General features: G+C 41.5%; 2 protein-coding genes across 2 annotated transcripts in view; one reads left to right on the forward strand and one right to left on the reverse strand.

The window, feature by feature from the left end:
• Window positions 1-3,453: 3,453 nt before the first annotated feature.
• Window positions 3,454-34,790, reverse strand: LOC121296709 (forkhead box protein J2-like). Its single transcript, XM_041222478.1, has 13 exons — window positions 34,028-34,790; window positions 31,476-31,546; window positions 29,760-30,039; window positions 29,307-29,381; window positions 17,397-17,480; window positions 10,073-10,183; window positions 9,659-9,690; window positions 9,464-9,621; window positions 8,644-8,862; window positions 7,601-7,702; window positions 6,738-7,118; window positions 5,651-5,743; window positions 3,454-5,402 (listed from the first exon to the last, which is right to left on the reverse strand). The coding sequence occupies exons 3-13, from the start codon at window positions 30,024-30,026 to the stop codon at window positions 5,275-5,277; spliced, it is 1,650 nt and encodes a 549-aa protein (XP_041078412.1). The 5' UTR covers window positions 30,027-30,039; window positions 31,476-31,546; window positions 34,028-34,790; the 3' UTR covers window positions 3,454-5,274.
• A 35,890-nt stretch (window positions 34,791-70,680) lies between these two features.
• LOC121296514 (beta-citrylglutamate synthase B-like) overlaps window positions 70,681-72,089 on the forward strand; it is a 19,121-nt gene continuing 17,712 nt past the window's right edge. The window contains exon 1 of the mRNA XM_041222166.1: window positions 70,681-71,642. Coding sequence (XP_041078100.1) covers window positions 71,480-71,642 — 163 coding nt within the window. The 5' untranslated portion in view covers window positions 70,681-71,479. The remainder of the gene's footprint in view (window positions 71,643-72,089) is intronic.

The following is a 72,089-nucleotide window of genomic DNA, read 5'->3' on the forward strand; positions in this document are numbered from 1 at the left end:
CTTGCCCCGGTGAAGGAGTCAGTCTGGGAGCTGTCAGCACGTCTGCTGACAGCCACACCATTGGCAGCATTTCCGCTGCCAGTGGTACAACAGGAGGAGAGATTCACCCCACTGTCAACACGTCTGCTGACAGCATGGCCAGCAGCAGCCTGGCTACTGGCAACATTGCTGCCTATCAACCCGTTAAAGTCCCTGTTCTTGGCCCAGGAATTTGAGTGAGACTTTGGGGATTTTAAGGGGGAAGGTGGCCATTGAGGCCATGTGTGCTTTGCACAAGGGGGGTATATGTGGCAAAGTGCCCGTCCCTGTGTGTATTTTGTGTTGTGTGTTCGGTGAGTGGAGAACGAGATTGGAGACAGAGGTAATAGTAAGAATAAGAATAAGAATAATAATCGTTAAATCAGCTCACCGTGTTTGTCTGTATAGTCCGTTTTTGTTTGTCTCTTTTGTTTTGGCGAATGTGCCGTGTCCTGTGTTTTTGTTTGTTACCACCGTTTATTTTCTGTTCTGTTTATTTATTAATGCTGAGTGAGACGATTCGCTCAGCTCCACCAAACTCCACCTCTCTCTATCTTTTATTTCCTGTTTCTGGTCTGACGTCACCCACTGCAGCCATCTTTGTGACACATTACGTTGTATGAATCATGCTACAGAAATAGAAATATGTGATTAACACACTGCTCATTGCAGGCTTGTTTCTTACCCATTCATACCACAACAAGACAAATCTTTTTTAAGTACCCTTTTATGGGGGAGTCCATTTATATGTACATATAGAGACCCTCTTATCCAGTATGCGAAGCTTGAGTTCTGTACCTTTTCATTGGATTTATAAAATGCTTTACTTTGTGTTAATATGACTTTGGTTAGAAATAGCTTCCAGTATTGTGGTCATGTGTGTGATAGCCATCATTTACTGCTTCTGTGCTGTAAATACTGAAATGAGGATCTAAGCACTCTATGTACAGATGTTTTTTTGTATGTGGGGCAGCCCTGTCTCCCCTCTCAATCACATAGAAACATTGTGAGGAATGTGACTTGTTTGAGAGAGAGAGGGGGTGGCTGAGGGCTTCTTCTTCTTCTTCTTCTTCTTCTTCTTCTTCTTCTTCTTTGTTTATTTAGCTGACACCTTTATCCAAGGCAACTTACAAAGACTAGGGTGTGCGAACTATACATCAGCTGCAGAGTTACTTACAACAACCTCTCACCCAAAAGAAGGAGCACAAGGAGGTTAAGTGACTTGCTCGGGGTCACACAGTGAGTCAGCCAGGATTTATACCCGAGACCTCTTGGTTACAAGCTCTTTTCTTTAACCACCAGACCATACAGCCTTCTATACACAAGAATTTAAATAACTTATTCAAAATCTGTAAAATGTATTTATGTAGCAAAATTGGTTTAAGCGCATATTGACTTACGCAATGTATATATACTTCATATAACAAATGTTACATTGAATATGTCCATAGTGGAACTTCCACAATACTAAGTTGATGCAGACATTTCCTGCAGTACTTAAATATTGTGGGGAAAATATTGTTGATTTCAGAATGGAACAAATATCTGATTCATTAACAAAAACCTAACAATTTCTTCAGGAAGATAAGAGCAAGCAGATCAAAATCTGAGGAAATGCAATTTAAATAAACAAACTTTACAGCTAAGAGACAACAAAAGAACATGCAAAAGGTCTGTATTGGTGATTGAGCAGGGATACCAAGACATTGTTTGAGAATAGACGCAAACAAGGGGTCTGAGCAGTAGGGTAGCACACAAAACCAGCAAGGACAGCTGAATCATCCTTAAGCCATTGTCTATCTCTGTGCTTGGTATCACCTTGTTTTATTGATCCCTCAGTTCTTTGTGTTAGTCACCTGGTTTATTGATTACAGTAGTGAAGTATGCTAGGTGTAAGAAGAGAATTGAACAGGTAGGGACTACTGACTGAATGACTAACTGAACACCATGGAACAAAACTGCACATTGGGAGACAAAATAATGCTGTAATTAGTATAGAATTGGGAATACTATTTTAAATGGACACTTAATCTACAGTTAATTAATATTTGTTACCTGTCCAATATCCTATTATGTGTGCTGGTAAAAAATGGTTTATTGCTCCTACTTAAAGCAGAATAATTTTGAAGGTGAGGGTGTTTTACCACTAGGGGGCATACAGTCGTCATTTCTGTTTTTTCTGCCATTGGGATTTTGTAAAGAGAATTTCCATTTACTAACTCACAGGTGCCATAATTGCAGAGGTGGTAGAAATGACAGTTGTATACCCTCCTGTGGTGGCGAGTGGATGTCTACATGTCACACATATAAAGATCTGCTGATCCTAAAAACACAGGATTTCAGGAAAATAAACTAAACAGCAGCAGGATTAGGCCTGTTGTACAGGCATTTGGTTTATTTAGCTTTTAGTTCAACATCCTCCTACAGCCCCATGGTAATTGCTTCACTGTGTGGAAAATTACTGAGTTGCTTGAGTATTTTAGCCACCTGCAATCATTTAGGAGCTCATTTAATACACCACATCGCCCCCTACTGTTCAGAGATAGAATTGTAACTGTGAATTTCTAACAATTAAATAAAATATTGATATGTAACTGCAGTTACTGCATACATACCTAGTGATATTGAACTACAGACAATGCAAATCTAGTACAGTCTAGTATAGTGATCTTAAACTGCACTTACAATGTGACACAGACATTTAAAGATCTTATATCGACAATCCAGATGATCTTTTTTTGTGTCTGGGTGTCTATTAGAAAATGAATTGGCATTTGTTCTGTGTTATCCATGGAGGACATATTCAAATTGTGACTAGCACTCCTTTGAAGGGGAATCAGAGAGATTATCACAAGTGCTAATAGGGATTCAGTAAATCATTTTAAACCCTTGGTTATTACTCCTTTAAAATGTGTGGGTTACCAGTGCACGTGGGGAGGATTACTTATTTAAATATGTTGCATGTATTTGACAATAGGCCTGATTGTAGCTTATTGGCATCTCGCAATACAAATGACTGTATGTAATTTGCAAGCTCTTTTCGTGTACACTTTCCGTTTCTTGGGAAAACTAAAGCCTGTTATTACTGATGTTAATGTATGTTCCTGTGGAGAACAAACAGTAGTGGAAAGCTGAGCTGAGCTGAGGTCATGTGATCTGCCTCCAGGCAGTCACACCCGTGATTGGCTGCACAGAGCCCTGCAGTGGTTGCTATGGACACCTAATGATCAGGACAAGAATACTAAGTGAGGCATTTTGTGGTAGGAGACATCCACACTGCTCCCTGCTGCTCAGAATTCGACTTTTATTTTTATTTATTTATTTTTTTAATAGTAAAGAATGTTTACTAGAAAGTGCAACTTACCCAGGGCTGTTTAAATAAATGTGCCGGCACAAATTATATTAACAACAAATAATTTACAGCAAGACTAAGGGTGGGGATTGTATTGTCCATTTTTTCTCACTCAGACCTTTACTTATTTTTTTATTTTTAAACACACACATATAGGTTACACAAGAATGACCCTATTGTAGCATTCTACACAGCACAATACACTATTACACAGGGAGATGTTATGTTATGGAGAGTATAGGTGATCCCAAATAGTTCTATGTTTTATATGTGGCACTGCTGTCTGTTTCTACACTAGACACATATTTTGTCATATTTCTTTTACAATAAGCTGGATAAAATGTTTAAATAAATACACAATTTCATTTATGTAGTAAAATATATTCATTATGCCAAAAGCAACTTTGTGTCAAACATATACCTTAGAGAGTGAACAGAATGCAAGACTAATCATATCATGGATTTAAAGTTACAAAGATGCATCAAATATACTTGGTGTTATTTGTGGATACTTTATTTCATAATAGCAATTTTCCTAATATCTAACTTAATCATAATAATATTGTATTCTGTGTGTTTGCTACCATTCTCTATTGCTGTTTCTGCTTTGATCATTATAGGACATGCTTATGAGCTAATCCAGTTTCTGAAAAGACTCCCCAAGGCTGATTGTGGCAAAGTGGTGGGGAAGCCAATCAGTGTTTCACAGGCTTCAGTGCAAAAAAGCTTCACCTATGGGCTTCAGTGCACAGTGTAACGCTAATATGCTTCCCAACCTCAATTCATAAAATCTTGATGAGTCTCTTCAGAATTCCTCTTTTCAGATAGTTAATAACCCTGTCAATGAATAATCTCAGCATGAACAATAATAGATAATCATAAAGAACATGCGTAGGATATTAATCATAGAAAAAGAGATAACATGTGTATGCAGCATCTATTTCAAATCTGTGCTATACAGTAATAAAACCAGCATTATAAAATAATTATGATCTATCTAATATTCATAGTTCATATTCATTCATGATAACGGGGTTCCTTTAAAATCCGGATTATTCATCTTCCTACTGTTCTGAGATCTGAGCAGATCACAACCCAAGAAGACGCACTGTGGAGTTCTGGCTCTTCTGCTTATAAAACTTAATCAGCGTGAACTTTCAAAAAGAGTGGGGGAGGGATTCTACAGTACCAGTTCTGGTTATCATTAGAAATACCTTGTTGAGAAGAAGTGCTACTGTACCATTGCCAGCAGTAATCCGACCTCATGTAAACCCCCTCCAGTGCATAGGAACCTCCAGGATGAATGATAGACCCCCACTCCCCAGGTTTCATTATTTAACTCCTGTAATAACTCTGGTGTCAGTTCACAGTCAGATTGCTCAGGTTACTGCTGGCACACTCCAGATCATTTTAGTAACTCTTCTTTCTGCCAGTATGAAAGAACTACAACTCACATCATGACTCACTGTTACTACAAGAAAAAAGGCATACTGGGAGGTGTAGTTTTTATCTTGATTCTACTTATTTTAATGCTAGTGTCAGACTTACAGTCTTAGTAAGGCTCAGTATTGCTCAGGTTGCTACCGGCAGCGTAGTCCCAATCATTATACTCTTCTACAGTGTCTTTATAAAAAAAAAAGAACTACAGCTCCCATGATCCCTCTCTGTTTCTACAATATAGAGGCATGCTGGGAGGTGCACTTTTTATTCTGATTCTGCTTGTTTGGTAGTTCCAAGAAGAATACTTTTGAAGATCACTTTAGAATAACTGTGGACTGGCTCGCATTTTCAAACTGCAGTTTCTTGAGAACCATAATTTTTTCTCACAGGTTGCCTGTAAGTTCTATTACAATCCATACAGATTTGTTGGTATTGAGGGTTGAGACACAATTTCTTAATCGAGTTCAGTTCAATAATAAGTCCCAGTCGAAGTCATCTGGGATTTCTTCACTGTTGCTAGTGTAACGCAGCTTTGGGGGGTGGGCAGGAAAGGGAGGGGCTTGAGAATGTGGAACTGAGCCTATAGTAGTTCCTGTTCAACAAGAGAAAATAAAAATACAAAATTCAAGTCATTAAAAGGGATTCTAGCAGATGCACATGTTCCATAAATCTTATCTATTATAGCAAACCACACTAGGAACAAAAAACTGACTGGGCATGTTTTACTTTCACCTAGTCAGTGAAATGATTTTAAAGCCATGACGGGGGTTGTACATTGATGATACACTACAGTTATGTATTACTATAAAGGAAATAATGTAATCCTTTTTGCTAGCTTACTTGAAGAGGTGGTTGCACTGGGGTGTCTCAGTGCTTGCTGGGAAGGGAATCCTGGCAAAGTGTGTGCTGCTCGATCCCGAGAATGCAGAAACTCTGAGAGAGCGTGAGAGAGTGAGTGAGAGAGAGCGGTCAAAATCGGGATCGTCCTGGCAAAATACAAACTATCTGACAATTAATTAGGAATACTGTCCAGACCAAATATGTACACAACACTGCAAAATTGAGAATGAAACCCACCTTGTCCTGTCCTTTCCCAAATAAAGCACTGTTAGTGATTATAGCTACCCCAAACTACAATACAAAAAGGCTGTCTGAATGGTGGAAACAAACAGAATTGCTGTTTAGCACCCCTAACAACTATTATATATATATATATATATATATATATATATATATATATATATATATATATATATATATATATATATATATATATATATATAACATCTAGGGTTTCTGTGATGTCATAAATTATGAGACTGAAGGTTGAGTAACTGAGAAACCCAAGATGGTATTTTTTTCCTGTAACTCGCTGAAGAGGCCCATCTGTTTTTTTTATAATACATGGGTACCCTTCTGACAGCAGGAGCTGGCTCTGCCTCCGCCACCTACACCAGCAGAGGGTGAATGAAAAAAGGGGAACAGGTCAGGTGACCACCTTTCCCTGCAGCAATTTTGCTGCAGGAGTTCTGGGGGCTGGAGTTCCCCCAGAGGGAGCTGCCGGCTATAAAGGGGAGGAGTGGTCAGGAGACCACCTAGGGTTAGGAAGGGATAGGAGACGGAGGTAATAATTGTGATAATTGTAATAGTATTAAGTTAAATATCTGCTCACCGTGTTTGTCTGTATAGTCCGTTTTGTTTGTTTTGTTTTGGCAATTAGTACCGTATCCTGTGTTTTTGTTTGTTACAACCTTTTTATTTACTGTTCTGTTCACTCATTAAACGCCGAGCGAAACCATTCGCTCAGCTCCACCTCTCTCTGTCATTTATTTCCTGTTTCTGGTCTGATGTCACCCACTGCGGCCATCTTTGTGACAGGGTCATATTGAAATTCAATCCAGTAATTCATTAGGAAGTGTTTTCTTACCATTGATGCCGTTGGTCTGGGATCCTCCTCCCAACTGCTGCTGAACTTCATTGTGGGAAGGGGCAAGACTGCTCAGAGGCTTCAGGGTGTGATGGGAGTTGATGGCCCCACTCTGGGTGGGCTGCAGGGTGTGATGGGAGTCGATGGCCCCACTCTGGGTGGGCTGCAGGGTGTGATGGGACTTGATGGCCCCGCTCTGGGTGGGCTGCAGGGTGTGATGGGAGTTGATGGCCCCACTCTGGGTGGGCTGCAGGGTGTGATAGGAGTGGATCAGGCCTGTTTGGGTGAAGAATTGGTTCAGTGAATCACATAGGGAAGTGAAGAGAGTGCGATCCAAGGACCAGTTAGACATGTCAGCCTGCTGCATGCTCTTTAAAAGATCTGGAAAACGAACAAAAGAAAAAATTTTTATCACTTTTACACTGTTTTACTAAACGCCTACCTTTTACCATTCCGAGTGGCTGTTATTGCAAATACTCAAATATTATGTTTGTTGCACATTCTGGCATAGACTGTGTTAAGTTGTGTGACGGGGAGTGTTATGGGATACACTCCCGTTACTGATTATGTCCCCTGCTGGTGAGATGGCTAAAAGCTCTAAAGAGGTTAAAAGCTACTCTTCAACTCCAGATCAGCCAGTGTCCTTATGGTTGTAAGCCAGTGTACACACACAAATAAAAACACAAGATTTAAACAAGTAAAAAATAGAACCATTCAGAATGATTGCAAACAGGTAAGGGGATCTACTCTTTAACATTGCATTTTCTGTTTTTGTAAAATAGGAGTTGTTGTCTGTTTGCCTGTCCCTGTGTCAGTCAGTCTGTCTGTCTGTCTGTCTGTCTGCAGCAGTAAGATACCCTTACCAGGAAACTGAGTGAGATCGATGGTAGACCAGTCGAGGTTATTGGCGATTTTGAAACTCTCTTTGAGACTGTCAATACTGGAGAACCAATCAGTAGGGATCGCTGAAAAAAATATATAAAAGACGATTGTCAAAAAGCCCCCTTTTCAACATACAGCTTGCTGGGAAGATGACATTTCTGGAAAACTCAAACTAACTATTCCAGCAAAGATATCCCTTTCATACACTTCTAAGCTACATTTCTGAAGCAAGGTACTTTTAGAAATGGCCACTAGGGTGTGTGCAGCTGTAATTCCTGCTCCCTCTGCAACTGTGGCAAATGTGGGTTAGTAATGGAAAATCTGTGAGGGACAGAAATGACAGTAACAAGCTCTCTTCAGATATTCAGCTCTTAGAAACAGCAGTAGAGAAAGAAAGACAACACACGTGATAGTATACAATATATTATTTGATGTATTTCAATTTTAAAAACACTGTCAATGTTAATAGCTTCTGACTCAATCCTCTTTGTCTTCTAAAGTTTTTATTTATTTTTATTTTTATCAAAGGCAGTTTTCTTTTTAAAGACGAGCCTAGAACGGTAACAAAATGAATTGAGAAACTTTACTGGGTGTGACAAAACATTGAGAATGCAATACCCCTTGGCAGCACATCAATGAATTATAACTATTCTGAAGACTAGGATTCTATTACAAAGGGATACAGTTGTGCTGGGTCAAACATTAGTCTTTCAAAATATAAACACGTATTCAAATAGTCTTTCATTTTGAAAACAAAACTATAATTCATACCATACTACGGTGAAAAGAATATCTGGAGTAAATAACATTAAAAAGGGAGAGGAACGTTCTATCTGTAACAGAATGTGTTCTAATTATTTTTAAATATCTTTCTATTACAAGATATCATTTTGATATAATATACACATGATGATATAAATGAATACGAACATGGTCATGTTTGCCACTGAATACATCTGAAGCAGTGTGTTTGTTTTTAACATTTGAATATTTGCCAGAGTGCTGCTTTATATGTGAAGCTCACCGTGTCCTGCAGTGAAGACTGGAGTTTGAGGAGCATTGTTCTGCACAGGGCCCTGCACTGCCTTGTCGGACAGCCCTGTCGTGACAGGAGGACCTGCTCCTGGGGGGGGGCCCCCCCCTCCTCCTCCTCCTCCTCCCGGATCGGAGGGGAAGGTGGGGGTGTGCAGGGGGGCAGCCTGCTCAAACATACAGGATGTCCTGCTGGAGTGAGGAGCACTGTCTGAGAGAGAAAAAGAGGGGGGGGGGGGGTTGGTGGGAATGAGACACAAGCAGATCTTGACAAAATACATGATCATTAATAGGAATTGAACCAACAGATCTTCAATGGAAGTAAAGTGGGAGCAGTCAGGTATACTATTGCCAGTGCTAATAAGAGGTAAGAGTACTCTTCTTTGTGGCCAAAAAGTGACTGGATCACAGACAAAGGCTGGGTTATGTTGGAAATTAATGAATAAATGTAATTTAGGAGAACATTTAAATTAGAAACAGGTGTAACTATAGAAAATATGATCACATCACGGGTATTGACCTTACTAAATGCAATAAGTCATGGTTTATCATGGCACAGTGGAAATGGAGACCATGGACACACCTTTTCACTTCATTATATTAGGCAATTATTTTTGATGGTGTATGTAAAATAAATGCAATTTTATTGCAGAGTGAGACCTACAAACACACAAACACACAGACACACACAAACACACACTCAGAGACACACAGACACACACACACACACAGACACACACAGAGAGACACACACAGACACATACACAGACACACACACACACACACACACACACACACACACTGTGGTGCACTTGTGTGTGGGTGTCGTGACTGGTCCAGGTCCAGAAGGGTTCCAATCATGGTCCTGTACAGACTCTGGAATGAAGACCCCAGCAGGTCCTGCAGATGCATCTCAGTAAAGGAGAAGCGCAGAAAGACTCCTCTGAGCGGGGGCTCGTCCGACCCCAGGCTGGGGGGAGGGGGTTTGGGGAGAGAAAAAGGGGGACTCTTTTCCCCCCTGTCGCGGGGGAGGATTCACCTACAGGAACACATGGGTAACTTCAGTTCAGGTCAATTCAGTTTAATTCAGTTTAATTCTGTTTACTTCAGTATTGTTCAATTCAGTTCAGTTTATTCAGTTTAGCTCAGTTACGGGGATGGAAATAAGATTCCCATTGCAGATGGATTACAAACTAAAATATATTTAAAATATATCCCATATATTTAAATATATATAAAAGGGGCCAATTTCTATATATGAAAAATATAAGGATCATACTTTTCTACCATATATTAAAACTATATGTTTTTTTTTTTCCATAAGGGGAGGTAAGAAAATGAATACTATAAATGTAATTAGCGTTCCTTTAAAGGACGATAGTGATAATGTTGCCAGTGCTCTTTCTCTCTCTCTCCCTCACCTTGCTTGGCAGTGGTCCTTCCCACAGTATCTCGTCTCTCACACTCTCACTCTGCAGCCTCTGACTTGTGCTTGAGGTCACTTCCTGTTCCAGCCAGGAATCCTGAGACGCCTATAGTACAGCAAGACACAACAAGAGATGAACCTGGCCTGGTTGGTATTGTTTCTTGGCTTGTGATATTTCCCTTTATAAGAAAGATAGATAGATAGATTGATAGATTGATAGATAGATCTTTCAACAGTTTAAAGTTCCTAATCTTAACACACAGTCTTTTATATACCAACGACTCTTCTAAGAGACAATACAACCCCACACACCTAATATCTCATTGTACTCTAAATAGCATTCAGGCATTCAGCAGCCCCCTGTAAAAATCAGGTAAAACAGACAAGTCCAGCTGTGCAGTATTCAATAAAAACACCTGTCCATCTAAACCCAACTTCCTCACCTGTTGGAGGAAAAAAAAAGCCAGCACTCTCCAGGGGAGAGATTCAGGAGCATAGAGCAACCTCTGTAGAGAAAGCAGCCTAAATTCTGCCACCATACTCACAACATCAACCAAGCCCTGCCCTCCCTCTTCAACAGGCAAAAACAGCACAGTCTGCTTTATCCAATGCAATCCATCCCAGAAAAAATATACTATCATACTCTGGATCTCTTTTAATAACAACACTGGGGGGGTCTAAACATTTACTCTGTGCCATAACATCGAGGTTACTAGGTTGTTAATCACTAAAACTCTACCTCTATAGGATAGTTTAGTCAGGAGCCATTGCCAGCTCTGCAGTTTACTTTTGACCTTATCTAACACCCCATCCCAGTTCTCTTTAGCCAGCCCTTCCCAAGAACACTCCCAGGTATCTAAAAACTTCTTGACTCCATTGTAACCCTGGGGGGAGATCTGGAGGCTTACTGCCATCCCAATCACCTAATAAAAATGCACTGCTTTTTGACCAGTTTGTCTTCGCAAAGGACACTTCTCCAAACAATGTCAAGCAATCATTTAATGTTTGTATGGTTTTTTTCCCCCAAAACAAAGACTAAAACATCATTAGTATAGGCCACCATCTTTATAGGCTCCATTGGTACATTTGGAATGGACAAGCCAGATAATAAAAGCCTTAATTTGTGGAGTAATGGTTCAATTGAAAGCGAATATAACATCCCAGACATGGAACAACCCTGGCAAATTCCCCTCTGCACCCGAATAGGAGAGCTAAGCACACCACTGATTTTAAGTGTACTAAAAACATTACTGTAGAGTAACTGAAATTTGCCCAAAAAACTGGGCCCAAAACCAAAAGCCTTAACTACATTAAATAAATACTTATGATCTACGTGATCAAAAGTTTTCTCCTGATCTCAACAATTCATCACTTTGCCCAACCTGTTCGCCAAAGTTTTTGACAAAATTTTGTAATCTGTAAAGGAGACTTATTGGACGCCAGTTCTTTATATTACATAAGTCGCCTTTCTTTAGCAGCAAAGTCAATACTGCACACCGACAGCTCATAGGCAGTTCCTTTTCCGCAATAGTCTCAAGTACCACTTCAAACAGGTATTTTCCGACTGTAGACCAGAAAGTCTTATAGAATTCCACCGGTATACCATCAAAAACTGGTGCTTTACCATTGTTCAGTTCCACAAGAGCATCAGAGAACTCCTGGAAAGTCATCTCTCTCTCCAACTGATCCTTCTCCTCTTCAGGAACCTGGACCAGAACTGCTGAGTTTTACCTGACTCATCCCCAGCCTCCTCCACCATGAACAAGTCAGAGTAAAAACCCATATTGTACTCCCGGATGACCTCAGGTTCGCTCAGTAGTTGTCCTTGATCCGTCCGTAAACAATAAATAAGTTTACTCTGAGCAGTTTGAGACAAGTTAAGGAAACTGACATGCACTACCCCCTGTATTCGTGTATCCAGCCAGTTTACTTTTTTAAAGCTTCAGGTCCTCAAACAGCCTGTCACTATAGCTGGACCCCAGGGCTCTCGGAGCTCATTGATGTCCTCTGGGCTCTCTCATTGCTAAACTAGTACTCTTAGTAATATTTTTAGTATACTGTTGACAAAGTAGTTTAATCTGAACCTTAGAGACATCCCACCATGGTCTAAAAGATGAAAAATTACATTGTTGCCTTCTCCATCATTCCCAAAACAAATTAAAACATTTAATAAAATTAATTTAATTTAATCGCTTAGTGTTTAAATGCCAATATGGAGTATATACACATGGAGAAGGGATAAGCATGTTCAAATTAACCAAGCTATGGTCAGAGAAACCAATAGGACATATATCACAGGTAGTGAATACATTTAAATGATATTGCAGTATATCTGCATTTTAACCATTCTGGTACATGTTTAGAAACATTCGAATCATCAGCAGCCTCATTAAGAGACCCTGATTCTTCCACAACATTATCAGTTTCTTGAGCTCTTTGATCTATTGGCTCCCTTTCTTTTTCAGCAAGACTCAGCAGTTACATATATGGCTCCTTCAGTCTCTCCCACACTGGACACAACTGCAGTATTCTGAGCTGCAGCATCGGCTGCCTTACTCACAGGCACCTCTCCACTCTCACTCTGTTCACTAGTTTCTCCCCTTTCATTATCGTGGTCCTCATTGTTTTTACAGTTTTTTGCAATGTGCCCCTCACGCCCACAAGTGAAACATTTAAGTAATTCTGTTGAGGTAAAGATTACATAATTGAAGCCATCAACACAAAACCTGAAAGCTACGTTTAATTCATCGTTAGTATTATTTAGAAGTATATAGACCTGAAAGAAACAACATGTTTTAATTCAGGTTCTTTAAAGCCCAAAAGAATCATGGACATACCTGACATTATCTGTCCATGCCGGCTTAGTTCTTTCAATATCAGATCATTTTTTAAATAAGGGGGAACATTAGAAATAGTAATTTTTTTTAGCAGGGACCGCAAGAGGCAAAACAGAAACCAAAACTAATTACTAATCCCTGCTGCACTACCTTTTGAACAAATTCCTCATTACTGAAGAAAACCACTAAAGCTTTTTCACCCTTGAAGCCGACTTAATGTTTCCACACCCAACTACTTTTCGGAGTTCAATAGCATCAACAATGATTTTAATGTGTGCCTTGTTAAATTTTCAAAATTGGCGCTTGAACCCCTCAATCCCACAAAGAAACGGGCAACGTTGAGGACTGTAGACGCAGTGGTCGGCCAAGAAAACTTACTGCAGCAGTGAAAGACACAACATGCTTACTTCCCTTCGCAATCGGAAGTTGTCCAGCAGTGCCATCACCTCAGAATTGGCAGAAAACAGTGGGACCCTGGTACACCCATCTACTGTCCGGAGAAGTCTGGTCAGAAGTGGCCTTCATGGAAGACATGCGGCCAAAAAGCCATACCTCCGACGTGGAATCAAGGCCAAGCGACTCAACTATGCATGAAAACACAGGAACTGGGGTGCAGAAAAATGGCAGCAGGTGCTCTGGAAATATTTGGCTGTAGCAGAAGGCAGTTTGTTTGCCGAAGGGCTGGAGAGTGGTACACCAATGAGTGTCTGCAGGCAACAGTGAAGCATGGTGGAGGTTCCTTGCAAGTTTGGGGCTGCATTTCTGCAAATGGAGCTGGGGATTTGGTCAGAATTAATGGTCTCCTCAATGCTGAGAAGTACAGGCAGATACTTATCCATCATGCAATACCATCAGGGAGGCATCTGATTGGCCCAAAATTTATTCTGCAGCATGACAACGACCCCAAACATACAGCGAAAGTCATTAAGAACCATCTTCAGCGTAAAGAAGAACAAGGAGTCCTAAAAGTGATGGTATGCCCCCCACAAAGCCCTGATCTCAACATCTTCGAGTCTGTCTGGAATTACATGAAGAGAGAGAAGCAACTATGGCTGCCTAAATCCATAGAAGAGCTGTGGTTAGTTCTCCAAGATGTTTGGGCCAACCTACCTGCCGAGTTCCTTCAAAAACTGTGGGCAAGTGTACCTAGAAGAATTGATGCTGTTTTGAAGGCAAAGGGTGGTCACAGAGATATTGATGTAAATTTTTCTTCTGTTCACTCACTTTGCATTTAGTTAATTGATAAATATAAACTTTACAGAGAGTTAAAAGGGACAAAGAACAAAGTACTTGAAACTGCAAGCGCATGTCAAAAAGGAAGTTAGAAAGGCCAAACGAGAAATAGAATTGAACACCGCCAAGGGGGCTAAAACCAATTCCAAAAGTTTTTCCAATATTACTATAACAGTAAAAGAACATTCAAGGAGGAAGTAAAATGTCTAAGAGATACAAATGGCAGCATGAATAGAAAAAAATAGCAAATATATTAAATGATTACTTTTCACAAGTTTTTACAAAGGAGGATGCGGACAACAAGCCCCACATGTGAACCTGTTCCTATCCAGTTTTAAATAACTAGCATAACAGGTGCAAAAGTCTTAAAGGGTCAGTAACTCTTAAAATAAACAAATCCCCTCGGCCGGATGAGATCCTCCCAATAGTACTCAAAGAAATGAAAGAAGTTATTTACAAACTGCTAACCAAGATCATGCAGCAGTCTCTGAGACAAGGGTTGTACTGACAGAATGGAGAATTGCAAACGTAATACCGATCCACAAAAACCGAGATAAACCCGAACCAGGTAACTACAGACCAATAAGCTTGACTTCTATTATATGTAGGCTTATGGAAACTATAATAAGATCCAAAATGGAAAATTACCTATATGGTAATAGTATCCTGGGAGACAGTCAGCATGGTTTTAGGAAAGGGAGATCGTATCTAACTAACCTGCTTGATAGTTTTGAGGATTATGGTAAAGTGGTTGATTAAACAGACAACAGTGTTATAATCAAGATGGAAAAGGGATTTTATTATATCCAATGTGTATTGCACAGAGTAAATAACAACGGGTTGCAGTCCCAAACAATAAACACAAAATATCCACCCTACAATAATACCAACAAAGTCACCAGTCCTGGGTGAGTGCAGTAGTGCTCATGGTGAGTGATACAGTTTATTAGTAAAATAGTGCAGTGCTGTTCTGGCTTTGTGCTGGCCCTCTGCGACAGCTCTAGAATCGTACTAGCCATCTAGTAATTTACAAAACAAGACAAATTACAAACAAACAAACTAAACACTCATGATATTGTTATATCTCACGGGGTCTCTCACAGTCTTTTTAGTTTCAAATCACAAACCAAAGCGAAGCAACAGATTGCGTTTCTCCATCCCCTTTTATGCCGTCACACATGACCACTTGGTAAATGAGTGCAGCCGTCCCTCCAATCTGTGGCTGCCACATTGTTTCCCTTCCGGGTCAATGCGTTAATGCAATAGAATCTCAACCCCTTTCTAGCTGGCTGACTTCCTGTGAACCTATGAAAGAACTGTCAGGACAACCCATCCAGGGAATTCTGTTCTCGCTGCTTAGTGTCCTCACAGGTGGGGATGGAGGTTTACTATCAAGCCTCATTGTATTTCTGTCACAGGATGCAACATCAACAATGGATAATTACAAAGCATATGACATGGTTTATTTAGATTTCCAGAAAGCTTTGGACAAAGTCCTGCATTTAAAAGATTAATTCTCAAACTGAACTCAGTAGGGATTCAAGGCAATGCACATGGACTATGGAGTGGTTAACATGCAGAAAACAGAAAGTACTGATTAGAGGAGAAACCTCAAAATGGAGTGTGGTAACCAGTAGTGTACCACAGGGATCAGTATTAGGTCCCCTGCTCTTCCTAATCTACATTTAAGACTTAGATTCTGGTATAGTAAGCAAACTATTTAAATTTGCAGATGACAAAAAATAGGAGGAATGGAAAACACCGTTGCAGCAGCAAAGGTCATTCAAAATGTTCTAGACAGACTTTAGAACTGGGCAGACACATGGCAAATTACATTTAATATAGAAAAGTATAAGGTACTGCATGCAGGCATGTCACAGAGATGGCCGAAGTGGGCGGCGTCAGAACCAGGAAATGAATACACAAAACAGGACGGATGAAATGAGATGATGATGGCGCTTGCTTGCGCCGGTTTATTGTAAAATGAAAGGGTTGAACAAACAAACAGAAACAACAGGACACGACACTCTACGCCAAAATAAAAGAGACAAACAAAAACAAACTGTACTGAACAAAACGGTGCACGGACAGAAACCACTGACAAACACGGTGGGTTTTGAACACACAAGTATCATGCTGGTCCCACCAGCACGCAATAGCAATTGTAAACGATTTCTCTCCTCCTCTCTCTCTCTCCCCCGTTCTCCACTCACCGAGCACCCAACCGCGAGTATGTGAAAACGTGCATCTATATATACTGTTGTGCTGGGATTCAATTATTAATTATTCACTTGAATCCCAGCATGTGAATTAATTATGTGCAACCTCGTGCTCACATATTAACTACTTTAAATGTACATGAAGTGATGCACAATCCCATGCCTAAATACAAATATACATTTTAAACACTTGTGTTACAGACCCGTTTATATCCCGTGTATCAATGACTATACACCAACATTTAACAAACCATACGCAACATAACAGATAATATACACAGGGGCAGGCACTTTGTCACAAGATAATAAAAATTTCCTTTATAAATACCATAAGGGAGATACTGAAATTAAAGAAGGAATCTATGAAAAAGAGCTAGGAGTTTATGTTGACTCAGAAATATCTTCATCTAAACAATGTGGGGAAGCTATAAAAAAAGCCAACAAAATGCTCGGCTATAGTGAATAATGTTGAATTTAAATCAAGGAAAGTAATGTTAAAACCTTACAATGCATTAGTAAGACTTCATCTAGAATATTGTGTTCAGTTCTGGTCACACCTCACTAGAAAAAGGATATTGCTGCTCTAGAAAGAGTGCAAAGAAGAGTAACCAGAATTATTCAGGGTTTAAAAGGCATGTCATATGAAGACAGACTAAAATAATTGAATCTATTCAGTCTTGAACAAAGAAGACTAGGCGGCGATCTGATTTAAGCATTCAAAATTCTAAAAGGTACTGACAATGTCAACCCAGGGGACTTTTTTGACCTGAAAAAATAAACAAGGACCAGGGGTCACAAATGGTGATTAGATAAGGGGGCATTCAGGAGAGAAAATAGGAGGCACTTTTTTACACAGAGAATTGTGGGAGTCTGGAAGCAACTACCCAGTAATGTTGTTAAAGGTGACACCCTGGGATCCTTCAAGAAGCTACTTGATGAGATTATGGGATCAATAAGCTACTAACAACCAAACAAGCAAGATTGGCCAAATGGCTTCCTCTTGTTTGTAACTTTTCTTATGTTCTTATACCTCATGGTCTGGTGGGTGTGGTCTTTTTCCTCTTGGGAGGGGTGGGTCTTCTTTAGGGCAGCTGTCTATCGTCCAATAGGATCCCTAAAAAACAATGCATCTGCTTAACACTTCTCTGTCTCTTTCATTTTATCAGCCCCAAAACTGATTTTTAGATTCCTACTGCAGTACTGATACAGCAGCTTTACAGGCCCAGTCACTCTGATAGCTGTTTCCTTTCACAGTGAATAGAAACCAGCGAGCTGCTTTTTTTTTCTGTAACCCAATATAAACTTTACTGGGAAAACAGGGAAATGAATCATTTGCTACCATTCTTTTGACTCATCTTTATTTATTTCTTGATTCATTTATTGATTAATTTATTTTTAGTACATTTTATATAAAACAAAAAACAAAACTAAATGCCCTTGACTCTACTGTAGTGCACTGCACAGACTGTAACAAATCCAGCTTTTCAACTGGTGTTTCTGTATTATACAAATACTGAGTGGAGCTCAGGCTTGAAGGACCGTTCGACTGAATGGCAGAGAAATATAGCACAGGCAGTGTGTGCACTGTTAGGTGGAAACTCCACCTTCACCTGTTAAATAATTACCCAAAAAATACAAGATTTAACATACCTCTCTCTCTCTCTCTCTCTCTCTCTCTCTCTCTCTCTCTCTCTATCTATCTCTCTCTCTCTCTCTCTCTCTATCAATTCAATTCATGGTGGTCTATTGGCATGACAATTAGCAGTGTTGCCAAAGCAATTACACAATGCACTAGAAAATATATTTGTAAACATTATGAACATTAATTTACAAGATAAATAAAAATAAATTGTTAATTGCAAAAATAAGCAAAATAAATAAAAATAAACAAATTGAATAAAGTCAGAGTGAAAATTCTAAATGAATAGCTAGCAAATGGAATAATGGTAAAGGTAGAAATCATGGTAAAATAATAAATAACATAACAATGACCATATAGGGAAATAAAATGTAACACTGAACTTGGTTAATTCCCCAAAGCAGTGCAGATTGCTCACTGCATGTCACTCAGGCTGTGACAGGCGGCTACATATTGAGCAGCCAGTGTGGCTGTGTGTCCCTCTCCCAGGAGGACAATCAGTTTTTCTGGATCTGTCTTGTGTGGGAGGAAGTGGAAGAAGCAGTGGGGTATGAGTGGAAACTGAGTGAGTTTGCGGATTATTTATTGTAATACTGGTTGAGTTTTATAAAAAATAGTGCATTAATTTATTTATTTGACTGTTGTTTTGTTAGTTTGTTAATGTATTTGCTTTGTTAAATTTGCTGTGGTTGTGTTTGTGTTGACTTTAAGGTGGAACAGGTCTGACTCGCTGGCACGGCTGTTGGTGAGGTGGTAGGGGGAGAGAGAAAATTGTGTCCGCATCTAGAATGAACAAAGGGTTAGTCTTTTTTTTTTTTTTAGCGAGACACAAGATGTAGACAAATTGGTGCAGGACGGGTTTTTGTTAAAAGGAGCCCGGGAGTAGGTGTTCCCCTTAGCAACGCCTGTAATAAAAGTTATTTTTTCTAATGTGCCCCTGTGACAGAGAAAGAATGAATCTTGGTTATAAATCTCCCTCCAGACCTGTGAGGGCGCTGTGTAAAGGGCAGAGTGCCCTGCACTGGATGGTCTGACAATTCATTCCAAGGGAAAGGTGGAAGTCAGCCATCTAGAAAGGGTGCAGAGCTATGGTACACCAAGTCATCACCCCAGAAGGGAAGCGATGTGGCAACCGCAGATGGTTGCACTCTAACCAAGGGAGCGTGACTGACGGTACAAAAGTGGACGTGGCTAGGTGATCTGTTCCTTTGTTATGGGTAAGAGAGAAACGCTGAAAGGAGAACTATAATTGTACTGTGTTTGTTTGTTTGTCGTGTCTAATTATATACTTGTTTGTTTATTAGACAGCTAACACATACCGGGAGCTGTCGCTTAAGGCCAGCACCAACTTGGACAACACTTCACAACTGTGCACAAATAAATTGTATTTCACCACTGTACGGTAGGACTCACTCTGGACTGTGATCATGTGTGTCTTTGTGTGTGTTATACTGTTATTATTATTTCGGGACTGTAACTCTTCATGGAACAGTGCAATGCACATTGCTGTGTATTTCCTGTGATTATTCTTTGTGGTAGCCAGACTGAGATTAAAAAGATAAACGTGTTTGAATTGTGAACTTTGTTGTCTGTCTTCTGTTTCATAATCACATCACCTCTACACCTGTTTGCCACAGCACCCTTTCTGAAAAAATTGTTTTTTTTAGAGAGAGAGAGAGAGAGCTGGGTAGATGTGGAAAATGAATGTCCCTCATCAAGAGTCTATGTCTGAAATTAAAAGACAAAAAATTTAAACATGTCTTATCATTTAAAAGGCAGACTTAAGTGTTGCTGAAAAATATCAACACGGTAATAGATGTAGCCTGGACATTTAATATAGAAGGAAGCAAATGTGTTGCTTTTGTCAGTTCTGATACAATGCATTGCTGCAAATGTGGAGGTCATGGCCATCAGAGGAAAATTTGGCAGATGAGAGAGGCTGAGGAAGGGAAGGAGGTGGGAGGAAACTGGAGAGTATGGGAGGAAGAGCCAGAGCCAGAGCCACAGCCATAGCTACAGCCAGAGCCAGAGCCAGTGCCAGAGCCAGAACCACAGCCATAGCTATAGCCAGAGCCATAGCCAGTGCCAGAGCCAGAACCACAGCCATAGCTACAGCCAGAGCCAGAGCCAGTGCCAGAGCCAGAGCCAGTGACAGAGCCAGAACCACAGCCAGAGCTACAGCCAGAGCCAGAACCAGAGCCAGAGCCAGAGCCATAGCCAGAACCAGAGCCAGAACCACAGCCATAGCTACAGCCAGAGCCAGAGCCAGAGCCAGAGCCAGAGCCAGAGCCAGAGCCAGAGCCAGAGCCAGAGCCAGAGCCAGAGCCAGAGCCAGAGCCAGAGCCAGAGCCAGAGCCAGAGCCAGAGCCAGAGCCAGAGCCAGAGCCAGAGCAGAGCCAGAACCAGAGCAAGAGCCAGAGCCAGAGCCAGAGCAAGAACCAGCGGTATCAATATCCCAGAGCCAGAGCCAGAGCTACAGAGCCAGAGCCAGAGCCAGAGCCAGAGCCAGAGAGCCAGAGCCATAGCCAGAACCAGCCAGAGCCAGAGCCAGAGCAAGAGCCAGAGCCAGAGCCAGAGCCAGAGCCAGAACCAGAGCTAGAGCCAGAGCCAGAGCCAGAGCCAGAGCCAGAACCACAGCCATAGCTATAGCCAGAGCCAGAACCAGAGCCAGAGCCAGAACCAGAGCCAGTGGCTAGAGCCAGAGCCAGAGCCAGAGCCAGAGCCAAAGCCACAGCCAGAGCCAGAGCCAGAGCCAGAGCCAGAGCCAGAGCCAGAGCCAGAGCCAGAGCAAGAGCCAGAGCCAAGAGCCAGAGCCAGAGCCAGAGCCAGAGCCAGAGCCAGAGCCAGAGCCAGAGCCAGAGCCAGAGCCAGAGCCAGAGCCAGAGCCAGAGCCAGAGCCAGAGCCAAGAGCCAGAGCCAGAGCCAGAGCCAGAGCCAGAACCAGAGCCAGAGCCAGAGCCAGAGCCAGAGCCAGAGCCAGAACCACAGCCATAGCTACAGCCAGAGCCAGAGCCAGAGCCAGAGCCAGAGCCAGAGCAAGAGCCAGAGCCAGAGCCAGAACCAGAGCCAGAGCCAGAGCCAGAGCCAGAGCCAGAGCCAGAGCCAGAGCCAGAGCCAGAGCCAGAGAGAGCCAGAGCAGAGCCAGAGCCAGAGCAAGAGCCAGAGCCAGAGCCAGAGCCAGAGCCAGAGCCAGAGCCAGAGCCAGAGCCAGAGCCAGAGCCAGAGCCAGAGCCAGAGCCAGAGCCAGAACCCAGAGCCACAGCCAGAGCCAGAGCCAGAGCCAGAGCCAGAGCCAGAGCCAGAGCCAGAGCCAGAGCCAGAGCCAGAAGCCAGAGCCAGAGCCAGAGCCAGAGCCAGAGCCAGAGCCAGAGCCAGAGCCAGAGCCAGAGCCAGAGCCAGAGCAGCCAGAGCCAGAGCCAGAGCCAGAACCAGAGCAAGAGCCAGAGCCAGAGCCAGAGCCAGAGCCAGAGCCAGAGCCAGAGCCAGAACCAGAGCCAGCCAGAGCCAGACCAGAGCCAGAGCCAGAGCCAGAGCCAGAGCCAGAGCCAGAGCCAGAGCCAGAGCTAGAGCCAGAGCCAGAGCCAGAACCAGAGCCAGAGCCAGAGCCAGAGCCAGAGCCAGAGCCAGAGCCAGAGCCAGAGCCAGAGCCAGAGCCAGAGCCAGAGCCAGAGCCAGAGCCAGAGCCAGAACCAGAGCAAGAGCCAGAGCAAGAGCCAGAGCCAGAGCCAGAGCCAGAGCCAGAGCCAGAGCCAGAGCCAGAGCCAGAGCCAGAGCCAGAGCCAGAGCCAGAGCCAGAACCAGAGCCAGAGCCAGAGCCAGAGCCAGAGCCAGAGCCAGAGCCAGAGCCAGAGCCAGAGCCAGAGCAAGAAGCCAGAGCCAGAGCCAGAGCCAGAGCCAGAGCCAGAGCCAGAGCCAGAGCCAGAGCCAGAGCCAGAGCCAGAGCCAGAGCCAGAGCCAGAGCCAGAGCCAGAGCCAGAGCCAGAGCCAGAGCCAGAGCCAGAGCCAGAGCCAGAGCCAGAGCCAGAGCCAGAGCCAGAGCCAGAGCCAGAGCCAGAGCCAGAGCCAGAGCCAGAGCCAGAGCCAGAGCCAGAGCCAGAGCCAGAGCCACAGCCAGAGCCAGAGCCAGAGCCAGAGCCAGAACCAGAGCCAGAGCCAGAGCCAGAGCCAGAGCCAGAGCCAGAGCCAGAGCCAGAGCCAGAGCCAGAGCCAGAGCCAGAGCCAGAGCCAGAGCCAGAGCCAGAGCCAGAGCCAGAGCCAGAGCCAGAGCCAGAGCCAGAGCCAGAGCCAGAGCCAGAGCCAGAGCCAGAGCCAGAGCCAGAGCCAGAGCCAGAGCCAGAGCCAGAGCCACAGCCAGAGCCAGAGCCAGAGCCAGAGCCAGAGCCAGAGCCAGAGCCACAGCCAGAGCCAGAGCCAGAGCCAGAGCCAGAACCAGAGCCAGAGCCAGAGCCAGAGCCAGAGCCAGAGCCAGAGCCAGAGCCAGAGCCAGAGCCAGAGCCAGAGCCAGAGCCAGAGCCAGAGCCAGAGCCAGAGCCAGAGCCAGAGCCAGAACCAGAGCCAGAGCCAGAGCCAGAGCCAGAGCCAGAGCCAGAGCCAGAGCCAGAGCCAGAGCCAGAGCCAGAGCCAGAGCCAGAGCCAGAGCCAGAGCCAGAGCCAGAGCCAGAGCCAGAGCCAGAGCCAGAGCCAGAGCCAGAGCCAGAGCCAGAGCCAGAGCCAGAGCCAGAGCCAGAACCAGAGCCAGAGCCAGAGCCAGAGCCAGAGCCAGAGCCAGAGCCAGAGCCAGAGCCAGAGCCAGAGCCAGAGCCAGAGCCAGAGCCAGAGCCAGAGCCAGAGCCAGAGCCAGAGCCAGAGCCAGAGCCAGAGCCAGAGCCAGAGCCAGAGCCACAGCCAGAGCCAGAGCCAGAGCCAGAGCCAGAGCCAGAGCCAGAGCCAGAGCCAGAACACAGCCATAGCCAGAGCCAGAGCCAGAGCCCATAGCAGAGCAAGAAGCCAGAGCATAGCTACAGCCAGAGCCAGAGCCATAGCTACAGCCAGAGCCAGAGCCAGAACCAGAGCCAGAGCCAGAGCCAGAGCCAGAGCCAGAGCCAGAGCCAGAGCCAGAGCCAGAGCCAGAGCCAGAGCCAGAACCAGAGCCAGAGCCAGAGCCAGAACCAGAGCCAGTGCCAGAATCAGAACAAGAGCCAGAGCTACAGCCAGAGCCAGAGTCAGAGCCAGAACCAGAGCCAGAGCCATAGCCAGAACCAGAGCCAGAACCACAGCCATAGCTACAGCCAGAGCCAGAGCCAGAACCAGAGCCAGAGCCAGAGCCAGAACCAGAGCCATAGCCATAGCCAGAGCCAGAGCCAGAGCCAGAGCTACAGCCACAGCCAGGGCCACAGCCAGAGCCGAGCATGCCGAAAAGGAAGGGAGCAGCTCGAGTGAAAGTGCAGAGGTGGCGTTTAATGTGGTAAACAAAAAAAAACAACAACAAAAAAAATGCTAAAAAGTATGAAGTTGAGTTGGACCAGAGCTCTGAGGCAGTCACTTCTCAACCTGGTCACTTCTCAACCAGGCCTTCTCAACCCACTTGCCATGAAAAAGTTGGGAGGGGAATATTCTGAGAGGCCGAGATCTGAGTCTGTGGGTCGTGCCACTGTGGGAGTGGAAGCCGTGCTGTGGGAGTTCCTGATTCATACCCGGGGAGGAGTGGTGGCGGTTCTGGGTATCAACTCGGGGCAGCAGTACCCATCTGTTCAGAGAGAGAGGAGTGTGGCACTGAGTCTCAGCCCAGAGCTGATGTGACTCCATCTTCGCCTGAGTCACAAACAGAAGCAGCTGAGGTGGTGGATTGGAAGAACAACAGTGAGCAAGCAGAAGAGATGGACGAGACAGAGGCAGATAATGTTTCAGGCTTTCCGTTGCTCTCTGAAATTCCTGATAGCCAGATTGTCAAGAGCAGATCAATTATTTTTTTAGATGATGAAAGGTAGGAGGGGGGGTGAATGAAAAATGTTTTTGTATTCTGCTGATATAGCCACAAGAAAGGCTACATTAAAAAAATTGATCAGAACAAGTGAGTAACACAAACTGTTAGAAAAATGTTAAAAGAAAAATATAATCCTACATGTTAAAATGGCTAAGCTCTGTAATAATTTTGTTTATCTTATTGGTTGCTTTTGTTAGATAGTTTTTAATTTTTTAGCACCATGAATATAATTAATTTTATTTATTTTTATATTAACAAGTGCAGACAAAGCTTTAAGAGGGCACAGTTATTTGAGTTTTTAGAACAGAAGAGGGTGGGTGTATCGTTTTTGCAGGAAACACAAAGACAGGCAAAATGAAAGTAACTGGACAGCGGCATGGGAAAGGCAATGTGTGCTGAGTCATGGGTTCACTAATAGTGCTGTGTTGTTTGCACCTGGCTTGGGAGCTGATGGTTTAGTTGTCACAGAAATACTTAAAGGGCAGCTTTTACAAGTAAAGGTTAAGATAGGTGAAAAAATATGATTGCACTAATATGTATGTTCCTAATATAGGGAAGGATAGAGTTATTTTTTGAATATTTTAAAGCAAATTCTTTTAACAGTTGAATATGAACATTTTTTTAATAATGGGAGGGGATTTTAATTGCACAGTAGATTTTTAACAAAGACTGAAATATTGTAAAACCTCCTCCCCCATCTGCGAAAGAGTTGGCTGCAATTTTAAAGTCCACTGACCTGGTGGAGGTGTCTGTATCCCACCACTCGCCAATACACCTGGTCATACAAAATCTCCCAATACATAGTAAGGTTGAGATTAAACAGGCTGTACACAACAAGACAACACCTAAATAGTTTTTCAATAGAAAAACAATACCAAACAGCCTGTCTGACCATCACTGCATACTGATAACAGCCATAATAACCAAAAAAACTCATTGGACAGCATATTGGGATTTCAGTACAAAGTTATTGCAGGTTCACACATTCACACAGCAATTCTAAGATTTTTGGTTAAACTGGAGCGAGCAAAAAATCTTTTCAAAAACACAGGACAGTGGTGGGATATTGGAAAGACACAAGTAAAGCTTTTTTGCCAGCAGTACAGCTTGGGTGCCACGGGTTCACTGAATGCAACTGTGAGAGAACTGGAGAAGGACATTCTTCAGCTTGAGAATGAGCAGAGCACAGCAGCACAGGAGACTGTGAAGGAACAGAGACGAGCCCTGGGCAAATTACTAGAGGAGAAGTACAGGGGGCACAATTGCGATCCCATTTCATTGAGCTCTGAGACATAGATGCCCCACAAGATGCTTCTTTGGATTAGAGAAAAATAGAGTGAGCAGCAAGCAGCTGAATTGTGTCCGATTGACCGGTGGCAGGGAGCCACTTGGCCAGGTGGAGATCAGCGAGGCCATAGTGCAGTTTTATACTGAACTGTTTTCCAGAGAGCTGTGCAACCAGGCTGACACTAACCTGGCAGCTTCCATGCTGCGGCACAGATGACGTGCCTGGACCCTCCCAAGGGATGAAGAGAGGAATTACAGAAGCTGTTTCTGGAGTTGTATTTGGGAGGGAGGCATTGGCTGAAACCAGCTGTGCGGTACCTCCCCCGATGATGCCGGCACAGTGGCTCCTGTATGCTGGGGAGGAGGTTCACTGAAGGAAGGTGTCCTGTTTCTTTCTTAACAAGGTAGGGGGGTTTGGGATAAGTAGACACATGCTTGTAATTGACTACAGCACACTGAACTGTTCTAATCTGCTTTTATTTTATGCTAATATTTAAGGGTTGTAAGGGTAAAAAGAAAGGAGGAGACTTTGACAGGTAAGGATGTGTTGAAGGAGCCTCTCTTATTTAACAGGCTGTTTCCAGCACTGTGTCTCTACTCACAGGCACTGTGTGCAAGTTTGATGAGGGTAGGTGTGACCAGACTGCCCCACCTATGTCTCCTGGGGTTTCTTGCTGGCTCAGCACTGCTGAACTTGATGGCAGACTGGGCTGGCAGTGTGAGAGACAGGTTGACAGGATGGTCTCTGAGATCAGGAACTGTCTCTCCCTGGGGCTCAGAGAGGTCCTGAGGGAGGTAAGGGCCCGAGGACAGCTACAGAGTCGGATAAAAGACTTCCCGACGCTGTTGGTGTCCCCCTGTCTAGATGAGGAAGAGGATTAAGAGCAGGAGGATTGAAGGCTGTTAAAGATACACAATGTTAGTAATAGAATATTCCATTAGCAAACAGCTATTTTTTTTAATATAAAGACAGCCTGTTTTAAAATTTTAAGAGGTGTGTCTGACTCCAAATGGATGGACCATCTGTCTGTGGGAGAGAAGGGACAGTTTTATATAAACCACCCTTAGATAAGAGAGCTGGAGATTTACAGTGGAGGCTACTTCATGGCATTTTGGCCTCAGGGAGGTTCCTGCACAGAGTGGACTCTGGTATTTGGTCAGTAGAAGGTTTTCCATGCGTACAGTGACTGCGAGAGACAGACATCTGTTTGAACTCCTGACAGAGTTGCTGCAGGGGCTAGAAGTCTCTTTTATAAAACAGCCTTTTTATTTATGGAATCTCTTAATTTAATGAATTGCATTAGAGGCCAAGAAAAACTGGCCATTTAAAGTCTAGGAAGAACAAGCTGTCTGGAGCAGGGCTGACAGATCTGGCCAGGCTGTTCAGAGTGCTGGTCTTCAGCAGATTAAAGGTGGACTCATTTCACCTATTTTAATGTGGTTAACAATACAGAGGGCTTTCAGGAGAGGTGATGTGTGGGAGACACCCTGTGCTCTAGGAGCGAGGAGGGAGAGCTTAATGTGCTGTTTTAGAAAAACATTTTTTTTTTTTCTGTAATGATTTTTTTTTTTCAATGGCTGCATTTAGATATTAGTAGTTTTATATATTTGTATGGTTGAAATAGGTTTTTTAGTATAAATGTTTTTTATTTTTTTATTTTTTTTATTTTTTTTCTAATAGATTTTAACCTGGAATAGTAATTTATTATAGTTTGTTTTAAAATCCGCTTTTAAGGTGTTGTGGCAGGAAATTGCGTTGCGGTCACTCAAACCAGAAGTTCCAACAAAAAGACGCGGCGTGCGCCGTTTTTATTTTAAATACAAAAATAAAGAAAATGTTTAAACAAAAATAAACACTTGCTCACAGAGCACAGAAAATAAATAATTAAACAAAAATAATCACGAACACCAATAATGAATTAATGTCCGGCTGGGCAGTAGCCTTCACGGATCCTTTGCCTGCTGTTTTAATAAATTATCCTCGCTCGCTCTCGTTCCTTCTCTGAACACCCCACCCGGAGTGCAGAGAGCTGCAGGTATTTGTGCAGGTGACCATCTCCCAATTAGCAACAAATTAATCAATTAACTCCGGAGATGGCCACCTTCTGCACGAGTTTTTAATGTGGATGGGGCTTCCCATCCACGCTGCAAAATAATAACAAAAATCACGGCGATTCGCAGTCATCTATACACAAATATAAAATAACACATGGGCGGAGGGGGAGACCCCGTTCTAAAAATAAACAAACATAATAACATAAGAACATAAGAACATAAGAAAGTTTACAAACGAGAGGAGGCCATTCGGCCCATCTTGCTCGTTTGGTTGTTAGTAGCTTATTGATCCCAAAATCTCATCAAGCAGCTTCTTGAAGGATCCCAGGGTGTCAGCTTCAACAACATTACTGGGGAGTTGATTCCAGACCCTCACAATTCTCTGTGTAAAAAAGTGTCTCCTATTTTCTGTTCTGAATGCCCCCCCTTTTTCTAAACTCCATTTGTGACCCCTGGTCCTTGTTTCTTTTTTCAGGCTGAAAAAGTCCCTTGGGTCGACACTGTCAATACCTTTTAGAATTTTGAATGCTTGAATTAGGATGCTGTTTAAACAATACGATTAAACAGCAGGGCTTTCCTACCGCCCTGTTACAGGTATAAAATGTGTTTTTAGGATTTAATGCTGATGCTCTGGGAAGGTTTTTGCTGATCACCAGAGCCAAAAAAGTGGTAACCACTATACTCTCTCTCCCTCCTCCCTATCTTCTTTTCCCTCTGGTATCCTCCCCCTCACTCTCCCTCCACTCGATCATCATCTCATGTCTTGCTGCCTCTCCGTTTCTCTCCCTCTCTCCTCTCAGCCTCTTTCTATAAATGTGTATACAGTAGAAAACAACATACGTGTGTACCTGTATCCCTGTTTAAATGTACATTTATTAGATAGGCATATAGTAAACAACATTGCAAATAATCAATGTACGAGAAACCCGCCCTCTCTTTCTCCCTCCCCCACTCTCCTGTATCTCATCTCTGTTTTAGAGCCCAGGAAGTCAGCAGTCACGATGTTTGAGTCAGAAATAGCAGGAACAGATCAAAATGAATGACTCATCAGCAGCAGGCAAGCAATACTGGAACTGCCTTAAAGACTCTACACAGGCACAAAGGTAATCAGAGACGCAGGGACACGATGCTTTGAAATAACATTTTAAACTATTGCAGTGTTTGTTCCTCCATTGAAAGGACTAGTAACTGTAACATGGGAATTGGGCCAAACCTAAAAAGTCACATTGCGTTGCCTCAGTATGGCAGCCAAGTCAGTAACAGACTTCTCAGACAGTGTTTATGTAACCCAAATATGGAGGGCCTCAAATGGTTTCTGTGAAGGCATTCAATAGTGTGGCAGCAAACACTTAACAAAAATACCACCACAAAAGGGTGGACTTTTCTTGTGCGATACCATCAATCAAACGTGAAAATAATACAGTGCAACTGTATGCTGATTATGAAGCCAGCATCTCAAAACGTGAAAGGAATGCTTTAAATCATGAACATTTTCCCTACTACATTTCTTAACTGGATACAATCCTATTATTATTATTATTATTATTATTATTATTATTATTATTATTATTATTATTATTATTATTATTATTATATCAGTGCCACGCTTACTAATTATTTCATCATGCAAAGTGAAAAGACTCCTCAAAGCAGACTACAGGGGATCTGAGGTGGGAAAGCAATGAGAATGATAGAGAACGATAGAGAACATGCATAATATTATATTAAGATATTATATGTTAGGAAATGTAGATCATTTAAAATTGCTCTTAAGCATTTAACATCCGGAAACCTAAAAGCCACACGAGCAGTGGTGTTAATTCCCAGGTCAAAGTGAACTATTAAATTCTGCCAAAAGAGGGTTGTCCAGAATATTTCAGACTCTCTTCTGGGTGCACCAGACTGCTGCAGTGGCTTGGACTATAGTTATTTCAATACTTTTATTTAAGCAAATGAAACAGGAGATGACTGATATGCATAAGAGGTGGTTATCTCACTTTCCCGGGGTCATCCCTGGGTCGCGGAATCTTTCGGAAACACTTATTGAGGGAGAGATTGTGCCTGATCGAGTTCTGTAAAAATAAGAAAAACAATAAAAATTATTATTATTATTATTATTATTTATTATTATTATTATTATTATTATTATTATTATTATTATTATTATCCTCCTCCTACTATTACTAGAAGAAGAAGAAGAAGAAGAAGAAGAAGAAGAAGAAGAAGAAGAAGAAGAAGAAGAAGAAGAAGAAGAAGAAGAAGAAGAAGAAGGCTGTAATTTTATAAATCCAAAAGAACAAAGCTTTACTGTATTAAACTTTGCACACACCATTCAAACAGTACCTAAAAACTACATCTCCCTCAACCCCTTGGTGCAAAATGCTGTTACTCTCAATGCCTGCTTAGGTAAAAATCACTGTGGGAGATGTAGTTTGCTTCTTTAGCTCTACCTTCCAGCCTGCCCCAGTGTTCTTGTAGTAGGGGTACTGCTCACAGATCCAGCTGTAGATATCATTGAGGCTCATTCTCCCTCGGGCGGTGGACTTGATTGCCTGGCTGATGAGAGTGGCGTAGCTAAAGGGTGGCTTGCTTGTCCCTCGGGGCCCCTTTTCAGTTTGGGCCCCCAGCTCCGAGCTCCTGCTTTTCACACACCTTTTGAGATTGAGCTGAGGAAGCCAGTCCATGGAAGTGAGGCTGTCACTCAGATTAGAGGCCATTCTGCTTTCTCTGCTGTTCAAAAGAAGACACTCTTATCAGTACAGCACTTTAAACATCCCGACTATACATACAGGTTCAAAGTGGCACTTTATGTCATCTGCATTTTTCTTAATGTTTCCTTTATAATCTGTTTCACTGTCTATTGGTGTTTGAAGGCTTAATAACTCTTTTTTTCAAGCTGTCATTTATTTCCCTCTCTGAGTCTGTAGCAATTTTCACAAAAACTGAAACATGGGTACATAACTGTTTATAAGGCAATCCTTGTCAAATCACCAGATTGTCTTAATAAAATGCTAATTGCCTTTAGTAATCGTAGATCTCATACTGTTCTAGGTTTCTCAGTTCCTAAAGTCTGCATGGAATTTGGAAAAAAGGGCAATCAGTTTTCTTGCTCCATGGTCTTGGAATAAACTCCAGGAAGAAGTGAAACTTACTGCCTTGAGCCCTTTAAAGGAGTTCAAACAGGAAATAGACATCTACTGTATGTAGCCAAGACATGTTTTTGTTTTGGCCGGTGTTCCTCAATTTTTTCTTGTAATTTGATCATTGGTTGTGCTCATTTGAATGTGTGTTTTTTGTGTTATATGCCACCTTCTTGACCAGATATCCCTTGAAATTAGATTTTAATCTCAATAGGACTTCCCTGCTGTAATAAAAAAAACTGTGAGTTAGTAAATGGAAAATCTCTTTGCAAAATCACAGTTTCATTGGGAACAGAAAATACAGCTGCATGCCCTGTGTGGTAATTCTCCAAACTGTATTACTTTAGAAACTTTACAGGGGTTGCACAAGGACATTACTCAGTAAGCCTGGAAAATAATGACCTAGCTCTAAGCAGAAAAACAGATGCTTGCTGATTTCGATACACTGCCTCATGAAAGCATTCTACTTAAAGGATTGTGCAAAATTATACTGACCACTGTTTTGACAGGTGTTTGCTTATGTTTTGTCCTTAATGCTGTTTTTTTTTTTTTTTTTTTTTTTTAAATCATGTTTGCATTACAGTAAAAGGTTTTGTTAAAAAGAAAATTTGTGTAAATTGCCTTTATTTGCCTGCTTTTTCTTCTGTTGGTGTGACGGGTATTGGATATTGTTAAAACATGTCTATCTAATTATTGTGCGATCTTTTAAAGCTACAATGTCCCACAATCATCTTCAATTTAAATGTAATTATCATTTCTGGGTGAATATTGATTACATTCTTCCATAGGTTAACCTTTTGTGTGCACACTCTGCTTCATAGAAAAGAATGCTGGCTTTCCAGTTTGTTTGCATTCACTCAGGTAGTTTTACCTTTTTGTGAGGTTGCCACCCTCTTATGGAACTTTGTCTGATATTCACTATATTTTGCATTCTAGCCCATTCCACCATGCTTGCAGGTCTGCATGTTATCGTCATGTTTTATTCCTGCTGATTTTGAAATCATGTGCTTTTGTGACTCCACTTACTTGATGATAAAGTGTAGAAGCAGGTGGACTACAGAGTTGAAAGGTCATGAAATCTCATGATTTCTTAAATACTGGAAGAGAAACAATACATTGTAAAACCTCACAGGCTAGGAAGCAGCAAGGCAACATAAACAAGAAACAAAGGTAGGAATACATATTTAAGGCATCTGTACTTTAAGGGTGTTGTCAGATTCAGTGTCATTCATGTAAAATATGAAAAGTCGGTCTGGTTTAAACAGATCTCACCGTCTCTGCCAAAACACGAAACCTTTCCAAAAACTTCTCATCTAACTGACAGGGTGATGCATACAGTCATAAATACATACAGTGCTTATAGAAAGTCTACACCCCCTTTCAAAATGTTAACCTGTTGCCTTATAGCCTGGAATAAAAATGCATTAAAATAGTTTTTTTTTTCATTTATCTACACATCCTACCCCACAACTTCCAAGTGAAAAAAATATTCTAAAAATTTGTAGAAAATTAATTAAAAATAAAAACTGAAATAGCTTGGTTAGATAAGTGTCCACCCCCCCTTGCAATAACATTCCTAAATTAGCTGAGGTGTAACCAATCGCCTTCAGAATCACACACCAAGTTAATCCTGTTTGAAGTATGCAAAAAAACACCAGGAGATTCTGTAGCCATGTGGCAAAAAAGTTTTGTGGTCTGATTAAACTAACATGGCCTAAATGCAAAGCATTATGTTTGGTGCAAACCCAACATAGCGCATCACCCAAAGAACCCCATCCCTACCGTGAAGTATGGTGGTGGCAGCATCATGTTATGGGAATGTTTCTCATCGGCAGGGACTGGGGCGCTTGTCAGGATAGAATGGAAAATGAATGGAGCAAAGTACAGAGAAGTCATTGAGGAAAACCTGCTGCCCTCTGCAAGAAAGCTGAAACTGGGACGAAAGTTCACCTTTCAGCATGACAACGACCCAAAGCACACAACCAAAGCTACACTGGAGTGGCTAAGGAACAAAAAGGTAAATGTCCTTGAGTGGCCCAGTCAGAGCCCCGACCTAAATCCAATCAAAAATCTGTGGCATGACTTGAAGATTGCTATCCATCAACGCTCCCCAAGGAACTTGGCAGAGCTTGAACAGTTTTGTAAAGAAGAATGGTCAAATATTGTCAAATCTAGGTGTGCAAAGTTGGTAGAGACCTATCCCAACAGACTCACAGCTGTAATTGCTGCTAAAGGTGCTTCCACCAAGTATTAACTCAAGGGGGTGGAGACTTATCCAATTATGATCATTCAGTTTTGTATTTTTAATATATAATTTTTTTTCTCAATAAAAACTTTTTTCCCCTTAACAGTGTGGAGTATGGTGTGTAGATAAGTGGAAAAAAAATCCTCATTTAAATGCATGAAACTCTGAGGCACTGACACAACAAAATGTGAAAAATAGTTCAAAGCGGTGTAGACTTTCTATAGGCACTGTACATAAAAACATAGGGGGTATCCTGTTTGTACTTGAATGAGAGAGACCCTTTCCTAATACTACACTGTACTGAATAAATTCAGTTTTTATGAAGAAATTCCTGGGTTTTATAAAAGCTATAGATTATATCACTGGTCCTAATCAAGAAGGTGAAAATAACTCACAGCTGGCTTTAGTTACAGAGGGGGCATTACAGTTGTGGCCACCCCTAGTTTTCATTTCAGCTTGTAGGGTCAGAGGCAAACCCAGTGGTTGAAACAGTACAACAATAAGTCATTTCAACCACTGGATAAAGGATCTCAACAGACATATATTAAAAACGGGGGGAAATATTGAAAGCAATGTCAGCATTGCCATACTGCAGATTCATTAAATGTGCGTGTTACAGAATTATGAAATAACAAGAAAGTACATAATTGTGTAGCACAGTACAGCTAAGTACAGTCAATTGTAGACTAACATAGAACAGTCTAGTATAGTGTAATACAGTATATAACGTTTAGCATGTTGTAGTAGTTAAGTATAGTGTAGTACATTAAGGTGCAGTGTATTGTACTAGCATAGAAAAGTATAGTATAGTGTAGTGCAGTGCGGTATAGTGTATCACAGTAAAGCACAGTACAGTGTAATGTAGTGTATTACAGAATAGTAAAGTAGACTAGAATAGCACAGTATAGTGTAGTACATGACAAAACAGTATGAAGTCTAGTACAATGCGCACACTATAACATAATTCAGTACAGTATAGGAAAGTGCAGTTTAGTGAAGTACAGTACGGTATAGTTATTACAATACAGTATATAAAAATATAATGCAGTGTTGTAGAATAAAGCACAGTATATTGTAATGTGTATTATAGTATAGTGTAACACCAGTGTAGTACTTCGTAGCATATTAAAGTTTAGTTTAACATGCTGAGCAGTGAACAGTGAAAATAATAAATACATAAATAAATGTAAAAAAAAAAATAAATATATATATATATATATATATATATATATATATATATATATATATATATATATATATATATATACACACACACACGCACGCACGCACGCACGTACACACACACACTATATATATAGTGGTGTAGTCCTACCTGATTTTCTTCCTCTTTTAAGTCCAGAATCTCTGCAAAATCTCAGTTCCACTTTCCCAGTTTATTTGCAATCGCAGTTCATCAGACTCAATGTATTTCTTGGAGATTCTTGGTTTTGGAATCTCTGTTTATCCAACAGTGCTTCTTTGTAATTCCCGTTTAGAAATCCGGTACTTTTGAAACACCCGTTCACTTTATTGAGAATTCCAGTTAGCGCAAACCAGTTTCTGGAGAATCCCAGTTTAGCAAAGCCATTATGGCCTCAGCATACTTCTTACTACATACTACGTACTATTAAAGTACTACAATCTCTCAAAGGTAGTAATATCAAGCAGTGCACATAATTTAGTACCTTGTACTAGTAACTTGTAATTCTGGTGAGCTTCCGAAGTACCTATGTACTACTGTATACTGTAGTATACTTACCTACAGCAAATATCTTTCTATCTATCTATCTATTTATCTATCTATCTATCTATCTATCTGATTACAGTATCCACATTTCTATCTACTGTACTTTGTTGTGCGTGTCAGATGATCTCTTTCTTTCTCTCTCTCTCTCTCTCTCTCTCTCTCTCTCTCTCTCTCTCTCTCTCTCTCTGTTTTATCGCTTTACCTTACAGTTCCAAATCTTCTCCTTAAGTTCCTGAATTGCTTGGCCAGGTGCAGTTTTATTTTGTTTTGTTTTGAGTTTGCTGGAAAAGAAAAGTGGTAGCAACTACTTTCACTTCACTTCACTTCTCTCTCTCTCTCTCTCTCTCTCTCTCTCACCCATGTGACATACACCTCTCCCTCTTTCTGAGGTGACATCACACAGTCCATCCCTCAATCTCCTACTCCCTGCCATACAGTTTATTCTCTGCCACAATCAATATGGCCCTCGGAGCAATCCACTCACAGTAAGAATGAAGAGGTCATCAGTTTGTGTGCAGAGAAAGGTGTTGGCAGACCTTTCTCACACTGGTTCTGTTTTCAATTGAATTTTAAAAACTTTATTCACAAAGTTATGTAAATTCTGACTGCTAGTATGCATTTAACTTAAATGTACTTACCATAAGTTTTTTTTTCCTTAAGCATAACAATAAACATTCTCAAGCTCTTTATTTATTATTTTAAATTTGCCATGTATGTATTTATTTATGTAACTTTAGTTGGTGCCAAAAATTGATTTTAAAGCTTATTTAGCAGTGCTTTAAATTTAAGACATTGATGTCTGTAGTGGTATATGAATTAAATAATTGTATTTTAAAAACTTTGCAAGTACTCCTTTAAAGTGATAATAATATAAACAAAAAACATTATGTCACCAATAAGATGTCACTAAACATGAATAGTGGAGTATCACATTTAGGTATTATTGTCTTCACTGAGAAATTAATCTTTTAATGCAACAGTTTGACATGTTGACAAAAGGGATCATTGTTCACACAATACAAAACAAAACAGAGAGCAAATATAATCCTGTAGCAAGAACACGTTTATCCTATTCCGTTCTGTTCTGTTCTATTCAAGAACGACTAATCTGTGTTTTACAGTCAGTGGCAAGCAGGTTAAACAACTAGAACAAACAAACTAGACTGCCCCAGTCTGTATCTTTCTTTCTTGCTTTCTTGCTTTCTTTCTTAGATTACAGAAACAGAAACCAAGTTACCTGGTTATATAATTTGCTGCCGGACACTGCAGGTGAAAGCGTATAGTGCCCTCTTGTGTTCGCCCTGGGAAACCAGTAACTATGTTGCATGTGCTAATAAGAGGATTAGGGGCCGATGTAAGGATACGTGTAACATCATTTGCAGCTGCAAAGTACAGATATTGCTGCAAAAAAACATGCTTAGCTGATGTAAAGTGGGACTTCAGCGGTGATTAAAAATGTGGCGTATGTAAAAAATGTTTTTCACCTCTTGTTCTGCACCCATTATCAAATGAGCACTTTGCCATCATTAATCCATTTAAATGTATTGAAATGTATTCGAACAAAGAAAATTGGGCAGGGATCTTGCATACTAAGCAGGCGCAAACATTATAATGAGATGTAAGGATTTTGCCTTGCACTTGGGCAATTGCTGACCATCCAAAAATTTTGTAGAAGCAATTAATTAAGTGCGAACCCATTCTGTATTGTCTAAGCACCTGTAAAATAAATGCAGATACTTCACTGTAAAGAGCTGCGTTGAAATGAAGGAGGCTCACTCAGGATTCGCAGGTTCTCGAATTCACGGTTTATTAAGCTGGGTCTCTGCTTTACCAGCCAGTGGTACACTTACAGCCGAGCAACACAGTGCTACTCAGACTGTGACAAATAATTAAAAAAATGAAATGAAAGTCCAAAGCACACTGTTTTGTCATGTGCTACAGCCAGCTAAGTGCAGTCTCTGGTTCCTTTTTAGTCCTGCTTCTTTTTGGCTCTCCTTGGCTGTTTCTTCTGCTCTTCTCTGTCTCTATTCTTCTACTCCAACTTGTCTCTCAGTCTCAGCAGCCGTCCAGCAGCAGCAGCAGCAGCAGGGTAGATTTTTATATGGCCAATTTGTACAATCCTTTTGGGTTTAAAACACATACTCGACATCATTTTGCAAGTTTCCACCCTATTCCCGAATGTCTACCTGCAGAGGTCGCCACACACCAAGTACCATTTCTAGTTTGTGCATCTTTTATATCCATTTGAATCGAACATTTTTGCAGTAAGCATAATTTTAGAGGAGTTAGTACTACCTAAGTGATCACACAAAATATTTACACCTTATTCAATACATTCTGCATTTCGCAGATATACAATGTTACCATGTGTGGTGTTCCTCACCCATGCTACATCTGGAACAGCCACTCGTTTTCCCATAAAAACCCCAACACTTTCGACCGTAATGGCCTTGTCTGCGGGCTCTTTCCCCACCATGTACAGTACAGTTATTGTAAAACATTCACATTGTTCAGTATTAGTTACAATGTTATCCTTCATAATGGTTACCACTGGGTATCCGCCCTTCTCTCGTTGTTGTAAAACATAATTCTTCCACAGGGGGGAGAGCCACCCTCTGTCTAGATCCCTAATGGCAAGCATTATATCACATGTCAAAGAAAACCCTAACCTAAAACAATTTTCTTCCCTCGCAGTTTGACTAACATCATGTTTAACTGATATTATTACCCTCCTAACAATATTTGCAGTCATTTGTGTCCCTTGACCCATCATTTCAGATGCAGAGGCCAGTTTCTACACCGAGGTAAACTGGCTCCTGTCTTGTGACTCTTGCGCAATTCCATTAATGGAATTGAACCCCACATTAATTGCTTCAGACCAGCCTGCTACATCATCAAAGAGCCATTGTTTGGTCCTCAAACCTGCATTGGCCCTGTAATAATTATCTTCCCTTTTCAGTGTGTTATTAAATATTTTCTGCAATTTTTGATATTTGGGGGCCTTTACAAATGTAGTCTAGTTTGTAATGAGGCCTTTCAATTGCTGATGTTTGTTGTCCATTCTGTATACATAAAAAAAAAGGGAACAGATCTGCTGTAAAGTGGCTAATTAACGTTACTACAAGAAACTGATATACAAGTATTTTATATAAACTGAAATAATATAATATGTTGTAACTAGTTTGATTAACTTCACTACAAGAAATTGATAGATTTAAAATTTGTTTTATTCTATCATCCCTATATATATTAGACAATTGTTATGAACTGTGAGCTGAAAGTGGCATTGTCATATGGTTTACATTATTGTTAATGTACTTGAGATTTATAAAACAATTATTACTAATAAAAACTTTTAAAGATTACTTTTGGTGAATGATTGCTTGGCTTCTGGATAAAAGAGTTTGTGCGGGAACCAACCACTTGAGGTCCTTGCCCTCAAAAAACACAATGTGGTGTAGTCAAATTATTAACATAAATTTAGCTGTAACAAGACCTGTTACAGAGTAATTTTGGTGCAGTCAGCAGGATTTTGTAAATTGTGAAACCAGTAATCATACACCAATTTTGTTTGTAAAATAGATAATGAAGCAGTTATTCCTCCCACTCCTGTTTTTATGTCACGTTTTTTTATGAGCAATACTTGGATTCCAAAATTTAAAGGGGATAAATCTGAAATTGGTTTTGTAGAATGGAAAGCACAATTGCAGGTTGCATTAAGATTACATGGGATCTCAGAGAGAGTTCAGATAGACTTGATGGTAAACCAATTAGAAGAAGCTAAATGGCAGATCCTAATTCTACCAGAAGGGGAACGTGACACAGTTGCCAAAATATTTACTGTCCTAGAGGAACTATTTGAAGATAGGGCCCCTGTCTCCGTTGATCGCTCTCTTTGCTTTAGTTGCAGACAAGAATCCCCAAAAAATGTCTGTGAGTTCGCATTAAGGCTACAGGAGGCATTTAAGAGGCTACAGAAGAGAGACCCTAGGGGCTTTGGTGAGATTGACCTGGTGATGCGGGACCAGTGTGTGGATGGACTCTGAGACCCTACTCTGCCCCGTGAGTTAAAGACACAAGTTCTTTTACAGAAAGACATTTAATTTCTGGCTATAAAGCGGGAGGCCCTGTTACGAATGCAGGCTTACCAAACTACAGAACCCTTGAGTCTATGCTACCAGACCTAGCAGGTAAGTGACTGTAAATCACCTCCTGACCTCCAAGAGGTAAGGAGAAATTAAAAGAGGAGCTATTGCAAGAAATTAAAGGTCAAATTACTGCAATGTCTAAAGAGAAATTAGAACAGAGCTCCCCAACTGCAACATAGGCCATGGGAAGGAGAGGCCTCTGATCAGAGGAACTGGAGATCAGACCAGAATGACCCATGAGGAAGGCCTATATGTGGGCAGTGGACCAGGTAGAACATGTACAACGCTACTGCCCCCAGCAGGTGAGAAATGGAAATGCAAATTGTCAGCCTTAAACTAGAGGTCCCCACTGCCTGGGACCAGATGGTGGGGGATATAAATCTTACCAACGACCATGGTTTATCTAGAGACCTTCTTTTTGGAGAAAGCCTGACCATATCTGTGGAACTACAGTTGCTCTCAAAAGTATTCACCCCCCTTGGACTTTTCCACATTTTATTGTGTTACAACATGGAATCAAAATGGATTTAATTAGGAGTTTTTGCCAATGATCAACACAAAAAAAAGTCCATAATGTCAAAGTGAAAAATAAAATCTACAGATTGTTCTAAATTAATATAAAACAGAAAATAATTGGAACATTCAAAGCAAATCCGGAATAAGGTTTTACAAAAGCACCAATCAGGTAGGATATAATAACATTTCCAAGGCATTGAATATCCCCCTGAGCACAGTAAAGTCTATTATTAAGAAATGGAGAGAATATGGCACAACTGTGAATCTGTCTAGAACAGGCCATCCTCAAAAACTGAATATCTGGGTGAGAAGGGCACTAGTCAGGGAGGCCACCAAGAGGCCTGTAGCAACTTTAAAGGACTTACAGTCTTCCACGGCTAAACTGGGAGATTTATGGCAACAATAGCCCGGGTGCGCATACGGCAACAATAGCTTGGGTGCATCACAAAACTGGCCTTTATGGGAGCGTGGCAAAAAGAAAGCCATTGTTGAAAAAAACTCACATCAAATCTCAGCTAGAGTTTGCCAGAAGGCATGTGGGAGACTCTGAGACCAAGTGGAAGAAGAGTCTATGGTCTGATGATACCAAAATAAAGCTTTTTGGCCTCAACACTAAGCGCTATGTTTGGCGCAAGCCTAACACTGCACATCATCCTGAGAACACCATCCCTACCGTGAAGCATGGTGGTGGCAGCATTATGCTATGGGATGCTTCTCTGCATCAGGACCTGGAAAGCTTGTGAAGATAGAGGGCAAACTGGATGTAGCAAAGTGGTGACCAGACAGCAAAAAGAAGGGAGGTCATGATTGTTGGGGACTCCATATTGAGAAACACAGCAAGTTCAGTTCGCAGTTTGGACCCCCTTACTACAACAGTGTGCTGCCTTCCGGGAGCCTCGGTCAAGCACATCACTGAGAACGTGGACAGGCTCCTGGAACGAACAGGAGACGACCCGGTAGTAGTCGTCCACATCGGTACAAACAATATTGGAAGAGACAGACCAAAATCCCTGCAAAACAAATTCAGAGAGCTAGGAAGGAAATTAAAAGAGAAAACCAAAACTGTGGTATTTTCTGGTATACTACCCGCACCTTGCAAAGGACCATATGGACAGCTGGAAATAATTAATCAAAACGAATGGCTGAAGACGTGGTGCACACGGGAAGGCTTCTCCTATCTTGATCATTGGACCACATTCTACAACGAGGACCATCTGTATAGACGGGATGGACTGCATTTAAATAACAAGGGAACCAGTCTACTCAGAGAAAAGATCCTCGAGCAGGTTCGGAAGCATTTAAACTAGAAAGGAAGGGGGGAGAAATCAACAAAAAAACAGAAGGGAGACCGCATCAAAACAAGAACAACAACTCAGGTAAGACAACCATTAAATGTATTTATCTAAATGCTAGAAGTATCAGAAACAAAATTCTAGAACTTGAAGCTACTGCACTAACAGGTAACTATGATGTGATAGGTGTTACAGAAACGTGGTTATCTGAGAGTGATGGGGACGAATATAATATTTGTGGGTATACACTGTATAGGAAAGACAGGCAGGACAGAAGAGGAGGAGGGGTAGCGCTATACATAAGAAACAGTCTTGAAGCCCAGGTGTTAAACCTGGACAAAGAAAATAAAACCGAATCAATATGGGTCAGAATAACAGACAAAAATTCAAAAGGCATAATAATAGGAGCATGCTATAGACCGCCAGATTCAGACGGTGAGCACAATAATCTGTTATACAATGACATTAGAAATGTGTGTAGCAAAGGAGAAGCCATACTAATGGGGGATTTCAACTTCCCCCAAATAAAATGGGAAAACCCGGTGGGTAGCACGAAGGATGAAATAGAAATGGTGGAAATGACAAATGACTGCTTCCTAACACAATTTGTGAAGGCACCCACTAGAGGGGAGGCATGCCTTGATTTAGTCTTTTCAAATAACGAAGATAGAATAACTAAAACAGAGGTCAGAGAACCACTGGCAAACTCAGACCACAACATGGTCTCATTTGAAGTGTTTTTTAAATCCCCAAAAGTAATGACTAAAGCTAAGGTTTACAATTTTAGAAAAGCAAACTATGAAGGTATGAAACAGAGACTAACAGAAGTAGATTGGAGTAAAATAGAGAAAACACCCACAGAAGAAGGATGGTTGTTCTTCAAAAATGTAGTACTAGAGGCGCAAAACAATTATATCCCTAAAGTAGACAAATCTAAATGTAAAACTAAATTGCCAAAATGGTTTAATAGATCAATTAAAAAAAAATATTCAGCGAAAAAAGGCACTTTACAGAGCATTAAAAAAGGACCAAAAAGAAAGTATGCAGAAAGAGTACACAGAACTGCAAACGCAAGTCAAAAAGGAAGTTAGAAAGGCCAAGAGAGAAATAGAAATGAACATTGCTAAGGGAGCTAAAACCAATTCCAAAATGTTTTTCCAATATTACAACAGCAAGAGAACATTCAAAGAGGAGATTAAATGTTTAAGAGATACAAATGGCAAAATCGTAGAGGAAGAAAAAAAAAAATAGCAAATATGTTAAATGATTACTTTTCACAAGTTTTTACAAAGGAAGATACTGACAACATGCCCCACATGTCATCCAGTTCCTATCCAGTTTTAAATAACTTTAGCATAACTGAGGCAGAAGTGTTAAAGGGACTAGGAGCTCTTAAAATAAACAAATCCCCTGGGCCGGATGAGATCCTCCCAGTAGTACTCAAAGAAATGAAAGAAGTAATTTACAAACCGCTAACCAAGATCATGCAGCAGTCTCTTGACACAGGGGTGGTACCGACAGACTGGAAAATTGCAAACATAATACCGATCCACAAAAAGGGAAACAAAACTGAACCAGGTAACTACAGACCAGTAAGCCTGACTTCTATTATATGCAAACTTATGGAAACTATAATAAGATCCAAAATGGAAAATTACCTATATGGTAACAGGGTCCTGGGAGACAGTCAACATGGTTTTAGGAAAGGGAGATCGTGCCTAACTAACTTGCTTGATTTTTTTGAGGATGCAACATCGATAATGGATAATTGCAAAGCATATGACATGGTTTATTTAGATTTCCAGAAAGCTTTTGACAAAGTCCCGCACAAAAGATTAATTCTCAAACTGAACGCAGTTGGGATTCAAGGAAACGCATGTACATGGATTAGGGAGTGGTTAACATGTAGAAAACAGAAAGTACTGATTAGAGGAAAAACCTCAGAATGGAGTGTGGTAACCAGCGGTGTACCACAGGGATCAGTATTAGGTCCTCTGCTATTCCTAATCTACATTAATGATTTAGATTCTGGTATAGTAAGCAAACTTGTTAAATTTGCAGACGACACAAAAGTAGGAGGAGTGGCAAACACTGTTGCAGCAGCAAAGGTCATTCAAAATGATCTAGACAAGATTCAGAACTGGGCAGACACATGGCAAATGACATTTAATAGAGAAAAGTGTAAGGTACTGCACGCAGGAAATAAAAATGTACATTATAAATATCATATGGGAGATATTGAAATTGGAGAAGGAATCTATGAAAAAGACTTAGGAGTTTTTGTTGACTCAGAAATGTCTTCATCTAGGCAATGTGGGGAAGCTATAAAAAAGGCTAACAAGATGCTCGGATACATTGTGAAAAGTGTTGAATTTAAATCAAGGGAAGTAATGTTAAAACTGTACAATGCACTTGTAAGACCTCATCTTGAATATTGTGTGCAGTTCTGGTCACCTCGCTATAAAAAAGATATTGCTGCTCTAGAAAGAGTGCAAAGAAGAGCGACCAGAATTATTCCGGGCTTAAAAGGCATGTCATATGCAGACAGGCTAAAAGAATTGAATCTGTTCAGTCTTGAACAAAGAAGACTACGTGGCGACCTAATTCAAGCATTCAAAATTCTAAAAGGTATTGACAGTGTCGACCCAAGGGACTTTTTCAGCCTGAAAAAAGAAACAAGGACCAGGGGTCACAAATGGAGTTTAGAAAAAGGGGGGGCATTCAGAACAGAAAATAGGAGACACTTTTTTACACAGAGAATTGTGAGGGTCTGGAATCAACTCCCCAGTAATGTTGTTGAAGCTGACACCCTGGGATCCTTCAAGAAGCTGCTTGATGAGATTTTGGGATCAATAAGCTACTAACAACCAAACGAGCAAGATGGGCCGAATGGCCTCCTCTCGTTTGTAAACTTTCTTATGTTCTTATGTTCTTATGTTCTAAAGTACAGAGAAATCCTGGAGGAAAACCTGCTGAAGTCTGCAAGAGACCTGGGACTTGGGAGAAGATTCATATTTCAGCAGGACAATGACCCCAAACATACAGCCAAAGCCACACTGGAGAGGCTTAAAAACAAAAAGATCAATGTCCTGGAGTGGCCCAGTCAAAGCCCGGACCTCAATGCAATTAAGAATATGTGGAAAGAGTTGAAATTTGCTGTTCACCAAAGGTCCCCATCCAACAATTTTGCAAAGAAGAATGGGCAAAAATTGTAGTGTGCAGATGTGCAAAGTTGGTAGAGACTTATCCAAATAGACTCATGGCTGTAATTGCTGCCAAAGGTGCCTATACCTAATATTGACTCAAGGGGGTGAATACTTATGCAATTAATTATTTTCTGTTTTATATTTGTAATTAATTTAGAACAATTTGTAGATTTTATTTTTCACTTTGACATTATGGACTTTTTGTGTTGATCAGTGGCAAAAATTATCCTAATTAAATCCATTTTGATTCCATGCTGTAACACAATAAAATGTGGAAAAGTTCAAGGGGGGGTGAATACTTTTGAGAGCCACTGTAATACTGATAATGTAGTTTTCCCCTTCCTTTTAGATACGGGTTTGGGAAAGTGCTTTTAATGAAGGCTTTGGATACCAGGGTGCTCAACTACACAATCCCTCTAGTTGGCTCACTCTTAGAGCTGCTAATGGCTTGTCAATTCCTTACCTGGGGTATGTGGAGATGGATGTCAGACATGCACCTTCCTCGATGTGGCATTGATATCGTCAAGAATGACTGACTGCCTTGTTTGCCTGGAATTTTAGGTATGAATGTTTTAAAGAACTGTTGGGAGGTATGGGGCACTAAAGAAACTCTGTCCCTTGATGTCCCCATAGTTAATCCAGCTGGAAAGAAGATCTGGCACCAGGCAATGAAAATCTGAACTCTATGACACACTGGGATGCCTATCCATTTCCCCGAGTTGAAGAATCATTGACTATGCTCACCAAGGCTTGCTGGTTTTCTACATTGGACCTTGCCAGTGGCTAATGGCAAGTCTAAATGGACCCAGCCTATCAAGAAAAGACAGCCTTTACTACCCCTATGGGTCACTTTGAATTCGACCGAATGCCCTTCTGTTTCTGCAATGCCCCAGCGACTTTTCTAAGACTTATGCAAAACTGTCTTGGAGAACAGAATTTCAATTCTTTGTTAATCTATCTAGATGATGCCACTGTTTTCTCTCCTGACTTTTCCACACACTTAAAACACTTGTTTTTTTACAACTTACTAAATAGGGCTTGAAATTAAAACCTGCCAAGTATCATCTCTTTCAGAAACAGGTGCAGTACCTTGGCCACATCCTCTCAGAGGAGGGAGTGGCCCCGGTGGCTGACAAGGTGAGAGCTGTGATGGACTAGTCGGTGTCTCAAACAGTGAGGGAACTTTGCTCATTCTTAGAAATAATAAGTTATTATCATAGGTTCATTAAAGATTTCGCCAAGACAGCTGCACCATTACATAACCTGTTAGTTGGTTATCCAAAAAAGGACAAAGAGAGAACAAGCCCAAGTCTGCAGGAATGGACTTCAGCATGCGGACTGCTTTTAACTATCTTAAATATTTGCTGACCACAGCTCCTATCCTTTCTTTTGTGAACTTTGAACTCCCATTTATTCTGTGTACAGATGCCAGCAAAGAGGGATTGGGAGCCTTGCTGGCCCAGCTCCAAGAAGGGAAGGAGAGAGTTATAGCTTATGCCAGCCGCAGTCTCCAACCTATGGAGAAAAATGACTCCAATTTCATCTCCTTCAAACTAGAGTGGACATGGTGCAGGGAATATTACCGGCTGAAGACCTGGACCTTCCGACAGACTGGGTAAGACGACACCATTGGAAGCTTGTGTATGCTCACCAAAAAGTAATGGCAACGGATCCACGTTCACATTGTGCCACCTGTCAGTACCCAGCTGAGGCCTCGGCCGAAACTGGAGAAGCTAAGGATCCAACCCGCGGACCGAATTCAGCAGTGAATCCCGGTCACATGCCACCACCAACAGCAGACCCCAATGTGCCGGACTCTGACTTTCAAGCCATTGGACCGACTCTTCGAGTTCTTCAACTCAACGTTGAGGGTCTCTCAGCAGCCAAACGAGCTCTCATCAGCACCTTAGCCAATCGTCATGATGTTGACATAATTTGTCTCCAGGAGACATACATATCATTCCAGAAAGCGGGACACTACACGATCAGAGGCTTCGACCTCATCCTGTCAACTCCAGACCCAAAATATGGCTGTGCAATGTATGTGCGTTCTGACATCTCTGACGCCGTTCCAGTTTCTTCTTCAAGTTTCTGTGATGTGATCAGTGTCGGAGGATACAAGATCGCTAACGTCTACAAACCACCCAGTGCTAGCTGGGTCAACAGCATGCTTCCGTCACTCGACCTCCCCACTGTGTACGTCGGCAACTTCAATAGTCACCATCCTGACTGGGGCTACTTCCTCGACGATGATGGGGAATTACTGGTTGAATGGGCAACCAACAACGACCGGAGTTTAATCCATGACTCAAAGCAGCGCGGGACCTTTCACTCAGCTAGATGGCAGAAGGACTACTCACCAGACCTCTGCTGGGTCTCATCCACTGGTAAACACCCTTTGCCAGCATCTCAAACGGTGTTAGAAGATTTCCCTCATAGTCAGCATAGACCACTGCTCATCTACCTTGGACTCCAGCTTCCAACAATACGCAGCTCACCTCAAAGACGATGGAACCTCCACAAAGCAAACCTTGACAAGTACAGCGAGGTACTGGATCGGAGTATTGTGACCATTCCAGCGCGCTGCATCCCAGTCGAGGAAGCATACCACCGTTTTCCAAGGAGCCATCTTCAAGGCAACCAGTGTGTCTATCCCCCGTTGCCGCAGGCCAGTCTACACACCCTGCTTGGATGAAGAGTGCCAGGCCCTCCTTGAGGAGTATGAAGCATCTCAGGATCCAGACGTAGCCGATAGCTTGATTGAATCACTCAACTCTGCAAGACGCAGTCTCTGGGAAGAATCTGTAGGATCTATGAACTTTACCCATTCCAGCTGAAAAAGCTGGAGGCTTATCCGACGACTTGGAGCTGCCCAGCAGCCTCCAGTACAAGCTCGGCCTGTGGTTAAACCAAACACTGTTGCCTCTCACCTGCTCCAAGTGGCAAAGGCCCCAATAGAGAAATCACACCGACGTCATGTGCGTGACGAGTGGCGCCAGTATTGTAACCAGAAGCTACGTGAACCTGACCAGGAACCTCTAGAGGCATTTACAACGACGGAGTTCGAGGAGGTGGTATGCAACATCAAATCAGGAACAGCCGCAGGTTATGACAATATCCTGCCAGAATTCCTGAAGCACCTCGGACCAAAGGCAAAGGCATGGCTCATGGCATTTTACACCCGAATTGTTCAAGAGAAGAGTATGCCGCGCACTTGGCGACAGGCGAAGATCATTGCCATTCTAAAGCCTGGCAAGGATCCCCTCAGTGCTGAAAGCTATCGACCAATTTCCCTACTTTCGGTGTGTTTCGAACTACTGGACCGTTTGATCCTGCAAAGAATCAGTCCGGGACTGGAACAAACCTCGAGCAGGCAGGTTTCAGGCAAGGACGCAGCACCTGCAATCAAGTTCTCACTCTGACAACATATGTCGAAAATGGCTTCCAGAGAAACCTGAAAACAGGAACTGTTTTCCTTGATCTCACTGCTACATACGACACGGTCTGGCATGTGGGCCTCCTGTTAAAACTCTCCAGAGTGGCTCCAAGATGGGTAGTGGAGACTATTGAACTCTTCCTCCGTGACCGATGTTTCAGAGTTCACATGGGTGACAGATACAGCTCATGGAGACACCAGGTGAATGGACTTCCACAAGGCTCTGTGCTGTCACCAACTCTGTTTAATGTCTACATCAATGATATGCCTGTAACACAGTCACGCAAGTTCATTTACGCGGACGATATATGTCTCAGGTATCAAAGCGGTTCATTTACGGAGGTCGAGGTGGTTCTGAACAACGACCTGGAGGGCGTGGCGGTATACTTTAAACAATGGCGACTGCAGCCAAGCTCAAACAAGACAGTCTCCAGCGTCTTTCACCTCCACAATGTAAATGCCAAATGTGAGATCAACATCATCTTAAATGGGCAACGCATCCGACATGACCCGACACCGGTGTACCTCGGCGTGACTCTTGACAGATCATTAACCTATCATGATCACCTGAAAAAAAAATGGCAGCGAAGGTCAGTGTTGGAAAACATGGATTGAGAATTGATTAGCAGTTTGCTACGCATGTGGACTAGCAGAGCTATACTCGTGTTTTTTTCTGAAAAGAGACTAATATTGCAGATAGCAGACTGTTTGGTTCAAATTGCATGTACTGCTAACCATTGATAGAGACGATGCGTCTACAAACTCTTGCCCAACAATGACTGCAAGCTAACGAGATAACAATGCTGTGGACTAGAAGGGAACAGGCTCTAAAGACTTCAGAGAGATCAAAAGAGATAATCCCACTGGCATCAAAGGGGGTCGCAAGGAGATAACAAAAGGCAGATGTATGGACCTTTTGTCTCCAGGAGTGTGAAGAATGCACTGAGTTCAGAGGTTGTCACACTAGACTACACACAGAGACACACACACACATTAACACTCACACAATAAATTAAATTACCTTTGCAATTGGTTAAGTGTCAGAGAAAGGGGAGGTGGACCATCTATACAGAAGGGTATTTAATGTCATGCAAACATTGTAATGTTGAGTATTGTTTGTCCTGTACCTGGGACCAGACTCCCTGCATATTTCAATAAACCTGGCAATTGATTGAAGAAAAGGGCTCTGTGCATTTTCTTGAATCTACTTACTCACCATCTTTTTTTTGTAAGTTACTTCAGTCAGTACCAGAAACAATCTACACTGTAAATCGGCTGGTTCAAGCTGGGGTGCCAATGCCCAGACACGGAAAACATCAGCACCTGCTCTGTGTTATTCCTCAGCCGAGTATTGTGCTCCGGTCTGGGCGCGTTCATCCCACACAAAGCTAATTGACGTGCAGCTAAATACCACCATGCGCACAATTTCAGGAACCCTACGTCCTACTCCACTTCCATGGCTGCCGGTACTTAGCAACATTCCACCTCTGCATCTTCGGCATCAGGAAACGACAACAAACCTGCTGGTGAAAGTACAGACAAATGACATCCTGCCACTTAATGAGGACATCTCCTCTCACCCTGAAGTTCGTTTGTCATCCAGGTGACCCGTCTGGCTAGATTTACCGCCCCTGGAAACGACAGCTAATTCAGCATGGAGTGTCGAGTGGTCCACAACTGACATTGTTAACCATTCCCTCATAGCTGAGCCATTTGTCTGTCCCCCTCGCTTCAATCTGGCCCGACGTTTGTGGACTTTGCTGAACCGCTTCAGAACAGGGCAGGGTCAATGTGCTGCCAACCTAGTTCGCTGGGGTCAAGCCACCGACCCTTCCTGCAGCTGTGGAGCCCGACAAACCATGTCACACATTGTCGAAGACTGCCCACTGACCAAGTTCCCCGGTGAGCTGCTGGCTTTGCATCTTGCTGATGATGATGCCATTCAATGGCTTGCCACGACACACATACGATAGAAGAAGAACCAAAAAGTAGGTGAGCAAATACAGGAGGTGGCCATGCAACAGAAGAGAGGCTATGATTGAAGAGCCCACAGTGTGCTGCTTATGCCAGGAGAGCGGGTCCTGCTTCGGGCAAGCTTGGGGATTACTTTGGAAAATGCCCCCTATATGATTGTGTCACAGCCAAATTCTGATATACTGGTGTAAGTATTGAAACCTGAGAAGGGAGAGGGTAGAGAGAAAATATTACATCAGAATTTGTTATGACCCTGTACCCTTTGTATCTATTACTAGGCCAGAACCAGTACAATATTCTAATAACTCTTGTCAGACTGGGAGCGGGGGGATGCCATGCTTGGGGTTTTATTCTCCTGCAGGTGCTAGGATTGCTGTGGATCATGCACCAGGAGAAATGCCAGAAGTACTCAGAGTCAGACTAGAAGATCCACCTGTGGATGAGGTACCAGCTCAGGAGATGGCAGTTTTTTATATTATTATTTTTAATAAAGTATTGATTATTTATACAAATATGTGTTTTGTTGTACAGCACTTTATTATTATTTTTGTCATGAGTGTGGTTTGGTGTATTTGCTTTCACTGGACACACCCTAAACAACTTTCTCTCTTTCCTCTATGGAAATATATGAGCTAAACTACAACCGTGTCTCCCTTTCCATAGATCCGCTTGCCAGTGGCTTGCTGCTCGATCGCCCTGCCAATTATCTACGGCCTTTATAAATGCGGAAGAATATTGTGATTGGGGAGAGACCCTTACCTGTAAAGGAGATTCCTTGCTGCAGACCAGAGCTGGAACATGAAGAGACTTTATATCTTCTTGTAGCGCACCAGGGAAGGCTGTGTTTGACCGAGAGTATATTACCTCCAACACGAGTTATTGTGTGTTGGGGTTTCCTGGTCAGCGAGCCTGTTTGTTTACTATTAACATTGTGCGGTTTACTTGATAGCTCCCCTGCTCCTGCAGCAAATAATTCTCTGTGTTTACTTTGGTACATTTTATTTTATTCTTGCATGCATGCAGCTGTTTTATATATTTCTTTTAAATAGATTGGGGGGGGGGGGGTGGCGTAGTCAGATTATTAACATAAATTTAGCTCTTAACAAGACCTGTTACACCTACACAATTAGTAACTGTGAATCACAAACCACCTGCACATTAGGTATGTTTCCTATTCCTATACAGATGCTCAAATGAGCTGGAGGGGTTAGTGGCACATATGTGCAGTCGAAACCAGAAATGTCATAGAAATTTGTTTTTAAGGCTTGCAAGCACACCTTTATGTTGGGGGGGGGATAGGTATTTGGGTACATTGAGCACAACTGGCAACGCATGAGAAAAAGTGGACTGGGAAATGCCAGCAACAGCTGCCACTGTTCCCTGAAAGGACCCAGAGGCAAGATAATGCAGGGTGGACAATAGTTTGACCACTGCAGGGATAGCATGGAAGCTCCAGGCATTTTGTAGATCAGACAGCAGCTCAAGAATTATGTGGCTGCCAAGCTTGTATCTGTGCTTAATGTGGTCTTCATCTAAATTGATGCTACAGTACGAAATACCATTTCTCTTCTCATTCTACAAATCACTTGTTTGTGCTGAAAACAATCACAGTGGCCATGGTTAGGGGATAGTGTTTTTCATACTGCCTTTTAAAGGTTTGCTAATTGCGACTGTTTAAAATGTGCTCTCAAAAGTTCTTAACAATTTGATGCAATTTTAAGTGTCACAATTGCCGGCAGCTTCAGTATATCTCATTCTAATATTTGAGAACCCTCATCTGCACTACCTCCACCACATTTCTGTGAATTTATGCAGGAATGCCAATAATTACATATTCAAAGGCTGAAACGTGAAGAAAAATTGCTGCCGCAAAGCAAAATCGCTAACAGCATTGCGCTTGTTTAGTACATTTCACCCTAGACTTCCGACTCATTTGCAACTGGATTGCGACTATTGCAACAGTGACAACACTTTAGTACATCTACCGCTGAGAGGGTAAAGTCATAAATGTCGAATGGTGTCTTATCTATTGCAAAATACTGTTTAGTTAATGATCTGTGAGGGCGCTGTTTAACAAGAACAGACTGCTTTGTGCTGGTTGCGCTGGCAGTTCATTACAGGGTCAGTCAGAAGCCAGCCAGCCAAGAAGGGGGCGGAGTCACAACGCAGGAAGTAATCGTCCTAAAGCGGTACGCGATGTGTTTGTCATGGATTGGAGGAGACATGACTGGGCTAGCTATCGCAGGGGCTGTGTTTAAGGGTATAATTGGGTGACGATGTAATCTATTCCTTTTGATATGGTTACCATTAGGGTCGAGAAAGGAAACAACCTATTGATACTTGTGAGTGAAGTGTTTTGTTTGTTTTGTAACTGTCTGTATTTGTCTTTTGTCAGATAACTAATACGAACCCTGGAGCTGCCGCTTCAAGCCAGCGCTAAAACCTGGAGTGCACTGCACCTGTACTTAATAGCACTACTGTTAAATCACACACCTGCACCTAGAACATTCACTGACCAGGGAGAAATGTCTGAATCTGTGTTGTGTGTCTGTGTTTTGTATTATTATTTTGGGACTGAAACCCCTTGGTTTATACGCTGGCAATACCCATAGTTGGGTAGAGCCAGCATTATTATTTCAATGCTCAAGCTGACCAAAAATAAAATAATAACCTTTTTTTTTTTTTTTTTTTTAGATAATGCCTTTCATTGTGGATCACCATCACAAAGTGCTTTACAAGATATGAGACTATGCATCAGCTGCAGAGTCACTTACAACATTAACGTCTCACCTGAAAGGAGGTTAAGTTACTTGCTCTGGGTCACACAGTGAATCAGTGGCTGAGCTGGGATTTGAACCAGGGACCTGCTGATTACAAGCCTGTTTCTTTAACCACTGGACCACACAGCCTCCTATACCACTGGACCACTGTTGTTGTCTGGAGCACTTGCATCATCACTACATCTGCACTGCAAACCACTCGCACCATGACGAAAAGCTTGTAAGATTTTTTTTAATTATTTAGCTTATCAAGTAAAGTTTGTTTAATAAAACTAATTATTTATTTCAGTATTTGATTTAATTTAATCAAAGTGTATCTTAAAAAAAATAAAAAATTAAATGCATCAGAACATTCAAAATTGTTTTTATAAGACAGAATATAAACTGTATATACATCTGTGGTGGAGAGTCCTGCCCCTTTATGTTTATTAGTGTTTTGCATTAGTGTGTTAATGTTGGTGTTTATGTATAATATATAATATATATACACTGGATATAAAGATGGGTTATGAGCACAAGTGTTTAAAATGTATATTTGTATTTAGGCACGAGGATTGCACAGCACTTCATGTGCAGGTAAAATAATATGTGAGCACGGGGAATTGCACTTTTATTAATTCATATGCAGTTGTATCGAGACTCCAATTTAATGATTGACTAGCAATCGAGTCTCGGTACAGCTGCATAAAAGCTGCATGTTTTCACTCACTCGGGGTTGTGTGTTCGAGAGTGGAGAACAGGAGAGAGAAAGAGAGTAAAATAACAATTGCTACAGCGTGCTGAAAGTACCAGCACAGTACTTGTTTGTTGTTTGGTTTGTTTGTTGTTTGTGTGTTTTGTTTAACTCTTTTTATTTGTTATTATTATTTAATAAAACTCTGGATACTGTAGCGTCACAGGTTCACTGCCATTGCTCATTGTTTGGAGTCTGTATTTCTGGTCTGACGTCACCCCTGCAAGGCCACCCTGTTCACAGTTGGTGTCAGAATGGGATGACAGCGCCACCAAGCAACAGACCAGGAGTGATTTAAAAAAAATAAAAATAAAAAATTGTGTGGATTACAAAATAATAAAAAAAAGGGAAGCAGCAGCAGGAGAAAGCAGCAACAACAGCAGCAGGAGGTGCAGCAACAGTAGAGCGGGGCGGGTCGCAGGTCCCGTCGCATCTTGACCACGCCGGATGTTTGCCTCGCCTGTCTGGATGAGGTAGGGTGGTGCTTCCTGTGTGGTGAGGTCAGGTACTGCCCACTCAGCCAGAGCCACGCGTGGCAGGAGATGGAGGAGCCTGAGCATCTGGCGTCAGGGGGAGAGGTCCCACTGACTCAGAGGCTGACAAATTCCCTCTGTTCTGAGGGAATCTGGGGATAGCTGGTGGAGCCTCAGAGGAATGCTGAAGAGGCCCTCGCTGATGTGATCAACCCCCTGTGGGCCAGAGATAGAGAGCGATAGGAAGCCTAGGAAAAGCAACATCGCCAAGTGTCCCTCCCAGACATTGGCAGGGCTATCGCTATCTCCAGCTCCATCAGGAAAAGCCCAGCTGCTGCCATCTCCAGCGCCAGAGGGAGAGGAGCCATCGCTGCCATCTCCAGTGCAAGAGAGGGGTCCCGCTATCTCCAGTGCCAAAGGGACAGGAACCATTGCTGCCATCTCTAGAGCAAGAGGAGGAAACCCCACAATCTCCAGTGCGAAAGAGAGAGGAGCCATCACTGCCATCTCCAGTGCAAGAGGGAGAAGCCCCACTATCTCCAGTGCATGAAGGGGAAGCCCTGTTATCTCCAGCATCAGAGGGAGAGGAACCATCGCTGCCGTCTCCAGCATCAGAGGGAGAGGAGCCATCACTGCCGTCTCCAGCATCAGAGGGAGAGGAGCCATCGCTGCTGTCTCCACCAGCAGAGGGAGAATACCTGCTGGTTGCACCACCACCATAACAAGGAAAAGAGCAGCAGGAGCTGCCTCTGCTTCCACCACCACCATGGGAGGACTGCTTGCAGGTCCCACCTCCACCAGCAGAGGATGAATTCCTGCTGGTTCTGCCCAAGGATGCCTGCCTCGTTCCGCCCAAGGATATCTGCCTCACTCCGCCCAAGGATGCCTGCCTCACACTGCCCAGGATGCCACGTCTGCATCGCCTGGGGCTGCCTGCTGCTCTGCATCGCCTGGGGTTGCCTACTGCTCTGCATCACCTAGGGTCTGCTGCTGTTGCCGTCACCTCCCGAGGGTCCGTTTGTTTGGCCAACGCGCCCTTTGTTTTGTGTCTTTTGTTTAAATCTTTTTGTTTGTTATTATTGTTTAATAAAACTCTGGACGCCGTAGCGTCACAGGTTCACCGCCATTCCTCATTGTTTGGAGTCTGTATTTCTGGTCTGACGTCACCCCTGCAAAGCCATCCTGTTCACATCATTTATAAAAACGGCAACATTTTAATGCATTATTTAATTTAAGTTTTTTGTGATGGACTCCCCCAAAAATGTAATTTTCACTGTCCCTAATTATAACATAATAGCACACAATTGTCTAGTGTGTCATAGAGAGAACTTTTGGCATCCTGAAAAGTCGGTTTAGCTGCCTGGACCATGGTGGGGATGTCCTCATGTATACCCCTAAAAAGTCTGTAAAATCGCCCCTACTGCTCTCTGTACTCCTAACTTACCTCACATCTGGGCTGAAAGTGTGGCCGCTATTGCAACCCTCATTATCATGATTGCGGCTCATTATTTGTGAGTGTTGAGTAATTTGCATTGCTCTTAAGCTTACATAGGATGCAGTGCAAAGTAATTGCTTTATTGCTAGGCAATTTTGATTTTGCAGGCACAATTGTTTGCACTATGTCTATCCTTGCACCCCCCTTAGTGGTGTGTTTAGTGATCTCTGAAGCTTTTGATACCAGCGTTGTAAAGGGTTTAAGTTCGTGGATTTGAAAGCCTTGGTTTGCACTCGCTTTACAGAGAGACTGTGATAATGCAGTTTACAATCACAAATATCTCAGTGATACTCATCCCCTGCAAATGTATTTAAAAAAAAGCGTTGATTAACACTTCTTTCAAGATGTATCAGTGATTATGCTGCCAGTGCTAATAAAAGGTAAGGAAATTGACTATAATACCATGGTAAGTAGTATATATATATATATATATATATATATATATATATATATATATATATATATATATATATATATATATATGTGTACACACTGAGTGTACAAAACATTAGGCAAACATGCTCTTTCCATGAAATAGACTGACAAGGTGAATCCAGGTGAAAGCTATGATCCCTTATTGATGTAACCTGTTAAATCCACTTCAATCAGTGTAGATGAAAGGGAGACAGGTTAAAGAAGAATTTTTAAGCCTTGACACAATTGAGACATGGATTGTGTATGTGTGCCATTCAGAGAGTAAATAGGTAAGACAAAAGTTTTAAGTGCCTTTGAAATGTGTATGGTAGTAGGTGCCAGGTGGGCAGGTTTGATTGTGTCAAGAACTGCAAAGCTGCTGGGTTTTTCATGCTCAACAGTTTCCTGTGTGTATCAAGGATGGTAAACCACCCAAAGGACATCCAGCCAACAGCAGGCCAGTGGTCAAAAACTGCTCATTGCTCCATCCATTCTTCCTTCAATTGTAACAAGATGCCCAGTCCCTGCTGATGAGAAGCATCCCCACAGCATGATGCTGCCACCACCATACTTCACTGTAAGGATGGTGTGTCTTGAGGTATGGGCTGTGTTAGGTTTGCGCCACACATAGCGCTTTGAGTTTTGGCCAAAAAGCTCTATCTTGGTCTCATCTGACCACAAAACCTTTTCCCACATCGCAGCTGGGTCACTCTCATGCTTTCTGGCAAACTCCAGACGTGCTTTCAGATGGTACTTTCTGAGTAACGACTTCTTTCTTGCCACCCTCCCATACAGGCCAGTGTTATGCAGAGCTCTTGATATGGTTGACTGGTGCACCATTACTCCACTCCCAGCCACTGAACTCTGTAGCTCCTTCAAAGTGATTGATGGCCTCTCTGTGGCTTCTCTCACAAGTCTCCTTGTTTGAGCGTTGAGTCTTGAGGGTCGGCCTTTTCTTGGCAGTGCCTGGGTGGTGTGATGCAGCTTCCACTTCCTGATTATTGATCCAACTGTGCTCACTGGGATATCCAAACACTTGGATATTATTTTGTACCCTTTCCCTAATTTATGCATTTGTATTACTTTATCTCTAACTTCTGTAGAATGCTCTTTGGTCTTCATTTTTCTTCAGATTCATAGCCTTACCAATGATCCTTCAACAGTGGGGTTTTCATCTAGAAAATGTGACAGCAACTTTAATGGTTCACAGGTGGAGACCAATGGTAAGGTAATTGTGTCCTCGTTAGGGCAATTTCTTTCATCGGTATAAACTGGGAGCTTCCATAGCACAGGGGTTGAATACTTATGCAAGCAAGATATTTCAGTTTTTCATTTTTCTTAAAAATATTTCCCAACATAAAACCAATGTCACCTTACAATAACTGAGTCTGAGTTTTAGTGTTTAAAAATAAAATATCAAACAGAACGAAATTTCAATGTACCATTTATAATTCAGTAATATGAGAGAATTGGTCAGGGGTCTGAATACTTTTGCAAGCCACTGTATATATATATATATATATATATATATATATATATATATATATATATATATAAAATACACAACTAAGTTATAGTATTGTGTCTTACTCTGGCATTGATTGCTTTATCCTGGGCAATGCCTTGCTCTACTGTACACAGGGCAATGCTGGCGTGATCACACTATATAACACTATAAAACCCTGTGTAGAACTGCAACAGCTATCCAACATGATGTCTAAAGTTCTAATCTAGTGTGCTGGCATTGCTTGCTGTGTGCTGGGCAGACCCTCACTGTATTGTACTGTACACAGGGGAATGTTCGCGTGACAACAGTAGAAAACCCAATAGAACAACAGCCACCAAACAAATACACCCATGCAAGTTGTATTATTCCAGTCTTTCTCTCTCTCTCTCTCTCTCTCTCTCTCTCTCTCTCTCACACACTCCAGTTGTGAGACAGAAAGTTTATTCAGTAGCTCACCCTGTGGTTTTTGGTTACTGTTTTGTTTTTCGCTGATATGCTTTTGCAAGCACACCTGTTCTATATGGGTGCATGTGTGCTTGTAACACAGTGCATGTTAATGTACATCATCTTGAAACCGAAGATAACACCTGGCTGAGCTGAGTCATTTTGGTAAGCCATATCCCCTCACCTGAAAGGCAAGTGGTTACAGTGAATCTAATTTTTAGAACCCCCCCCCCCCCCAAAAAAAAAAAAAAAACAAAAAAAAACTATTTGGACATAGTTATCATAGTTCTAGTTTTTATTTATTTATTTTTTAAAATGTAATTTGGGTTATTCATTTTTTGGTGAACTGAAGACACCTTAGTCATGTAAGGTGTTCAGAAGAAAGTAGTTTGGATCTTGCAGTGTCATTTAGGTTCATCCCTAGCTTCAAACTCTCAATCTTGAACAAGTATACAAAACTGATGTTTGGGCAAACATTTCAGCCAATGTGTTTAACAGTAAGCACCTGTTCAAATACTCAATCCTAAACTCCTCACAAGTAATTAACAAGGGAAAACAGAGACACTTTTCTGCCTCTGTCAAGAGTTCAACAGCAACTAACTGTTTGTTCTTGTGTTGGTCCACAACAATGCATTGCAATTTTAGTGCCACTGTTGGTCTATGTGTTTCTACATTGCCAAAGGCCATGGGAAGCATTTTGCCCTACTGATCTACCAATGGCAGCCTCCTCCCGTTGTAACTCCAAATTGTGGTACAATAGCCCCTTAATTATTACAGTATGGTACAGGACCAATGCAATGCCATTTTAGTGCAAAGCTACAGTTGTAGTACTGTGCTGTCAGTTTTCCTGTTTATGTGCATTGCCATTGAAGGTGTATGAAACTAGTGTGGGTGGCAAAATAAGTTCAAGTTTGACTTCAACGTTACAGTAACTTTGCTGACAGGCCTCCTAAAAACCAGAGGAAACAGGTATCTGTTGGGGGGTTTGAATTTAGTGGAGTCGGTGTCTGTTGAGGGACAAGGGGGTGAGGTGGAAAATGTGACACAGCAGTCCACATTTACAGGAAACAACGCTTGATGTGTCGGCGCGTCCACAGCCCAAGAGGGGGGAGGCGGTGCGTCCACAGCCCAGGTACCCACCAGCAGAGGAAGAATACCTGCTGGTTCCACCTCCACCTCTGTGGGAGGACTGCTTGTCACTCCCATCTCCACCAGCAAAAGGAGAATACCTGCTGGTTCCACCTCCACTGCAATGGGAGGACTGCTTGTCACTCCCACCTCCACCAGTAGAGGGAGAATACCTGCTGGTTCCACCTCCACTGCAATGGGAGGACTGCTTGTCACTCCCACCTCCACCAGTAGAGGGAGAATACCTGCTGGTTCCACCTCCACCTCAGTGGGAGGACTGCTTCCCACTCCACCTCTACCAGCAGAGGGAGAATACCTGCTGGTTCCACCTCCACCTCTGTGGGAGGACTACATGCCCGCTCCCACCTCCAGAAGAGCTGGCATGCCTGCTCATTTCCTCACTGCCGTGAGAAGGGAAGGAGCCCCTGCTGCCTTCGCCAGGAGCAGAGCAGCAGGAGCTGCCTCTGTCTCCACCCCCGCTAGAGGGAGAGAAGCAGGAGCTGCCTCTCCCTTCAGCATTGGAGGGACCAGAGCAGGATTCTGCCAGACCTCAGCAGCCCCTGCATAGGTTGCTGAGGGGAGCACGGGGGAAAAACGCCCGGCCGCAGTGGCTGCGAAGAGGGCCAACACCTGCACCACAGCTAGGCCTGGCTCTCCTCCTAAAAACCTGTGCATAAGGTGGCCATCTCCAGAATTAAGTGATCAATTTGTTGCTAATCGGGAGATGGTTACCTGAATAAAAACCCTGCAGTTTTCCCTGCTCGGTGTGTGTTTATGGAGAAGAGTACGAGAGTGAGTGAGGCGCGAGAAGAGAAAATCAATTTAAAAGTAAAGATCAGTGAAGGCTATTGCCCAGCCTGATCATATTTTATGTTTGTGACTTGTTTTGTTTATTATTTTATTTTTGTGCTCTGTGAGCAAGTGTTTTGTTTAAATAGTTTATTTATTTTTGTATTAAATAAATGGCACGCCGTTTACAGTGAGACAGTGAGTGCAAATAATACAACTAAAGTACAATATGAACTAAGATGCAACAAGTAAGGATTACAGCAAATTGCAACTACAAAGACATTAGTAGTGCAATAGTGCAAGGATGGTGCATTAGCTGAGGATCCAGTAACATGGTGCTTAGGTCAGGCAAGTCTAGTGCATAGTAGCATTGTACTTACAATGTTGTTACATTGTTTAATATGTGCACTTACAGCTAAATTACATGATGGTAAAAATAACTGTGCATGTTGTTAATAAACCCTCCTCTCAATCACAGAATTGCATACCAAGTTCATATAGTAAATTGGTATTTGGAGTGTAACTAAATACCTGTATTTGGAAGCTTTATTACACCTTGTGCTGTAGCATACTGTATTGCAACGGCCATTACTAATGAAAGCTACAGAACGACAGATTGTTCAATTGACATAATTTAAGTTAATTAGTTCAATGAAAATGTCCTTTACCACTGCTTCAGCTCTGACTCATTTTAGTTCAAGTCTAATTTTCCTACGCCATGTGAAAATGATTTAGCGTAATTTTCTTAATATGACATATTCCATGTTTTGCGTGCCCTCTGTGCCTTGTCTGCACACAGTGGCTCTCAAAAGTAAACACCCCCCTTGGACTTTTCCACATTTTATTGTGTTACAACATGGAATCAAAATGGATTTAATTAGGCCACTGATCAACACAAAAAAGTCCATAATGTCAAAGTGAAAAATAAAATCTACAAATTGTTCTAAATTAATTACAAATACAAAACAGAAAATAATTGATTGCATAAGTATTCACCCCTTTTAGTCAATGTTTGGTAGAGGCACCTTTGGCAGCAATTACAGCCATGGTCTTATTGGATAAGTCTCTATCGGCTTGGTATATGTGGACACTAAAACGTTTGCCCATTCTTTGCAAAATTGCTCAAGCTCCGTCAAGTTGGATGGGGACCTTTGGTGAACAGCAATTTTCAACTATTTCCACATATTCTCAATTGGATTGAGGTCCAAGCTTTGACTGGGCCACTCCAGAACATTGTCCCAGGTCTCTTTCAGACATCAACAGGTTTTCCTCCAGGATTTCTTCGTAGTTTGCTGCATCCATTTTGCCCTCTATCTTCACAAGCTTTCCAGGCCCTGACGCAGAGAAGCATCCCCACAGCATGCTGCTGCCACCACCATGCTTCACTGTAGGGATGGTGTTCCTAGGATGATGTGCGGTGTTAGGCTTGCGCCAAACATAGCGCTTAGCGTTGAGACCAAAAAGCTCTATTTAGGTCTCATCAGACCATAGAATCTTCTTCCACTTGGTCTCAGAGTCTCCCACATGCCTTCTGGCAAACTCTAGCTGAGATTTGATGCAAGTTTTTTTCAACAATGGCTTTCTTTTTGCCACTCTCCGATAAAGGACAGTTTTGTGAAGCACCTGGGCTATTGTTAACATATGCACAGTGTCTCCCAGCTCAGCCGTGGAAGACTATAACTCCTTTGGAGTTGTCATAGGCCTCTTGTTGGCCTCCCTGACTAGTGCCGTTCTTGTCTGGATACTCAGTTTTTGAGGACGGCCTATTCTAGACAGATTCACAGTTGTGCCATATTCTCTCCATTAATAATGGATTTTACTGTGCTCCAGGGGATATTCAATGCCTTGGAAATGTTCTTATATCCTACCCCTGATTGGTGCTTTTGAAGAACCTTATTCCAGATTTGCTTTAAATGTTCCTAGTAGTTTTTGTTAGGAAATGTACTAACCAACTGTGGAACCTCCCAGAGACAGACGCTCCTCTAGTATGCTAAAAATCAGAAGGGTAAAGCAAAGAATAGTGCTTAGTAGGATCAGAATCATGAACAGCTCTGGCCAAAAGCTTTGTTTCACCTAGAATTTTAGGATTGAGACATACTAAATTTATATCAACCTAATTTAAGATATTTTATTTAACATCATGCAATCAAAGAAACTACAAGATGATATCGCAAGTCTAACGGAAGTCATAATAGTAGTACAGTGTTTTATGTTAGATATCGAAATGTCACATTTTTCAATTTGTCAGTTTTCCGTTAAGTATATGGAAAACTTCAAACTGGTATGTAATTCAGTGTGTTAATGTAACATTATTCAGCAGGTTAATGAAGTAAAATATGTTAATTCTACAGGGGGATGCAAAACTTTTAGCAATAGCTGTAGACTGCACCCAAGTATACCAGTGCCTCGTATATAATGTGCATTCTTTGTATAGTTCAATGAGTTGAGTAATATTCCAAAAGCCGATTTATTTTCCACACTATGGGATTATTAATGCTGTATGTTTGGTGTGCACCTTTGAAAAATATCCTCTTTACAAAAGATTTTTTCAGAGTGTCATTCTTTCACTTTTACGACCATGTGTAGAACAGATTTGCCAGTGGTATAAAACTTGATAAGGACACTCCTTAGCAAATAATGAGTAGGAGTTTGTCTCACTCTCTGAACACACATACACACTGTATGTACAATTACATGTTTGCAGTACAGTACCATTGCATCTTAGTAAACAACTATTGCATTGTCATTGTAGAGCCACTGACTATCAGCCATTCAAGACCATTTGAGAAGGGTATAGCTGGCATACTGAAGTACATTTTATCAGCCTCTTCCTAGTGTAGCTGTCCTTGCACTTTATTATATTGCAAATCCATTGCATTGCCATTGTAGTGACATTTTCTGTCTGCATTGCCACTGTAGACCATTTGATAATGCTAACCCCCCCCCCCCCAGGTAAGTGAAAAATACAATTTGAATCTGATCTCTCTTTCGACCTCTTTTTATCAATCGATGGTTACTACTCATCTCGTGAAAACTTTCTCTAGTTGTCTTGGGTGGCTCAGTCCAAGACTGGCAGCTAAAATTATCTAGCCAGAAAGAGTCTCGGTTTGATTAGCCATGCTGCTAGTGACGAGTTAGCCCAACTCTCTGTTCTCAGTTATGACTTAGGAGTTAAAGACTAGAGTAAACGTTTTCTAAAATATGACCCAATAGGTTCTAAGTAGACTAGACTAAATTTGCTATACCTAAGATTAGTACATTGATTAGTTTAAAAAAAAATAAAAAAAATAAAATTGAAATAAATACGTGGATAACTTCTAAGTACTTTTTATGAAAAGATATACTCTATTATATTAATTGATATATATAAATATATTACTATTCCCTATATATATATATATATATATATATATATAACAAATGAACAAACTGTAAGATAAAATTTCCCAAACTGTTTTCAATTATCTTTTACAGTTTTTTTCTTATTTATTCTTTGATACTTTGCTTGTCTTTTCCAATCAAATTTTAAAGGCATGCTAACTACATTGTAAAAGCAATAGTCCCTTATAAAAGTTTACCACTGTATTTTTGCACGATATTTTAGCAGTTTTACTATGGTTTTCCCATGGTTATACTTTGCATTTACCAGTTTACCCTGGTTTGCCATGTTTTTAATATTCTTTACCATACCTTGTTATTATTTACATTGCCTATATATGCTTTCACTATGCTTTATTATGCTTTTACTATTGTCAACTTTCTTATTTTTTATTAGCACAAGCAACAACACCACCGATCCCTTTTAAAGGTGTTAACCAATGTTACTGTTGTGACTCTTATTTGCATTACCGGTATTATCACTGTTAACTTCAGAGGAGAGCTTACCAAAGTTTTCAAACACCTTTTTTTTATTGCAACTAGTGGCGTTATTAGTTATACCTTTCAAAAGCAGTGTTAGCCAAAGTTTTTCAATCCATTTTCTTTCCTCTTATTAACATTTTAGTATATTACCTCCCTGTGACAGAAATATAATGAGTTCTGGTGATAAATCTTCCTCCCGACCTGTGAGGGCACTAAAGAACGAGAGAAGTATCTGGAAGGGCTGGCCTGACGGTTCGTTTCCGGGTCAGGGAAGTGGGTCAGCCTGGAAAGAAGCGAGACTCTGTTGTAAGACCGTATTGATTTAAAAGGTAAATGAGAGGCAGCTGCAACCGTTTACCTAGATATCATGCAGGATTACATATAGGGGCCTGGGTAACGCTGATCTTTTCCTTCGTTTGAGTAAAAACGATCAGAGAAAAAGAGAGAGAAGGATTGAGAGAGGAGCTCTCAGTGTGTGGAAACTAATTAGTGTTGTGTGTTATTGTGTTTGTCCTGTTAATTGTCTGTTCTTCACTTGTAGACAGTTAAAGCACACCTCCGGAGCTGTCGACTAGGGTCAGCACTGTCCGGAGCACCACTGCACTATCGTCATGAAGTACCGTTGTTTTCACCCACCACAAGCACGTTTGCACTCACCCAGGACTGGTGACCGTGTGTTTGTTTTTGTTCGGGACTGTGCCCAGTTTTTGTTATCCCTGCGCTTTACACATTGTTGCGTATAGCCGAGGATTTATTATTTGATGGTCACCAGACCTGGATTACAAATAAAAGCACTTTTCCACTGGATATCGTTGTCTGCCTGTCACTCCTGCATTGCATCACCACTACACCTATTCCCCTCCACCAGCCACTTTGCCACAGGCCGCTAAAGAACGAGAGATGAAGTACCTGGAAGGGCTGGCCTGACAGTTCATTTCCGGGACCGGGAAGTGGGTCAGCCTGGAAAGAAGCGAGACTCTGTTGTAAGACCATATTGACTTGAAAGGTAAACGAGGGGCAGCTGCAAGTAATAAGGCAGCTGCAACCGTTTACCTAGATATCATGCGGGATTACATATAGGGGCCAGGATAACACTGATCTTTTCCTTCGTTTGGGTTAATGTTTGGAGAGAGAAGGATCGAGAGCTCTCATGTAAAGAGAAATTATGTGTTGTGTTTTGTTGTGTTTGTCTGTGTAATTGTTTGTGTTTTTTCACCACCAGACAGTTAAAGCACTACTCCGGAGCTGTCGCCAAGGGTCAATACTGTCCGGAGCACCACTGCACACCACACCATCTGTGTTTGCACTAACCACCATCACGACTGCACTCACCCAGGACTGGTGACCTTTTGTTCGGGACTGTGCCCTGTTTTTGCTATCTCCGTGCATTACACATTGTTGTGTATCGCCGGGAATTTGTTTATTTTTCGGGCACCATACCTGGAAAAGAAATAAAGCCCCTTTTTCACTGGATTAACGTTGTCTGCCTGTCACTCCTGCACCACATCACCTGTTCCCCCTTACCAGCCACTTTGCCACCCCCCCCCCTTTTTTACTTGTCTTGCTTGTTTTTATACTTTGATTCAGGCGACGTAGATTTTTCAAGTAGATAACCAAAAAAAAAAAAAACTAGTTGTATTTTAATCACTTCCTGTGGGGTAGGTCAAGTGACTTGATTGCTGCTAGACCAATAGAGTAAAATTCAGCTACAGCACAGGAAGTGATTAGGTACCAGGAAACAGCAACTTTAGCAATGTCTTTAAAATATCTGCATATGCAGTATAAAATACAAGCAAAGAAACAAAAAAAAAAAAAAATGGAAGGGGGACAGAAAACATGATTGAATCCTTAAAAACATACCTTGCACAGACAATGTACTAAGTGAGAAGTCATTTGATCTCCAAACCTTGTCAAGCTGAGTCTTAAAGAATCTAAGTAATTCAGCCTCAACAACATGACCAGGCAGCCTATCCAATACGCTCACCACTCTCTGTATGAAGTGTCTCCTTCCCTCTGTCCTAAACCTACACCCTGATTTGTATACTGTCTGATGTCCCTCCATGTTGTACACAGTGTGTTTATGAAACAGAAGAAGTTCATCTACCACTATAGGAACCTGCCTGGGCTTTCGGACAACACGAGACCTATCTGTGCTACACTGTGAAGAGGAGAGACAGCCCCACTTCCGACTCCATAGACTTTGGATTCCTTCGCAATCGTTCCGGCTGCCACGTCGAGGTGTAGAATGTCTGTCTGTCTGTCTGTCTGTCTGTCTGTCTCTCTCTCTCTCTCTCTCTCTCTCCTTTGCATCACTGCGGGGTTAGGGATTTAATCCTCGGGGGATAGTTCACTGCATCATTGCTCTTTAGTAACCCCTACTGGTCAGGCGCCCTATGAATCTGGGCAAAGACTTCCCAGGCTGGGCCTCGTCTACTGGAAGCCATAATAGTAGTACAGTATTTCATGTTAGATTTCGAAATGTCAAATTTTTAAATTTGTCAGTATTTTTAAGTATGTGGAAAACTACAAAATGGTATGTCATTCAATATGTCAAAGTAACATTATTCAGCAGTTTTCATTTCACTTGATGAAGGAGAATTTGTTAATTCTACAGAGTGAGGCAACAATTTTAGCTGTATATTGACTATATGTCTATTTTGTTTTGGGTGTGATTCCAGGTGTTGTTTCTGCGCTATACGAGTGCTTGGCAGATCGACCACCGTCTCAGTTACTCTGTCACCTGGTTCTGCTCCTGGTCTCCCTGTTTTAATTGTGCACTTCATGTGGCTCAGTTCCTGTCCGAGCACCCCAACTTATGCCTGCGCATCTTCGTGGCCCGTCTGTATTTCTGCGAGGAGAACAATTTGGAGCCTGAAGGACTGAGGAGACTCAAAGCTGCTGGGGTGCATATCGCAGTCATGACTTTCAAAGGCAAGTGCAGCGCTAAACAAGGGAAACAAGTAAAAATAATAATAACAATAAAATAAATAGTCACATTTAACTACACCCCCTTTCAAAATGTTCATCTTTTGTTGCGTTATAGCCCGGAATTAAAATAGTTTTTTTTTTCATTTATCTACACATCCTAGCCCACAACTTCTAAGTGAAAAAAATATTCTAGAAATTTGTAGAACATTTATTAAAAATAAAAACTGAAATATCGTGGTTGGATAAGTGTCCACCCCCCTTAGCAATCCTAAATTAGCTCAGGTGTAACCAATCGCCTTCAAAATCACACACCAAGTTAAGTGGCCTCCACCTGTGTTAAATTGTAGTGATTCACATAAATTTAGGATAAATTCAGCAGTTCCTGTAGGTTCCCTCTGCTTGGTAATGCATTTCAAAGCAAAGACTCAACCATGAGCACCAAGGAGCTTTGAAAAGAACTTCGGGAGAAAGTTGTTGAAAGACACAGATCAGGGGATGGGTATAAAAAAATATCAAAGTCCTTGAATATCCCTTGGAGCACGGTCAAGGCGATTATTAACAAGTGAAAGGTGTATGGCACCACCAAGACCCGGCCTAGATCAGGCCGCCCCTCCAAACTGGATGACCTAGCAAGGAGGAGATTGATCAGAGAGGCTACCAAGAGGCCAATGACAACTTTGCAAGAGCTCCTTGGTGCTCATGGTTGAGTCTTTGCTTTGAAATGCACTACCCAGAACCTACAGGAACTGCTGAATTTATCCTCAAATCATGTGAATCACTACAATTTAACACAGGTGAAGGCCACTTAACTTGATTTTGAAGGCGACTGGTTACACCTGAGCTAATTTAGTACTGCTATTACAAGACACGTGGACACTTATCCAGCCAAGCTATTTCAGTTATTTAATTTTCTACAAATTTCTAGAATATTTTTTTCACTTGGAAGTTGTGGGATAGGATGTGTAGATAAATGAAAAAAAAAAAAAAAAAAAAAAAAAAAAAAAAAAACACTTAATGCATTTTAATTCCAGGCTATAAGGCAACAAAAGGTGAAAATGGCACTGTGTGTGTGTGTGTGTGTGTGTGTATATATATATATTGCCTGTAATAGATATATGTAACCTGGGCTAGATCAGCCAAAGTATCTTTACAGTAGTTTCCTTTAGTTTTGTGCTGACGCTTAATAACATAAAAACACTTTAGCCCAAATTACATACATAATACTAAAACACAGGTTGAAATTAAAGAAACACAGTATTTTAGTAATTGTTGTAATATCCAGAATGATAGACAACATTATGAAAAGACAACTGAACAGTAAAAAAAAAAAAAAGCAAATGTTCTTCTTTTGTATCTTCTTAAAAGCAGCAGCTCTTAAAGACATGAGGTGTATCCTCTGAGTTTCCTAATATTTTATTTTGTAGCTGTTCTATATTCTTGTGTGTTCAGCAAGATTCTCTTTTGTGGTTTCTGTTTAGATCAGCAAAAACTAAAAAGAAAAAAATTACTTTATTTTCCGAGGCAGGGAAGCATATTAGTGTTATGCTGTGCACTGAAACCTATAGGTGCATTGAAGCTGTGTAATATTGATAGGCTTCCCTACCTTGCTCACACATCTCTTTTTCAGACTATTTCTACTGCTGGCACACGTTTGTTGCCAGTCGAGACCGCGAGTTCAAAGCCTGGAAGGGGCTCAATGCAAACTCCATCCAACTAGCTCGAAAACTAAGACGCATCCTCCAGATACCCTCTTCACAAAAACATCGAGCTCTTTACAGTGCCTGTCTCCACGGTGCTTAAATGGTAATGACACTGTAAATTCACAATCACAAGTGTAGATACAATGTAACTGTAAAGAACTCCAGCGACTGGTAACATTTTTTCCTATTGTAATCAAGCATGTGGTTGGATTTTAATACAACCATATATGCAACTATTGTGTTAGTAGTGAAATTGCTATCCAGTTCGAGACACTTACAGTAAAGTGTGTTACCCAGTGGGGGAAGCTGTTTTATAGGGGCGACGCGAGAAAACCAAATGAAACCCCTGATTTTCAATACCGCCCTTTACACCAATGGTGACACAAGCGCCGTCGTCGCGACACAAATTCCAACGCGAGCGATGAAAAAAAAAAAAAAAAATTGAAAACGATTCTATTTTTGCGAATTTGTCGAACGACAAATACACAACTGACCAATCTGAGAACAGCTTCATTGTCATGTGGTTTGAAATCAAGCACCTTTTCACTTTGTGACGGCGTGCCCACCCCATGTGAGCATTTTATTTTTTATGTAGTTATTATTATTATTATTATATACATACTGTGTTTATGTGCAGATGGACGAAGGTCGTCCAACGACGGTGAAAAGCGTACGTTTGTGTTTTGTGCGCAGTGACCAGAGATGGTCATCTGTATAAAAACCTACATCTTTCTGCGCTCCAGAAGTGTCAGAGGCGAGACGCGAGTCTAAATTAATAGAGAAACAATTGCTATCTAAAGTGTAACGGTCACCCTACACAGTTGAGAGGCAACTGTAGTGTCCTCCCCTAGGAGATACTACTGGCCCAAATAATTAACTAAATAAGTCAACAAGGGTGACCGACAATAAAACAGGGTTGCCACAATGCATCAATTTCACTACACAAAAACTGGTTTATTCCAAGGAACACAAAACTTAACCAAAAGAATAAGACTAACAATTAAAGTAGCAGATTAATTAGGGACAGAGTGACAAAGAAAATAATAGAGTAAACAAACCCAGGAAAACAGATTATAAATGAAGTTACACAGCAGAGCTTGAGAAGATAACCACAACCATTTAACAATTACTGACACAGAGGATGATTAATATGCAGAATGAATAAACAATGCAACACAAAATATAAATCAACAAAATAGTAATGAAGTCCCAAAAAGTAACAAAAGAACAAAAACAACGACGATGACAAAGTCCATTGAAAAAGCTCACCAAACCGGTATGGAAGTTCAGATAATCACTTGGGAAACTGTGCATGATGATGTAGAGGTCTTCAAGAGATGAAAAACATTGAGAGCGATGAAATGGATGTTTGATGAATACTGAGATTGCAAACAGTCCAGAACAGATGCACAAAAACAAACAACCACACACTCCAGCAGAAAACACAAAAGTAACTACCCACCTAATTAAGCAAAAAAAACGTTAACTAGACAATACACTAAAGCAGCAGACAAAAAGAAAACAAAGGCTAAAGAATAATATCTCGCTAACAGTATAAAGATTAGGTTTTTAAAGAGACAGACTCTCTCACAAAGATGCTAGCTACAGGACAAACAAAACCAACCCCTCACCCCCCCCACAAGAGACAGGTGAAGATTGACTGTGTGAGAGGATTGGTAGATGAAATTTTGAATGGACCAATGGGGAGTAAGAAAGAAAGAAATGGATACTGGGAAATGTAGTTTTTATAGGTTGGCCTGGCCAGGCTACTGCCTTTAATTACAGAGACAGGCGAGTGAAAATTACACCCGAATATGTAGCAACAGTGTTACAAAAGTATACTTGTTTAGAATTGTTAATGTTTGTTTCACTTTGGACAGAGTGCCATTTTATACAGGTGACCATCTTCCAATTAGCAACAATTAATCAATGAATTAACTCAGGAGATGGTCACCTTCTGCACAAGGTTTTTAAATAAATAAACAAAACACAAACACACTGCTTTTCGCCGCGATCTTAAATAATAAATAACCATGTCAGACGGCTTTCATCCGTCCGCACATAAACACAATATATTTAAATACTACGACTATTATTATTATTATTATTATTATTATTATTATTATTATTATTATTATTATTATTATTATTAACAATTAAATGCATACCTACATAAATAATAAAACACACACATGGGGTGGGCATCCCGTCACACACTTTCACTAAAAATGCAGGAAAAGTTCATACTTGCAGTACCTAATTTCTAAGACCTATAATAATAAGCCATTTTCTATTGCGTTTGTTAGTAGTCATTCTTTCTGAAAGATCTGGCAAAGTTCCAGCTGTTGCGTCGTTTCTGTGATCGCGTCTGGTGTGCACTGTGTTTCGCAAGCGAATTTGTCTTGTCCCCCAGTTAAAATCGCGTCGCGTCTGGTGTGTGCGGGCCTTAAAACATACGAGGTAAGACAATGTTAAAATATTGGTTAACACACAACTACCTAATCTTTAACAAATAATTAAACATATTAGTTGACATGTAAGCAAAAAAGTTATTAACATTTAATAATACATAATAATACAAAAGAAAAACGTGTTAGCTATGGCTTCAGGACAACACAATATTGTCACACAAAAAGAGTTATAACGTCAATTACATAATCTTTGTAAAAGTAATTAAAAGATATGAAAGCTAACAGAAAGGCTTTAAATTATTGTTTGTGTTTTTTTTTTTAAATTTTTTAACATCTTTTTTCAGCCTGTGGATGAAATTGATGATCTGAGAGATGCCTTCAAGCTACTTGGATTTTGAAAAGAGCCAATCTATCTACAGTATACAACAACTGTGACTGAAATGGGGAACTTCAAGTCAATTTAAAAAATAAAAAGCCATTTTAATATGTGCAACATTGCCACTATAACTTCATGGTGTTTGCAATGATTCCAAGTCGCTCTGGGTTATTATAATCCTTCTCTAAAATCTACCAGGCTTTGAGCTTGCCTGAAGAGTCTTAATTGCTGTGCATTGACCATGCTTTATCATTCAATTCAAATAATGTGAAACAGTTTGACCTTGCAACTCTGACTACCTGCTCTCTCTCTCTCTCTCTCTCTCTCTCTCTCTCTCTCTCTCTCTCTCTCTCATCCGATTTACTCTAGCAACATCACAGTTTAATATTTAAAAAACAACATATCATTTAATATTTAAAAAACAACTATAATCTTAATCAATTACGAAGCATTACGTTGTTGTACTCACAGCAATAACTCAATTTTTTTAGGGCAAGCATTACATTTTGCATATTTTTTTAAGTTTTTTTTAACATCCTAAGATGATGGTGCTCATTGTACTAAAACAAAACCATTTTCAAATAAAAAAAAAGCATTTCTTACCCTTTGTTAGTTTGTGTACCTGTCTGTCTGTCTGTAATGCTGGGGTTGGAAAAAAAATAAAAACATTTCAGGGGTAGCACACACTTGTGAAACTAGGTCGGTCCATGTGTGACTGGCTAATCTGGTGTTTACATAATTATTTCAGACATGTATATTATTTGTCTGAGGTAACCTTGTCGCTTTGTCGTTTATGTTTTTGCACGTCTATGGGTAACGTTTTGAATTAAATAAAGATCATTATTTATATGTGGATCATTTCTATAGAATTGACGTTAACAGAATCTGTCCAAAAACGTCTTGTGTTGTAGTAGATATTTTTAAAGCCTGTTCTATATTGTCAGTTGCTGGCATCATCTTTAGTCAATTGGTCGGACAGACCAAACCAATGGCAAACCGGGAGATTTAGGAGGAAAGGAAGGTGCAACGCCAACTGCAGGATTCTGTCAGAAACCGCTTCGATCCGGTTTCTTGTGTTGGGTTGGATCCTATAAAACGCGCCACGCTTGCAGCAGCCTTTGAGTAACAGCAGGAGCGCGTGTTGAGAGAGGCATTGTTGACTGGGCGCGCGATTTTCTTGCTATAGGGGGTGTAGAGATTTAAGTAACAAAGGCAAATACCATAGCGTCATCGTGCAGTGTAAGCGACAGCCATTTATTCTAAAAGAAGCAGGGTATTTGTTGAAGGGAAGCTCGTTTGCTTGAACAGTTAGTTCTATAGAGTGGCTCTAGAGTAAACAAAGCAGGTGAGCCAGTGAGTATAGGGTACGGGTACTAGTGCCACTAAAGAACAAGGATTCTCCGCGGCTACCCCCGGCTTCTGACATAATGTGCAACCGACTTTGGTTCATCACCGACCGCAGGATTGTGGAGGAGTACCCGCAGCAAGAAATCCACAGGGCTCTGCAAACTCGCTGCAGCGATGAAGATATCGAATTCAGACGGGTTTTAATGGACGAGATCGTGATTACTATCGAACAGGGGCTTTTGGGTGAGTAAGAAACAATCGGTGCATTATTCTGGTTTTCGGAAGTTGCTTTCTCAGTCACGTGCCCAGTATTTAAGTATACCATGAATTAAAAAGTTAACAAAATACTCACAGATGTTCCATTACGCCTTCAAAGTGTGATTTTACGTAGATCTCAATTTACTGTATATCATATGGTAGACGTGCATGCTTTGAATACTGCAGAATTGGCCGTTTACTATGAATGGATGTTCAGAATTTCATATCCTCGATTTAATTAAGCTCTATTAACATGAAACTGATGGATTTTAATATACAAGTATTGCAAATGCAAAAACGGCACTGGAATACATAGTTCCATATTATATAGCGTGGCGTTTAAACGTCAGAGGGTTGTCTTAGAAAGATACGGTAGTTTGCATCAGATACGTACATCGCTATTGTCCTTAATTTTATTTGGTTTGGTTTCAA

This window comes from Polyodon spathula, chromosome 21, assembly GCF_017654505.1.
Source record: "Polyodon spathula isolate WHYD16114869_AA chromosome 21, ASM1765450v1, whole genome shotgun sequence".
Classification (NCBI taxonomy): domain Eukaryota; kingdom Metazoa; phylum Chordata; class Actinopteri; order Acipenseriformes; family Polyodontidae; genus Polyodon; species Polyodon spathula.

Excerpts from the sequence above, each read along its gene's own strand:
- LOC121296709 (XM_041222478.1), bottom strand. The coding sequence starts at position 30,026 with ATGGCCTCTAATCTGAGTGACAGCCTCACTTCCATGGACTGGCTTCCT. Across the intron at positions 10,184-17,396 it reads CACACCCACCAGACCATGAG|GCGTCTCAGGATTCCTGGCT; the intron begins GTATAAGAACAT and ends GCTGTACTATAG. Across the intron at positions 5,744-6,737 it reads CCAGACCAACGGCATCAATG|AGTTTCTGCATTCTCGGGAT; the intron begins GTAAGAAAACAC and ends ACGCTCTCTCAG.